Source organism: Nicotiana sylvestris, chromosome 2 (assembly GCF_000393655.2).
Source record: "Nicotiana sylvestris chromosome 2, ASM39365v2, whole genome shotgun sequence".
Taxonomy (NCBI): domain Eukaryota; kingdom Viridiplantae; phylum Streptophyta; class Magnoliopsida; order Solanales; family Solanaceae; genus Nicotiana; species Nicotiana sylvestris.
The window spans coordinates 112,861,104-112,933,192 of record NC_091058.1 but is presented as its reverse complement, the minus strand read 5'-3'; the positions used below and the strand labels follow the sequence as shown (position 1 = coordinate 112,933,192).

General features: G+C 39.3%; 3 protein-coding genes across 6 annotated transcripts; 1 reads left to right on the top strand and 2 right to left on the bottom strand.

The window, feature by feature from the left end:
- Nucleotides 1–17,836: 17,836 nt before the first annotated feature.
- On the top strand, nt 17,837–18,502 carry LOC138885428 (uncharacterized). The gene has a single exon (XM_070166376.1). It carries the CDS (start codon nt 17,837–17,839, stop codon nt 18,500–18,502), a length of 666 nt encoding a protein of 221 aa, XP_070022477.1.
- A 10,005-nt stretch (nt 18,503–28,507) lies between these two features.
- LOC104224732 (protein DETOXIFICATION 48-like) lies at nt 28,508–33,040 on the bottom strand. Its single transcript, XM_009776422.2, has 2 exons — nt 30,091–33,040; nt 28,508–30,000 (listed from the first exon to the last, which is right to left on the bottom strand). The coding sequence occupies exons 1-2, from the start codon at nt 30,199–30,201 to the stop codon at nt 28,615–28,617; spliced, it is 1,497 nt and encodes a 498-aa protein (XP_009774724.1). The 5' UTR covers nt 30,202–33,040; the 3' UTR covers nt 28,508–28,614.
- A 92-nt stretch (nt 33,041–33,132) lies between these two features.
- On the bottom strand, nt 33,133–41,345 carry LOC104224733 (ATP-dependent RNA helicase FAL1). 4 transcript variants are annotated; one of them, XM_009776426.2, is made up of 7 exons: nt 41,056–41,345; nt 40,845–40,982; nt 40,405–40,638; nt 36,869–36,908; nt 36,476–36,573; nt 36,200–36,262; nt 33,133–33,625 (listed from the first exon to the last, which is right to left on the bottom strand). In XM_009776426.2, exons 1-6 carry the CDS (start codon nt 41,155–41,157, stop codon nt 36,245–36,247), a joined length of 630 nt encoding a protein of 209 aa, XP_009774728.1. In that variant the 5' UTR covers nt 41,158–41,345; the 3' UTR covers nt 33,133–33,625; nt 36,200–36,244. The 4 variants fall into 4 exon arrangements, with proteins under 4 accessions (XP_009774728.1, XP_070024239.1, XP_009774727.1 ...); XM_070168138.1 differs by lacking the exon at nt 33,133–33,625 and adding an exon at nt 34,377–34,458 and having other exon boundaries at nt 41,056–41,338; XM_009776425.2 differs by lacking the exon at nt 33,133–33,625 and adding an exon at nt 35,484–35,956 and having other exon boundaries at nt 41,056–41,338.
- Nucleotides 41,346–72,089: the final 30,744 nt, after the last annotated feature.

The window sequence follows — 72,089 nt, the reverse complement described above, 5'->3', positions numbered from 1 at the left end:
CCAAAAGTATCTAGATTCCTTGGAAGAGAGACTGGCTGCACAATACCTTGCAGAGATGTACCCAAACCCTTGCCTGGTACGAAACCGTTTTTCAACATTTCGACAGCTGCCATGACTGATGTCGCAACCATCTTTGGAGTTGGCACGCACTTTCCTTCCGGAATTTCTCTACCGATACTGTGTCGGAAACCTGATAAACCCATGGTCCCTTGCCATCGTCAACCTTTATGAACGGAACAATGCCACCATTGGGCACACACAAATTATCTTCGCCATGTATAACGATTTCCTGTCGATCCCATTCAAACTTGACCATTTGATGTAGAGTAGACGGGACTGCTTTAGCAACATGGATCTAAGGTCGTCCCCATAACAAATTGTACGAAATATCCACATCGAGCACCTGGAATTCCATAGTAAATTCAACTAACCCTATTGTGAGCTCAAGCACTATGTCCCCGACTGAATCCTTCCCTCCACTGTTGAATCCCCGGATGCAAATATTGTTCTTGTGAATCCTTTCATCCTCCACTTGCAATTTGTTCAATGTGGAGAGATGACAGATGTTTGCACTAGACTCGTTATCAACCAGCACCCGAGTAACCACAGAATCTTTGCATTTCACCGTCAGATAGAGGGCCCTATTGTGCTCGGTACCCTCCATGGGTAACTCATCATCAGAAAAAGTGACTCGGTTTGCCTCAAATATCTTGTTAGCTATCTTTTCTAAGTGGTTTACTGAGATTTTGTCAGGAACGTGGGCTTCGTTCAAGATCTTCATCAAAGCACGACGGTGTTCGTCTGAATGGATCAGTAATGACAAGAGCGATATCTGAGATGGTGTTTTCCTTAACTGCTCCACAATGGAATAGTCTTGCGCTTTCATCTTTCTCAGAAATTCTTCTGCTTCTTCCTCAGTCACTGCTTTCTTCACCAACACTAGATTATCCTTTGAGGTCTTAGCTTTTCTCAACTCTTCGAGAGCAAAGCATCTCCCCGATCGAGTCAATCCATGGGTCTCACACACTTCTTCTCTGACCTCTTCCCCCTTGTAAGTTACTGTCACTCATTCATAGTTCCATGGGACCGCCTTGTTGTTGATCATTGGAAGCTGAGTTACTGGTTTTATGATAACAGGCTCTACGCGAGCACCCTTCACGACCACAACAGGTTTACTTGTAACCCCTGGTACCACTACTTTAGCTTTCTCTGGTTTCACTGCAACAGTACTTGACGACCCTTTCTCGGCTACCACAGCTGGCTTGTTGACTACCTCTTTCAACTAAACCACTGATTTCCCGTTGGTTACCTTTTCCTTTGAACTGGTTTCACTGGAGGGGATCATCATCACCGTTTTCGAAGGTTTCTTAGCCTCCCCTCCCTTGTGTATCAACTCAATCATATGGGTCTCATGGTGAGCTGGTAGCGGATTCTAGTTGATATTTGGTGTTTCTGGGGCATGAACCTCGATCCGATGAGTATTAATGAGTTCTTGTACAGCTGTTTTTAGTTTTCAGCATTTCTCTGTGTCATGGCCCAGGGCCTCTGAACAATACTCACAACTCACCGAGCGATCAAGATTTCTGGGAAGGGGATTTGGCATTTTGGCCTCAATCGGATTCAACATACCCAACTGTCTCAGTCTGTGGAATAGGCTGGTATATGATTCTCCCAATGGAGTCAAAGTCTTTTGCTTCTGCAACCTCTCATTCTTAAAGGCTTGATTGGGTCGAAAACCTGTTCCAGGAGGGGTTTTGTAGGCTTTTGGGGGTGGATGGGTATTTTGTGTAGCTTGGTAGGGACTCTGTAGGGCTGGCGCACGCCACTGTGCATGAGCGGGAGGTTAGGTATAGGTTTGTGCGTGATAGACAGAAAAATGGGGATATGGAGGTGGGTAGTAGTGTTGTGGTGGGCTATATGGAGTGTGGGGGTATGTTTGGGGATAGGGTCGAGGCTGGTTGTAGAACGATGGAAGGTTCCTGAATCCACCCCAAGCTGCCGACTCGATCGTTGCAACATCCTCTTTCTTCTTATTTTCGAGTACACCCCCAGTACTGTTTTGAATGGCCTAGGTGGTTGCTTTGATTGCTGAGTAACTCATGATCTTATTGGACTTGAGTCCCTCCTCAACCATGCCTCCCATTTTCATAACTTCATTAAAGGACTTGCCCACTGCTGACACCAAGTGACCAAAATAAATGGGCTCCAAAGCCTGCAAGAAATAATCAACTATCTCGCTTTCTTTCATCGGAGGGTCAACCCTCGTCGCTTGCTCTCTCCAACGGAACCCATATTCTCGGAAACTCTCACCGGGCTTCTTCTCAATCTTCGTCAATGACAGACGGTCTGGGATGATTTCAAGATTATACTAAAAATGACAGGCGAAGGCTTGGGCCAAATCATCCCATGTGTACCACCTGCTATGATCTTGTCTGGTGTACCATTCTAGTGCCGACCCACTCAAACTTTGGCTGAAATATGCCATCAGCAATTCGTCTCTTCCACCTGCTCCTCTCATCTTGCTACAGAATCCTCTTAAGTATGCTACCGGGTTGCCATGCCCATTGTATAGATCAAACTTGGGCATTTTGAACCCTGCTGGCAACTGAACATCTGGGAACAAACATAAATCCTTATAGGCTACACTCACTTGGCCTCCTAGCCCCCTCATATCTCGGAATGATTGCTCTAAGCTTTTGGCCTTTTTGATCATCTCTACATGCTCGGGATTTTTGGGCGGTTTCTCGGTCTCTGCCGGGATATCAAGATGAGGAGTGTAAGGATACGATTCTGGAACTTTAAAGGTGGGTTCAGGGGGATAGTACTGTTTATCGTGAGTTTGGAACAGGGGTTCACTGGAAGATCGGTGTAATGTAGCAGGTGGAGGTGTCACAAAAACAGGTGTAATTGGTGGAGGAGGGTATGATACTTGTTTGGGTGGTGGAGCTTGAGAAGTATGAGAAGTGGAGCCATGACATTGTTGGTAGAGGGGAAAGGCTGGAGATGAGTTCATAGTGGGAGGCTCCGGAGGTTGGGCTGATAGTGGGATATAAGCAGGATTGGCGGGATAAACCGGTGGTGGATGCCCCTTCGCCCAAGCTTGGTAAATTTCAGCCATCTGCTGTTTCAGCTTATACATTTCTTCCCTCATTTCATTAACGTCCATTTCTTCCACCTCTTTCGATGGGTCGACAATACTTGTTTCCGGTTACTGGTCGACCATATTTAGCCTGTCTTTCGATCGGGTGTTGTAGGAGTGAGTTGCCAGAATGCCAGTCAACTAACCACCTGCCTGGACTGAATACATCAAACAGACAACCTTATTAGCGATTAGGTTTTAACAGATTGGTAACCGCACATTAGGCATGAATGCACCTAAACAGTTAACCATCTCTATTAAGTATTTGATCGGTTGCATGCGTCATCCCAGCCTTTTCTTTCTTTTAGTTGCAAACATCCCCTTTTCTTTTCTTTTCTTTCCTTTCCTTTCATTCTGGCCTCTGTTCTCTCTTTGTTTTTACTCTCTCTTTTTCTTTCTTGTTTTTCCGCTCTTTCCTTTTCTTTACTCTCTTGTTTTTCCTCTTATTTTATTTCCCTCCTTTCCTCTCTTTTTTTATTATTTGGTTGCGGTCGAATCCTATGGAGATTGCCTACGTATCATGACCCCGCATGAATCAGACCAAGCGTAGTTCTTGTAGATAAGTGTGAAAGTAAAATAAAGCATTTTACTAACAAAGGCTTCGATTACAAAGGCTCAATACTAACAAATTTCAAAAGACGAACAGACTCTGATGCAAAGACAAAATACCGACTCCGAAATTAAGCTATCATACTCCAAAGAAATACAAACTCAAAAACAGAAAGAAAATACAAACCTAACATGACTTATAGACTCGAACAGAAAAGGAAATACATAATCAATGTAAAATCACGAGTACATCAATGCTCCTGGTGCCCGCGGGACATCATTCGGTCTCGCCACGGGCCTATGTGCAAGATCCTTTTGAAGTCAGTCCAAGTCGTTCATTATTTGTTTAACAAAGGTCATCACCGTTGCAAAGAATGTAGTGTGAGTTATATCATCGCAGACGTGGCAATTCATAATGATGTAGTCGGCAATGCTTTTAATTCTCTCTCTTATGGCACCCTTTTCCTATAACAGACGCCCAATCTACTGGGCCCTAGTCTCCAAAGTTTGCTCAGCAGCATAATTTTGTTCCTGAAGCTGTTGCAAATCTATTTTAACTGCGCCAGTGTTGTATAACAATGTTCCCTTTCAACTTTGAAGTCTTTTACCTGCTTGATCATTTTGTTTTCCGTGGCGATGACCTTTTTCTTTAACCCTGCGACCTCATCGTCATACCTTTCTCTCAACTGCTTAATCAGGCGTACCCATTCGTCTGCATTTTTAGCCAATTGTTTTTGAGCCTTGGCTAGTTCACTTTCTGCTTTGTTCAAATCGAAACTATAGTCACTCACTTTCTGACTTAGGTTAGCTATGAGTTTTTATCCTTATCGCTTCGGGCTGGATTTTCTGCCGCTACTTTCATCTTTTGAATTTGAGCTCGAAGGGCTTCATTTTCTTTGGCTAGCCTTTTCTTTTCCCCTTCATCCGCCGCAATCTTCAAGCTACTCTCGAATTGAATCTCCCTGATTTGCTTTTCCAATTTTCCTATTGTGGCCCTGTACTCATTCTCCTTAGCCACCCTAGCCCACTGTTCTTGCGACGCTTCAACAAATTCCTGAACGTGAGGCTTTTTGGCTGGTCTTTTTGGTTCAGCCCTTGTAGTGTTCTTTTTTCTATATCAAGCAAGATAGGCGGGTGAGACTTCGCCTGTAGATAAATCACGCACTCGAGTGTTTACTGTCAAGTACTGGCATTCATTCCAAATAGAACGAACTGTCTCTTCATGAAATTGACCGTCAAAACTAACCTCGACCGCATGCGTACTAAGATCTTCATCTGGATGCATCACCTGACACCTTCCCAACTGTCTCATCGCCCGGTAAGGAGCGTAAGGCTGAATACCCCGCAGACCCATCAGGAAGAAGTAAGGACCAGTGGCAGGCATATACATAATTTCTTCAACAGGAAGCCAACCCAATGTCCACTCTATTTGCCCTGCAGTAATGGAGTGAAGGCAGGATACCCACTCTTCAAACCCCTCTGGCAGCTTAAACCCTGCAATTCTTGTGTCAAACTCTTCAATACAACTTTTCTCTGTGGATCCATAACTCATATACTGAGAGCGATGGAACAGGTGCTCGATCATCCACATCTGTAATAGCAAATTGCACCCCTCAAAGAAATCTGCCCCAGCTTTACAGGCTGTGAGAGCTCGGTATATCTCAGACACTATCATAGGGGCGAGAATGCTCTTGGCATTGCTGATCAGGATCTTGATGACTCCGGCCACCCGCAAATCAATATTCCCATCTTTTTGGGGAAATACCACAAGGCCTAAAAAAGCTACCATGAAGGCGAAACGCCTATGCTCATCCCATTTTGTTCGGTTTCCTTTGCTAAAAACTTCACTTGCCGGATCGTTGAACCCCCCCCCCCACATGTCCGTACCTCTGGTATATAAAACGTAGGGTAGCAAAACCATCATCCAACTCGGAATACGGGACTCCCTTGCTTATCTTTAGCAAATCCATGAACTTGTGAGAGTTAACGGCTCTTGGAGCGATCAAATACTTATGCCTTAGCCCCTTAGTACTTCCCATATAACCTGATATCTCTTCCAAGGTTGGGGTGAGTTTAAAATCCGAAAAGTGAAATACATTATGGGCCGGATCCCAAAACTTAACCAAAGCCTTTATGACATCTCTTCTGGGCCTGATTTTTAACAACCCGGTGAGACCTCCCAAATGTATATTGACCTTATCTTGCTCAGATTTTCCCAGATCTTCCCACCACATGTGCAACTCCAAAGGGATCTTGTTCATGACTGCTATCGGCAAACTTGGACTCGTGCTCATTCTGCACATTTATTAGGGTGATTAAACAAAAATCAAGACTCATTTGACTCAAAGACAAAATTGACACACTTTTTCTTTTCCCTTTTTTTCAAAAAATAAAATCTGGTTTTGCAAATACGGCCTTTCAGCACCTCGAAGACGAAGATTTTAAGGCTGTGTTGGCTAACCGGTGAAAACCTTGAAAAATGACCACAGGCAGCTGTTCTTGCAAAAACAGCCTTCCGGCGCCCTTTTAGGGACATTCGGCTATTTCTGACAAGAATGGCATCACCCTAACTATTTTCAAATAAAAGTAAAACTTTTGTTCTTTTGGATTATTTTTGCAAAAAGGAAGTTGGACCCGATGGGGGTTGCCTACGTATCTCACACCCTGTGAGAATCAAACTGGCGTAGTTCGGGCAAATAAAAAAAACTTCTTTTTTTCTCTCTTCTTTTTTTCACTCCATTGGCAAAACTCTTTTTTTTCATTCCGTTGGCAAATAAAACAAACTATTTTTAAAGACAAAGATTATTCAATTTCTCAAAAAATCGACAGAGTTTCGACACGATTTGGACATTGGTTTTTTTTTCAAAACAGGCGATTAACTCTCTTTAACCCTCATACTACTATTTCTTTTCCAAATTCTCTCCTTTTATTTAAAAGCCGGTAATCATTCAAATCCGAAGCAAATAAATGCACAAGTAGCAAGTAAGATGCATCAGGGTGGTCTTTTATTTCGGGTGCACCTGTCCTAGACAGACCCAACCCCTGTGTTGAGTCTCCAAAGTCAGATATGCACATGATGCAAGAAAAACGCTCCTACTAGGGATCCAGCATGAGGTATTGTTATACTAGGTTTAAAACCCTGGGTTTATTTGTTCTAGACCTGGCTTACCCGAGCGGACAACTCGAGCCGAGGAGGGGGCTGTGCACCAGTAACCAAAGGATCATCCGTCTTTGCAACTTGTCCGAGCCTCGTTCTATTTGGGATTTGACACTAACAGAAAGAAGTCACGACCAGCGTGCACTCCTCAGGAGAGAGAAGAGAGGGGTTTCGTAGCAGTTTATATATACAGTTCAGATAATATCAAAGCGATAAAAAGCAACATTTAGCACATTAGGCCTAATCATGCAATAAAATCAGATAATAAATAAAGCCAAACATAACAATTATTCTATGCTCGAATTCTTGAACCCTGAATCAGAGATTTTGGGTTCGATCCCTAGCAGAGTCGCCAGAGCTGTCACACCTCATTTTTACCCATACCCCGTAAAGGGCGTAGTATAAGGAGTTTTTCCAATTGAAGGACAATCGAAACGGGATTTATACTAAGAAATTCAGAGTCGCCACTTGGGAGATTTGTGGTGTCCCAAGTCACCGGTTGAATCCCGAATCGAGGAGAATATGACTCTGTTTAACAATCCGCGAACCAGAAATCCGAGTAAGGAATTATGTTAACTCGGGAAAAGGTGTTAGGCATTCCCGAGTTCCGTGGTTCTAGCACAGTCGCTCGACTGTTATATCCGTCTTAATTATCTGATTTTAATACAAGTTTTAACCTATGTGCAATTTTAACTTTAAACCGCTTTTATTCATTTTTAAAGAAGATTGCAACGTTATTAAAACACGTCTCGAACCATGTCACATAAATGCACCCGTAATTTTTGACATATTTTAACATCGTTGGGATTTGGATTTGGGTCACATAAATGTGCACCCGAATTTAGGAAAATAACTTTATTAAAATGTCGCACTTAAAGTAACTACGCGTTTTTAACTTTGCGAGGGCCATGGAAATTTACTAAATGGCACGCCTCGAATTCTAAATAATTTTAAAGACATAATTAAAGAGGGCCACGCGATTTGTCATTTTACTTGGCGCGGCGCGCCTCGATTCCATTTTTAAGAGGATATTCAAACTATAGCTTGAAGGGCCATGAGTTATGAGTTATCTAATTATGACTCACCTCCAATCTATTTGATGTGCTTAATTAATTAACACTAAATGTAGTTAAAGGTTCCATTCAAACTAACTAGGAATGCTTATGTGAGGGAAACTTAATTCATTACATAAAGGGCTTGGGCCAACCCAATTTGATACAAGAAAACACTTTCCGAACTGGGCCTCAAAGTGAGCCCAAATTCTGAGCCTTGTAGTTGTTGAGCCAAGAACCAATCATCGAATCCCTACCTCGTTTAAGGCTGTCAACGAATTCAACATGAGCCAAGGAAGGGACTGGTACCTGTACAAGCAAGCTTGGGAGTCGTTTTAACTTATCATTAACCAGTTAGATAACACCCAATAATGATCCGATCATGGAAGCACTCGTGAGTTCCAATTCCCATTACTAACAATAGGCGATGGAATTTAACAACTTTAGTCTTATAACATCACAGTTAATCATATTGCTCATGTACAGAGGTTACCATATCTACTGATTTTAGTCATTCAATCATCTAATTAAGCGGATTGCTGCTTAAAGTTATATGCAGAACTTCATCATTGATTCAACTACATGAACATGATGTTTAAGCTTTCAGGCAGATTCGAAACTAAATGTCATGACAAAGTCTATTTATACATCATTGGTTTTCAAGTAACCGATCATTCTACCAAAATTGAACCTCATGGCTATTCAAATCAGACTCACCCTCAAAGAGCATTGTCACTGACCAACACACAAACATGAATATATACAAACTAAAGCTTCCAAATAAAGACAAAATTAAGCTCCTAAAATAAGAACAAATGGCCAGCATGCTTCAAGTCTTTCAGATTTCCACATCACAAGGTTTTTACATTGAGAAGAGTTAAATCAATACCTGAGATCACAAATAAGAGAAGGTAAGAAGATCAGCAATGCAATAGCAAAATCAAGGGTCAGCAACAAAGCAGATCAACAGAATCGACCATCAGCTCCAAAAATCGAATTTCAAACCCAGAAGTTGAAATAAACAACTAGAAACCAATTCGATCCAAACAATGGACTAGGAAAACTTCAACCCAAGCTGATTTTAATCCATTTCTAAGGTTGACTAGACAGAATTTGTTGTATCATCAGGAAAACTTCAGAAATTAGCCAAAGAACTCATGGAACAGTACCTTTTCTAAATTTTCGTCTAGAATTTTCAGAGATTTTTAGCCCTTCCCAGTTTCTTGGGTCTGTATTTTTAGCTCTTGAATCCTTCTTATTCTGCCTTGAATGACAAGGAAGAGATGCCTTTATAGGCAAGCAAATAGGGCAGACCCAAAGAGATACATTTTTACCATTTGGTCCTTTTTTAGTTTCTATTTTAGCTTAAACACCCCTAGTTTAAATTCAGATTTTGCAAAGTAGTCCACTCCCCAGCTTCCTAGAAGCTTCCCAGATAGTTACAAGTAGATTCCCTCACTAAGACTACCCAAAACTAACCCACATACCCCTGTTATTTACGTTAAATCCCAAATGAGACATGGGTCAAATTAACCCACGGCTGAATTTACCCCAAGAAACCAAACCAATTTGGACGGGCTGCTCTTTGCCAAATGGACCAAAGACAAACCAAAGCCCAGACGAACACTTATCTATTTGAAAAAGAAAAATGTGCAAGCCATGATAACATGAAATGATTTCAAAGCAAATCTACTAACTTAGTGATCAATTAACGATGACTAGGCAAGGATTTAACTCAGTTAAAGTAACTTAATTTAAAAAAATAACTTGGATGGCTAAACAGAAAACAAGATCGGAGAATTATCCATGCTATTAACATAATGGACTAAAGAAATCAGAAAATAAACTTTCACGAAGAAGAGAAGGACAATGACCAGAAGACCAATCTAAACTCGAGAGATTAGTCGAGTTTCAACCAGACTAATATAAGAAGATTAAGCTAAAGAAAAGGGGAGGAAGAAGAGAATAAGACAATCAAAAAGGAAGAGAAGAAAAGAGAAGAAAAGAGCTTACCGATTTAGACTCGGAATCCATCGGAGATGAAAGCCCTAAAAAAGCTAAGGTCGAACATTTGAATTTGAACTTCAGACCTCGAAGAATGGTGCCTTCTGCCCATGCATGTACCAGGATTGACGACAGAGTGGTTTTGAACTTTTGGGGTTGACCTCAGATTCGAGATTCGCGAAGCTCCGGGCCGATTCGAATGAGAGTAGTTTTGGATTTGGCATGAGGGGATCCTGGGGGTTGTGGGGTGTTAATTTGGGGTTGAACGGCGGCAGCGCCGCCACCGGAAAGCACAAGGACGGCGCTAGGGTTTTCTTTCAAAAGCAGATTCGAGACGTTCTGGGTTGATTCGCGGCACACGGAGGGGGAATTTGGAATGAGGGGCTCTTGATGGTCATGGGGTGTTATTTTGGGAGTGGTTGGAGGTGGCGCCGCTGGTGGATGGTGGCAGAAAAGGGGCGGTTCCGTTAGGGTTAGGTTTGGGCTCTCTGAAGACGGGGGTGTTGGAACGATGAAACGAGGGGGTAGGGTGCGTTCGGACATATACACATTGAACCCCCCCCCCAGTTCTGATCCATTGGATCAGGCAATATCAACAGCCCAGATCAAGCTTGCTGAAACGGCGTCGTATGGTACTAGGGGAGTTTGGACCAGGTTGGACGGTCTGGGCCTGGACGGGTACGGGGAAAAATAGCTTTGGGCCTAGGCACTTTTAACTGAAGGCAGCCCAATTCTATCTCTTCAACTCTTTTTCCAATTTTCCATTAATTCTCAATTCCTTTTCTTTTTAAAAATCTTTTTCTTTTTCCAAAATTAAAATTAAAACCTAAATTAAATCCTAAACCAAATTATCTTACCAAATTAAATTAATTAACCCTAATATTTGTTACTACAAATAATTAAAAACCAAATTAAAGGAAAAACTACCAAAATTAAAATTAAAAATTAAAAGTGCAAAATAAACTATTTTTATGATTTTTCCCATTTTATAAAATAACTAATTTGTTAATTAATCCTAATGTAAAATTAAATCCTAAATGCAAATGCCACATATTTTTTGCAATTTTCATTAATTAAATAAAATAAAAATGCACAGACAAATGCAAACAATTACCAGAAAATGTCACAAAAATCCTCAAAATTGCAAACACTGAAAGAAATTATTTTGTTTTGAATTTATGGGAGTAATTCATATATGGCAAAAATCACGTGCTCACAATGTTGTATTAGTAAAGGGTATTCAGGTTGATCTGAAGAAGATTGAGACAGTCAAGAACTGGCCTAGACCAGCATCAGCTACAGAGATTCGGAGTTTCTTGGGATTGGCAGGCTATTATCGTTGGTTCGTGGAGGGTTTTTCATCTATCGTAGCCCCGATGACCAGGTTGACCCAGAAGGGTGCCCAATTTAGATGGTCGGATGAGTGTGAGGTGAGCTTTCAGAAGCTCAAGACAGCTCTGACTATGGCACCGGTGTTGGTTTTGCCCACAAGTTCAGGGCCTTATACAGTTTATTGTGATGCATCTCGTATTGGACTTGGTGCAATGTTGATGCAGGATGGCAAGGTCATTGCCTATTCTTCGTGGCAGTTAAGATTCATGAGAAGAACTATCTAGTTCATGATTTGGAGTTGGCAGCCATCGTTCATGCGTTGAAGATTTGGAGGCATTATCTGTATGGCGTGGCATGTGAGGTGTTCACGAATCACAAGAGTCTGCAGTATTTGTTCAAGCAAAAGGAGTAGAATTTGAGGCAGAGAAGGTGGTTGGAGTTGTTGAAAGACTATGATATCACCATCTTATATCATCCGGGAAGGGCCAATGTGGTGGCCGATGCTTTGAGTAGGAAGTTAGAAAGTATGGGCAGTCTTGCTTATATTCTGGTCGGTGAGAGACCGCTTGCTTTGGATGTTCGGGCTTTGGCCAATCAGTTCGTGAGGTTGGATGTTTCTGAGCCCAGCCGTGTGGTAGCTTGCACAGTCGCTCGTTCTTCATTATTTGAGCAGATCTGAGATCGGCAGTATGATTATGCCCATTTGTGTGTCCTTAGAGACACGGTGCAGTATGGAAGTGCCAAGCAGGCTACCTTAGGTGATGATGGATTTTTGAGGTTGCATGGTCGAGTTTGTGTGCCTAATGTGGATGGGCTTCGAGAGTTAATTTTAGAGGAGGCCCATAGTTCCCGGTACTCTATTCATCCAGGCGCCACAAAGATATATCAGGATTTGCGGAAGCATTATTGGTGGAGAAGAATGAAGAAGGATATCACTGCATATGTGGCTCGGTGTTTGAATTGTCAGCAGGTTAAGTATGAGCATCAGAGGCCTAGTGGTTTGTTCCAGAAGATTGAGATTCCTGAGTGGAAGTGGGAGCGTATCACTATGGACTTCGTTGTTGGACTCCCATGGACTCAGAGGAAGTTCGATGCAGTGTGGGTTATTGTCGATAGGCTGACCAAGTCAGCACATTTTATTCCTGTGGCAGTCTCATATTTTTCCGAGAGGTTAGCTGAGATCTATATCCGGGAGATTGTTTGCCTTCATGGTGTGCCCGAGTCTATCATTTTGGACCGAGGTACGCAGTTTACCTCACATTTCTGGAGAGCAGTTCAACGAGAGTTGGGCACACGGGTTGAGTTGAGCACAGTGTTTCACCCTCAAATGGACAGGAAGTCCGAGCGGACTATTCAAATTTTGGAGGATATGCTCCGAGCTTGTGTCATTGACTTTGGAAGCTCGTGGGATCAGTTTTTGCCTTGAGCAGAGTTTGCCTACAACAACAACTACCAGTCGAGTATTCAGATGGCTCCGTATGAAGCTTTATATGGTAGGCGTTGTCGGTCTCCGGTTGGATGGTTTGAGCCGGGAGAGGCTCGGTTGTTGGGTACAAATCTAGTTCAGGATGCCTTGGAAAAGGTCAGGATTATTCAGGATAGGCTTCGTACAGCTCAGTCCAGGCAAAGGAGCTATGCCGACCGCAAGGTTCGAGATTTGGCTTTCATGGTCGGTGAGCAGGTATTGCTTCGAGTGTCACCTATGAAGGGCGTGATGAGATTTGGGAAGAAGGGCAAGCTTAGCCCTAAGTTCATTGGACCGTTTGAGATTCTTGATCGACTGGGAGAGGTGGCTTATAGACTTGCATTGCCTTCGAGCTTACCAGTCATGCATCCAGTGTTTCATGTGTCCATGCTTCGAAAATATCATAGCGATCCATCCCACGTGTTAGATTACAGCACTGTCCAGTTGGACAAGGACTTGTCTTATGAGGAGGAGCCGGTAGCTATTCTTGACTGGCAAGTTCGTCCGCTGAGATGGAAAAGTTTTCCTTCTGTTCGTGTTCAGTGGAGAGGTCAGCCTGCTGAGGCATTGACCTAGGAGTCCGAGTCCGATATGCGGAGCCATTATCCCCATCGTTTCCCCGACTCAGGTACTTCCTTCTTATGTCCGTTCGAGGACGAACGGTTGTTTTAGAGGTGGAGGATGTGATGACCCAAAAGGTCATCACTTATTTTTAAAATGAATTCTACATTCTGAGGCCTTACAACCTCTTTTAGCATCAACTCGAATTGCGTGCGCAGTTCGGGCGCATAGCCGGAAAGCCTATATGTGAAAATCTATGAAAAATGATATATTTTGACTATAAAATGAATTAATTTGACTTCGGTCAATGTTTTGGGTTAATGAACCCGTACTCGTGCTTTGATGGTCCTAGAGGGTCCGTAGAAAAATATGGGACTTGGAGGTATGCCCCGAATCGAATTCCGAGGTTCCAAGCTCGAGAAATGAATTTTTGAAAGAAATTATTTTCTAAAAAATATAAAGGTTTTTTAAAATGAAATGTTATGTGAAACTTGTGGTATCGGGCCAGTATTATGGTTTCGGAGCCCGGTACATGTTCAATATGATTTATATGTGTTGTCGGTAAAGTTTGGTAAGAAACGGAATCCATTTGACGTGATTCGGACCTTAAATGCAAAATTTGATGTTTAAAGAAGTTTTGAGAAATTTCATTGATCTTGAAGTTTAATTCGATGTTCATGATGTTATTTTGGTGATTTGATTACACGAATAAGTTCGTAGGATATTTTTGAGGTTGGGTGTATATTTGGTTTGGAGCCCCGAGGGCTCGGGTGAGTTTTGGATAGGCCACGGGGTGCATTTTGAACTTAGAAAATTGCAGGATTTTTGTTGGTATGATCAGGCCTGTAAGTTTCGCAAGCCTGGCTCGCAAATGCAATATCACAAATGCAAGGGCTTGGTCGCAAATGCAAACCAGCCCAGGCCTGCCCTTCCTCGCAAATGCGAGATGTTCCTTGCAATTCCGACCTCGCAAATGCTAGGGTGCCTTCGCAAATGCGATGTATGCTGGAAATGCTTGAAGTCGCAAATGCGACATTTCTGATCGCAAATGCAAAACCCCAAACTTCCTGAAGGGTTCGCAAATGCGAGCCCTGTTTCGCAATTTCCAAGCCAGCAGAGGTTGGGGTTCGCAATTGCCAACCCCTGTTCGCAATTCCCACATCTGAGACCTGCAACTTTTATACTTAGACGAATTTTAATCCATTTTTCATAACCTCTCAAAACATAAACACACTAGGGCGATTTTTCAAAGGCTTCTTCTTCTCCAAATCAATTGTAAGTCATTTTTAACTAGTTTTCTTCAATCATTAACATCTTTTAATATGATTTCAACTTAAAATCAATGATTTTAATGGGAGAAATTGGGTGTTTTGGGTAGAATCTAGATTTTTCAAAAATTGGGGATTTGGACCTCGATTTGAGGTCTGATTTCAAAACAAATTATATATTTGGGTTTGTAGGGGAATGGGTAATCGGGTTTTAGTTCGAACCTCGGGTTTTGACCATGTGGGCCCGGGGCGATTTTTGACTTTTTGGGTAAAACTTTGGAAAACTCATTTTCATGCATTGGGGTTGATTTATTTAGCGTTTATTGATGCAACTAAGTAACTTATGGCTAGATTCGAGCGAATTGATGGTGGAATCAAGGGGTAAAGCTATAATTGAAATGTGAATTGTATTCGTGGCATCGAGGTAAGTGTTTGGTCTAACCTTAGCTTGAGGGATTAGGAGTTGTGTCTCGTTTGCTACATGTTAATTGTGGAGTACGACGTATAGGCATGGTGACGAGTATCTATACGTTGGTGTCAAGCATGCCTGTGAGTCTTGTAGTGTAATTGTTATGACTCCGTTGTGGTTTATTATGCCTCAAATGGTATTATCATCATTGTTCCCTTGCCGGGATGTTTGTTTTGATATTATTGTTCCCTTGTCGGGATATTATTGAAATATCATTGTTCCCTTGCCGGGATATTGTTGAAATATTAATGTTCCCTTGCTGGGAAAGTTGTTATATTGCTCTTGTTCCCTTACCGGGATTCTTTGTAATTATTGTCGGTTTGTAACTGGGATCGAGTGGCACGGCGCCACAGAAATATATGAAATGAGAGCGGGTGGCACGCCTGTCACAAGAAATATATGAAATGGGAGCGGGTGGCACGTCTGCCACAAGGTATTTGAAATAGGAATGGGTTGCACACCTGCAACGAGGTAAATGAAATGGGATCGGGTTGCACGCCTGGAACAAGATGTGAAATCTGCCTTTGTTTTCCTTATCCTTGTTAGTAGTTTGATTTTGGTTCCTTTACAATTCTCTTGATATTCTGGTTTTACCTGTTATTCCGTGAAGCATGTTTTCCCCCTCCCACCTTTAATTATTTATTCCTGTTTTACTTTCCGTTGTATATTATATAACTGCACAGGTTTATTTGGTGGTCTGGTCCTAGCTTCGTCCCTACATCGCCGAGGTTAGCCTAGGCACTTACCAGCACATGGGGTCGGTTGTGCTGATACTACACTTTGCACTATGTGCAGATCCTGGAGCATATCTTGGACCATAGTTTGGAGGCTACCTTCAGTCCTTGCGGAGACCCAAGGTAGACCTGCAGGCGTCCACAGGCCCTGCGTCTCCTCTATCTTTTATTTCCTGTTTCATCTTTTTGCTTCAGAAACAGTGTGTCTTTTTTTCAGACCTTGTATTTAGCAGTCTTAGACCGTCTGTGATACTGTGACACCAGGTTTTGGGTGATTAAGGCCTAACTAGTTGTAATAGATATAAATTTGATATTTTATTGTTTTCTTCCGCTTAAGTTAAATTTCCGCTGTTTATACGTTATCGCTTTATGTTTGTTAAAAAGAAATAAATAGGTAATGAAGTAATTAGTTTAAAGGATTGGCTTGCCTAGCTCACATTAGTAGGTGCCATCACGACTCCCGAGGGTGGAAAATCTGGGTCGTGACATAAATGGTAGCACTAGCAACTACTTCTCTCCTAGTAGAGGTATAAGACAAGGTGATTATTTGTCCCCATATATCTTTATCTTATATATGGACATGCTCTCTATCCAAATTTCTTATATGGTAGACATCAATTTGTGGTCTCCCATAAAGCTTGGTAAAAAGAAATACCTAATTTCTCACCTATTCTATGCAGACGATCTAACTCTAATATGTAACATGGATAAGAGTTCACCTACAACCATTCTCTCATGTCTTACTCACTTATGCTTCTTATCGGGTCAAAAAATGAATTACTAAAAATCAAAACTAGTCGTCTCCAAATATTTTCCACTAACAACATCAAGTTACCTATCTAACCTATTTGGCATCAAAATTAGTAAGTCTTTTGGAAAGTATTTAGGATTCTCAATAACCAATACCAAGCCTAAATCATCTAACAACCAATTTATCCTGGATAACATGAATAAGAGACTAGCCCTTTGGAAATCAAATTTTCTCAATATAGCAGGTAGGACAACCCTATCAAAATCTGTGTTAAATAGTATGTCCAACCATGTGATGCAATACAATCTGCTACCCTCTAACATTCTCAAACACATTGACAAGATACAAAGAAATTTCATATGGGGTACCACAAATTGTAAAAAGAAACTTTATCTAATTAACTGGAAAACTGTCTCCTCTCCTAAAGACCAAGGGGGTTTAGGTATTCATGCGGCAAAGGATAAAAATCTCATCAACTTAGCTAACCTAGCTTGGAGATTAATCCAACAAAATCAATCCCCCTGGGTATCTGCCCTCTCTTCCTTGTATAGCCTTAACAGAAATTCAAAGAATTGCTCCTTTGTATGGAAAAGTGTTGTCAAAGGTTGGGAAGTATGTCACAAAGGTATTAACTGGATTCCCAACACTAACTCTAACCTAGGTGTTTGGGACTCAAATTGGATTCCTCATTTCAAAAATCTTAGATCCTCTCTAATAGGTCATCTCACTAAAGAGTCTATTAATCTCTCTATACGGGATATTTGGGTTAAAAATAATTGGGACTTTGGAAAATTACCCTTCACCCTCCCTGACCTTTTAAAAAATAGCATTCTTTCAATTTACCCAAAGCTATACCCCCAAAGACACGGCGACCTGGGCCATGTCTAGTAACGTAAATTCACATTGAGTAGTTGTTACAACCTTCTAAACTCTGCCAATCATTCTATTGCAAGTTTCGATTGGATCTGGACACTCAACTGTCCGAATAAAATAAAAAAATTCCTTTGGAAATGTCTTCACAATAAGCTATCAACTCGTGCCTACCTCAATTATATAGGGATCAACATTGACCCTACATTTTTTACTCTGTGTGCAAATCAGGTATTGAAAGTATTGATCATATTTTCATCAAATGCCCAGCCGTTTATGAATTCTGAGATAATTTAGGTTTTAATAGCAGTACTAATACCACCTCTAACTATTGGCTAACTTTCTTACGAGACCTTCATCCTCCATATCTTCCTAAGCTCATTAACTGGACTGGCCTTTTTCCATTTGTTATTTGGAACATTTGGTTAAATCGTAATAATAATGTGGAAAACACTTCATCAAAATTTTCTACTAAAAGCTCAGTTATGCTGACCACTGAATATAAATTGCTAACACAACAAAATCAATCTCTTACTAAGAAGCATGCAATAAAGGTCTCATGGCATAAGCCACATGTGGGTCAGCTGAAGCTTAACGTAGATGGTGTTTTCAGTAAAAACTATAACCTAGCAGGATTGGGAGGCTATTTCAGGGACAGTCATGGCCATTGGATTCTGGACTATCAACATCATTGCCCGGCTTCATCTCCACTTCAGTGTGAACTGGAAGCTCTAAAAGAAGGGCTAAAAATAGCCTTATCTCATGGTTTCACTTTACTGGTGATAGAAACGGACTCTATGGAGGTAATCCAATCATTTACCAACGACAATGAATCTAACTATATGACTGTCAACTATTGCAGGTGGCTAATGCACCGGCTGAGGGAGACGAAAATAATCCTTAACTTCAGAAATGAGAATCAAGTGGCACATGGACTGGCTAAGAAAGCACTGGAAAAGCTCCTCGATCATCAACTACTAGTTAGGCCCCCTAGTAATATCCTAAATAAGCTAGACGCAGATAGGGTTGGCTATATTTATCTAGTAAAGAAATTACCTATTGTTGTTTTGTACGATCTTGCCAGACTGGGCAATATGAATGTCCTAAGTTCTACTATCACTGAGGATGATGTAATGAACTATGTTACGTAACTCTATATAAATATCTATCTTTGTTTGTCAAAAAAAAATAGTTAATTAATTTATTGTGTATATAGGTACCCTATATTGATAAGAATAATTTTAAATATATATATATATATATAACATTCTATGTATTTTGCTCGCAGGAAAGAAAAAAGATTGTCTTATGTCTATTAGAATGAATTTGAAATAGCTTTTCAATTTTTTTAGAAAAGCTTTTAGATCTTCAAAAGCTATGTATTCTTCCGAAAAGTGAAAAGTTGAACATATAGAACTGGAACTAAGTTTATTTTGAACATATTGAATGATGATTGAGGAATTTTATGGGGTACAATTTTTTCCTTTATTGAGTTAGCTATATATAAGATCAACATTCATCTATTTCAAAATTTTAAACTTTATATTTTATACTCAAATATAACTTTTAGCAAGTATATTTACATATTGAGATTAGGTACACCGTGAATTTTACCAAATAATAAACACTCTTAATCAAAAAGAAAAAGAAATCGTGCGTCAGAATTAGGCAAAAAAAATTAACTACAAAAAGATCACCTAAACCTAGAAGGCATTAGTTGCAAATAAAGTCATTTAATACTCCAACATAAAGATTTGAACAAGAGGCGAAAATTTGGGCTAGCCAAAAACATTTTCACTACAAAAAAAGGTCTCTTAAACCTAAAAGGTACTCTATTAACTACAAAATAAACAAATTTAGTACTCCAAACATATAGGAGCTAAAGGAAGAGGAGAAAATTTCAGCTAGGCCGAATTATGTTAACTACAAAAAAGATCTACAAAACCTTGAAGGTATTTAACTATTCTAACGTAGGGAGTAAAACCAATACGCGAAAATTTAGGGAAAATTTTATTAGTTTTCCTAGACTGTTAAAATAGAAAATAATTAAATAAATATTCCTAAATTGCAGGAGAATTAATTAAATGAGTATTCTTAAATAGTATTGATAAAATACTCAAATTACTATTTTATTCAATGTGAATTCTATATTTTAAAGGGTAAAAAAGGTGAACGAAATTTTGCTAAGGGCCTTCGTGCTTTTAATATAGTACTAGTTTCTATAAACATGCGTTGCACGTTAATAATGGAACGTAAGGGTTAAGTCAATTCTTTATATGAAGAAGCATCAAACTTAATTCATGAGAAAATCATATATATAGGGGAAGTGAAAGAGTTTTCATAAATTATCTTTTCTCGTAATCGATGTTTTTGTTCTACAACTGCTGCAATTAGCAATTTATTTTCAACATTTACTTTTATGTAGCCTTTTTGGCAAAAAGAATATTAATGATCACCTTTGTTTGTAAATATTGTTATTCGTACATTGAATCTACCATTTATGTATCATGTGTACACAAAAATTAATTTGTCAGGTTTTACACACTCAATAAAGCAGTATAATTATTTTATAATATTCTGAAAATTTTTACCTCATAGTCGTTGATGAGCTATTAATTTTGAAATCTGCAATCTTCATTTCTTTGATAGCTTACTTGATTTATTTTTAGCAGTCATATATACTATCATGCATGTATTTTAGTATGGAGCTTAATTAGTGAATTATTAGATGTTTCATAACTATATTGTAAGTAGTAATATTTTGTGAGGTGAAGAAATAATATTGTATAGTACTAAATTTGTAGCACTTTATTTCTTGTCTATTAATATTCTTATTACAGTCTTCGGGAGCTCTACTCCCGGAACCAAGCTATTTGCTGTTTTATTTCGATTTTAATGCTAAATCTTGTATTTTATTTAATTTATTTATCATTTTGAGATCAAATCGATTCGCTTGTCTAGAAACCATGCACGTTATAAATTTAACTGTATCATTTTACGGGTAAACAGAAATATGACGCAAAAAAATTTCCGCTGGATTCAGGATGCTTATAACTTCTGATTAGCTTCAAGATCATGAAGACTGAAAATTTTGGTAATTTTTGTCTTAGAATTTTGGTTTTCTCCTTTTTATTTTTTTGATAGAACAAGGAATTAAAGGTTGAAATTGTAGAAGATCATTAAAATATTCAACTGAATAGAAGAAAAGAAGAAGAAGAAGAAGAAGAAAGAACAGGAAATATCATTAGTGGGGTTTTAAGGCTTCTAGAGAACAAGATATGTATCGCTGCAACACTTTGGTTTGTAAGCCTTTTAAAATTATTTCTCTACACTCATTATTAATTTTTTCACGTTTCATACCCAATATAATATTTTCTACTACTTGAAGAATGAAGGATAGGAGGTGTATCTTGTCAAGAGTGCCGATTAAATTGAAAATATGGTATGGCAAGATTTTCAATAAGCGAGTGAATACCCGGTAGCATTGATTGAATGGGGTCATGGGAGAGAATTCATTTGATGAAGGAGAAAGTCCTTCGAAGGAAGAAGCTTCCGACCTATCCTCGATCTCTTTCTCGATGGGGAAAATAGCTAAATGGTAAGAAGGAAGTGACCTCAGTGGAAGAGGTGGGTTAGATCTTCTTTAGCTTAGCTGGGAAGATTGTAAGCCTTTTAAAATTATTTCTGTACACTCATTATTAATTATTTCACGTTTCATACCCAATATAATATTTTCTACTACTTGAAGAATGAAGGATAGGAGGTGTATCTTGTATGTCCAAAAGGGAATAGAATTACAGCTTCCATATTATTAGCGTGAGTCAAGCCCTTATCCTACTACAAATCTTTATCCTAACATGCGCTATTTCCCGTTGTTTCCTTTCTTTGTGAGGTTTGACGCTAAATATTTTAAGGATATTATGTGTAGTTTATATCGAAAAAGAACTCCCATCTTAGGTGATTTACAATTATATTCTTGAATTATAAAAATATTTAAGGTTATAAAAGTCTATCAATATTTTAGGGATATCTAGCCGTTCAATATTTAGCTTAAAGTATTCGTGCTTTTATAATAACTAGTCTCTATGTAAATGCTTTGCATGTATATCTTTCGCTAACGGTTAAAAGATAAGGTAAAAAGAAATTTCGTCATATAACTTAATATTACCGGTTTCGAATTAATCGGTAAATATCTTATGCTAAATATCTTACACATATTAATATATCTTTTGCTAACGGTTAAAAAATAAGGTAAATATCCAAATCGATTAATCCGAACTTATTTAGATTGAATTTAGATTGACATTTCTTCGATCCAAAAATCTAAACTGGTCGAACGCCCACCCCTACTTACAATCACATATCTTATTTTGCACATTCAATAAACCTATATACTGTTTAAGCATACTCCAGTCTCCATGCCTCTTTCACATGTACACATTAGACAGCCTTTACTTTCAACTATCACGTTATTCAACTTAGTTTTAATATCATGACTAAGATCGTTTTTCCACGATTGACCAAGGTAAAAGTAAGAAAATCAAAGAAACTAATCACAAATACGAATAATAAATAATACCAGGCTATTGCCCTGTCTAACAATATATTCTCTTCGAGATAAAATAATTTTCAATGCATCTTACAGATACAAAATACTCCAACGAACCATCTTTTACTATTCAAATTAACACTCTCTTAGCAACAAAAAAATTCAAACCAGACACAAATACTCAATCATATCACGTTTACGCAAGACCGGAAAATTAAAATTGAGATTAATTCAAAATCATTCAAGTAACCAGAGTTGTCGTGACCAAGTTGAATTGTTATAGCATTAGAACTTCGAATTCATATTAAGCTACGACTTTAAAAATTCTATTGTTACTTGACTTCAAACTCCTGTAAAGTAGGCACTAAACATTACAGATTTACCCATACGCTAGTATTTTATTGAAGAAATAATTTTACGTTATAAAGTGTACAAAAGTCAGTTAATATTCTGGGGATATTTTTGTCGTTCAACATTTAACATGGAACATTCGTGCTTTTATAATAACTAGTTTAGTGTACGTGCATTGCACGTGTGACTCGCGTCAAGTAAATATATGTGCAAGAACGATGTGTTTGACTACAGATACTTCATCCCGATTTTGTATTTTTTTTCTTATCAATTTAGCAATGATATATTTGTGATAATTTTCATATACACTAACCTTAGGTTTTATTACATTTTTAATTGTTGTAATTTCAAGGGGCAAAACTTTAGAAAACAATTTAGAAAATTAGAGTTTTTGAATAAGAAAAATGAATCTAGGAGGAAAAAAAAATTAGGGCTATTCTCATCATTTCAATCCCATTTTATTCCCCTCTTTTGAGTCGTCTGCTTATTCTAATCTCAAAAAAGTTTATCCAATCAAAGTTGGCATGAGAGCAATATGTAAATAAATATCAAATATGTGAATAAAGTTACAGATGAACATAAAAAATACTAAGCAGCATGGAGTTTAAATCAATAATTAAAGCTTAGATCATAAACTAATATGATTATGTCATCCTGCCAATAAAATTTTCACAAGAACTATGAAACACATAGCACATTAAAAACAATCTAAAACAACAACAACAACAACAACAACAAACTCAGTATAATCCCACAAGTGGGGGTTTGCGGAGGGTAGTGTGTACACAGATCTTACTCCTATCTAGAAAGTAAAAAAGGCTATTTTCGATAGACACTCGGATCAAAAAGGGATGAAAAGAAAGTTAAAAAAAATATTCATCAAATAAATAAATGTCAAATATAATAAAAGAAAATTGAACTTTTCTGTAAAACCCTATTCGAACAGAAAAAAATAACTTTTAAAAGCCCATCCAACAATTAATAACTAACCGTGAAATCTTACGAACATACAAAATATTGTAATAGCAATACATGTATAGAAATAATTGAAAGTTTTAAACCGAAAAAGAGGAAAAAGATGTTTCTCAACTTGAAATTAATAGGTAATTTGTCCTAGTAATTTCATATTGTAGTCCTATGGGCAGTCAAATATGTACCTATTGTATTTTTTTTTTTCCAACTTTTCTGTCAAATAAAATTTACTACACTCGAATGTTAGAAATTACAATTACACTAACATATTTCGTAAGAAAGTCAATTCAAATCATTAAATCTTGATAAATAGTGGATTGAATCTAATTTCAGTTTTCCTTCTTTGGACATGAACTAGAGCTTTATGTAGTTGCTATTTATGTATTTCCGATAAGAATATCTTTTAAAAAAATTTACCACTTTTTAAATTGTGAATGAATAGACTTACCACGGAATATTAAATATATTGTGGAAGGATAGCCCTTCAAATGCCTACCACAAAGTGTTATGAAGTTCGTATATAATGTATAAATCAAAACTTATTTTAAATTTAGTAAAAATTTAGTTGTTTTTAAGCTTTTTAAATATTTAGAATTCGTAGATAGTTTAAATAAAGAAATATTTATAGCCAAAAATTTAGTTGACTTAAGTCCTAAATATTAGTGAAATAACTTAAATTGCAGTTTTGTCTAGTGTGAATTCTATTTTTAAAGAGTAAAAAAGACGAACGACATTTCGTTAAAGAAATTCGTGCTTTTAATATAGTATAGATATATAGTGTGATGACCCAAAAGGTCATCACTTATTTTAGAAATGAATTCTGCGTTCTGAGGCCTTAAAAACCTCTTTCAGCATCACCTTGATTTGCATGCGCAGTCCGGCCACGTAGCCGAAAAGCCAACATGTGAAAATTTGTGAAAAATAATGAATTTTGACTTTAAAATGAATTTAAGTTGACTTCGGTCAACATTTTGGGTAAACGGACCTGGACCAGTAGGAAAATATGGGACTTGGGCGTATGCCCGGAATCGAATTCCGAGGTCCCAAGCCCGAGAAATGAATTTCTGAAAGAAATTGTTTCGCTGAATTAATTATAAAGTAAAGAAAAGAATTTATGTTTGAAACCATTGGTATCGGGGCCGTATTTTGGTTCCGGAGCCCGGTATAGGTCTTATATATGATTTGAGTCGAGCCTGTGAAAATTGGTAAGGAACGGACTTGAAATGACGTGAATCGGACCTTATTTGAGAAATTTGAAAATTTTGAAGTTCTTAAGTAATTTCATGATTTTGATGCTAAATTCATAGTTGTTGATGTTATTTTGGTGATTTGATGGCACGAGCAAGTCTGTATGATGTTTTAGGTTGGTATGCATGTTTGGTTTGGAGCCCTGAGGGCTTAGGTGAGTTTTGGATAGGCCACGGAGTAGAATTGGACTTGGGAAAATTGCAGGTCTTCAGCTGGTATGGTCAGGTCTGCAGGCTTCGCAAATGCGACAAATCCTCGCAAATGCGAAGAATGGACCTGGGCAGCCTTAGTCGCAAATGCGACTAATGGTCTCTCGCAAATGCGAAGATGATCGGAAAGCTGATTGGGTCACAAATGTGAAAGTCCCAGTTTCTGAAGGGTTCGCAATTGCGAACCCTGGTCACAATTGCGATATCAGAGACCTGTAAATTCACACTTAGACGCATTTTTAACCATTTTTCACATCTTCTCAAAACATAAACTCTCTTGGGCGATTTTCCAAAGAAAACTTCTTCTCCAAATCAATTTTAAGTCGTTTCTAACTAGTTTTCTTCAATCCTAAACATCTTTTCACATGATTTCAACTCAAAATCAATGATTTTCATGAGGGAAATTGGGTGTTTTGGGTAGAACCTAGGTTTTTCAAAAATTGAGGATTTGGACCTCGACTTGAGGTCCGATTTCAAAACAAATTATATATTTGGGTTCGTGGGGGAATGAGTAATCGGGTTTTGGTTCGAACCTCGGGTTTTGACCATGTGGGTCCGGGGGCAATTTTTGACTTTTTGGGTAAAACTTTGGAAAACTTACTTTCATGCATTAGAATTGATTCATTTAGCATTTATTGACGTAATTAAGTAACTTATGGATAGATACGAGCGAATTGGTGGTGGAATCAAGAGGTAAAGCGATAATTGAGACTTGAATTGTGTTCGTGGCATCGAGGTATGTGTTTGGTCTAACCTTAGCTTGAGGGATTAGGAGTCGTGTCTTATTTGATACGTGTTAATTGTGGAGTACGACGTATATGCATGGTGATGAGTATCTATATGTCGGTGTCAAGCATGCCCGTAAATCTTGTATTATAATTGTTATGACTCCGTTGTGGTTTATTGCGCTTCACATGTTATTATCATTATTGTTTCTTTGTCGGGATGTTTGTTTTGATATTATTGTTCCCTTGCCAGGATGTTGTTGAAATATTATTATTCCCTTGTCGGGATGCTGTTATATTGCTCTTGTTCCCTTGATGGGATTCTTTAGTGATTGTTATTGATTTGTAACTGGGATCAGGTGGCACGCCGCCACGGAAATATATGAAATGGGAGCGGGTTGCACGCCTGCAACGTGATATATGAAATGGGAGCGGGTTGCACGCCTGCAATGAGATATATGAAATGGGAGTGGGTTGCAGGCCTGCAACGAGATATATGAAATGGGATCGGGTTGCACGCCTGCAACGAGATATATGAAATGGGATCGGGTTGCACGCTTGCAACGAGATATATGAAATGGGATCGGGTTGCACGCCTGCAACGAGATGTGAAATGAAAGTGAATTCTGCATTTGTTTTCCTTATCCTTGTTAGTAATTGGATTTTGGTTCCTTTATATTCCTCTTGATATTCTGTTGTTATTTGTTATTCCTCGAAGCATGTTTTCCCCCTCCCAGCTTTAACTGTAATTATCTGCTTTTATTTTTCCGTTGTACATGATTTAACTGCACATGTTTATTTGGTAGTCTGGTCCTAGCCTCGTTACTACTTCGTCGAGGTTAGGCTAGGCAAGGCACTTACCAGCATATGGGGTCGGTTGTACTGATACTACATTCTGCACTGTGCAGATACTGGTACTGGAGCGTTTGGACAGCAGTGAGATTGCTGCCTTCAGTCTAACAGGCGACCCGAGGTAGTCCTACAGGCGTCCGCAGGCCTTAGCATCACCTCCTATCTTTCCTTTATCTTGTTTCCTTTACTTATTTCAGAAACGGTGTATCTTTTATCTTTCAGACTTTGTATGTAGGATTCTTAGACCGTCTGTAAACTTGTGACACCAAATTTTGGGTGGAGTTATATTTAGACTTCCACAGTTTGTATTAAGATAAATTATCAGATTTTGTTTTCCGCTTAATTATTTCCGCTCTTTGTATGATATCTACTCATCGGTGATAATGGTTTAAAACCGAAAAAGGTTTAGTAATTAGAATAATTTGATTGTCTAGCTCACATTAGTAGCCGCCATCACGACTCTTGAGGGCGAGAAATCCAGGTCGCGACAGATAGATTATATGTCCAAGTCACAACGTAAAAGTAAAATATTATGGCTGCAAATTAAAGTATTTAAGTTTCTAAGGTCACGCATGAAAAGTTAGATTCTTGCAAAGCTACATCAACGGTGAAAACCACTACGTCCTGATTTTTGTCTCTCGTACATGAACTCAAATTGAATGTTAAAACTCTCTCCCTCCTTCCTATTTATTTTCTTTTTCTAAATATCTTTGTTATTACAGTAATTATGAGGATGAAGTTTGTGAATTTTATTTTAATGAAAACAAAAATTAAAAAGAAGAAGAACAACAACATCAACATCAGTTTGTCTACTACAATTGTTGGTAAATTACCTTTAAGCAAACATTGATGAGTATTATTTGGTTATTTCCAATAGATCCGTTACACACTTGAAGGTGTATAACTTTTAAGACTCAAAATGAAGAAGATTATAAACTTTTATAAAATTATCTTTCAAAAGAACAATGGATAACATTATCGACGTTGGCTTAATTATTCTCCACTGAGATAGGCAAAATTATTTCTGAAAGAAAATTTGTGTCATCAATTAAACAAATTAAAATATTTATAAAAAGACTGTTTATATTCTCGTGTGATAGTGATTGAGAAAAATCTATTATTAAACAATGCAATAATATCAGGATATGAAGAAGGATAAATAATACAACAAAAGCAAGAAGGCATGCTAAATCTCATAGTTTGTTCTTGATTAAAACAGAAACATGGAGTTAATTTTCGAGAGCGAATTCATGTAATAAAGAAAATAAAATTACCAGTAGAACGTGATCCTTCATATTGAGAGCATTATGGTCAACATGTTCTTGTCTAACTTGGATTGGTATGCCTTTGTATGACTATGAAACTTATGAAGATTAAACACCAAAATAAAAGAAGAAAGTAATGCTTAAAAAATATTAACCATGATTAAAGAAAAATTAGTATCTAAAATTCTAAATTAATCAACCTTTGGAAAAAATCTGCTATCAATTATTCTTTGATGAGATACTTACTAATAACCTGTTGTGCCAAAACGTGAATATGCAACTTATGAACAATTGCGGCGTTAATTCGGAACTCATGGATATGTTTTATAGTTCGTGCAATTATTAGAGTTGAGTAGGTTTCATTTATTATAGGGAAAAAAAGACTCTTATAAACCTAAAAGTATAGGGAGGAAGTCCTAGAAGTTAGGGAAATAATTAATTGTCTATTCCTAAATATTAGAAAACTAACTTAAATTACTATTTTGTATAGTGTGAAAATTAATTTTGAATGGTTAAAAAGGCGAACGATATTTCGCTAAGAGCCTTCGTGCTTTTAATATAGTTATAGAAGATAAATAGATATAAATATAGATAGATATAGAATATAAATAGATATAGATATAAATAGATGGATAACACGTAGTTCTTTCTTCATTTATACTATTAGCCACCCGATTTCCAAGTTATTCCCTTAAATGTGAAATCTAACCCAAAAGAGGAACGGTGCGGTGGGTATGGAAAATTCTTAATTATGGGTATTACTTTTTTCATTATCCTCACTCCTCAGTAATATTAAAGATCGAACTCATTACGTTGATGATCAAACTATTAGTTATGACCATAGATGGTTAAGTTCCAAAGGAATTCATGAGCAACATATACCTCCGCCTTAATTAATTAATTATAAATAGGAAAAGAGGATCTTTTCGTTTTCTTCCGAATAACACATGACTACAAAAACCGAAAGCAAGTAAAACAAAACAAAGAAACAAAAAAAGCTCAATAAATATAAAAAAAGGTAGATACATACCCCTGTCGATTCTTACGATTATTATCAGTATACAAGGAAAAAAGGATAAATACAATTACTTTCTAGCATACCGTTTTAATTAATATAGTTTCATCCTCAGTTTTATCCATACCAATCAACTCTCTTGCTCTCTCAGCTTGCATCAACCAGTCCGTTCTACTCAATACAAAAATCATGAGAAATGCACAAACAGCTTGAGCAGCCAACAAGCCCATGCAAAGGCCCAACAAGCCCATTTTCATAACAAAGCCCAATACAATTGCCAGAGGCAACCCAACCCCATAGAAAGAGCCCAAGTTTATATGAACAGCCAGAGCTGGCCTTGCACTGCCCCTCAAAGCACCACAACCGGTGGTCTGCGGGCAGTTGCCCAATTCACACAACCCCACCACCGGCATTGCCACCGCCGTTAGCGACAAAATCGCCTCATCGTCCGTAAAAACCTTGCCCCAAGCATTTCGTAACGTAGTCATAAATAGCATTGCTATGAAGCTAGTAAATATGGCACATAAAACTGCTACATGACATGAAGTCTTTGCTTTATTAGGTCGATTGGCTCCTAACTCATTTCCTACCCTTGTGGAAACAGCTAAACTTAATGCTGAGGGAAATATATAAGCAAGTGAAGTTGCCTGCAAGAGAATTCCCATTGTGGACACAGCTTCAGCAGCATTAAAAAGCACCCCTGATAATAATATCATCAGTTCATACCACCACCACTCTAAGCATACAGAAATGCAACTTGGGATTGCAAGACTCAAAATTGGCCTCCACCCATCAAAGCATTCAGCGGACCAACCTTGCCAAGATTTTCTATGAACATCAGAAAGAATAACATAAAGAAAAAGAACAATAAGTAGATTGAAATCGGCTATGGCTACAGCCATTGCAACACCTTTAATGCCAAGTCCAAGGTGATAGATGAGGAAATAGTTGATAGGTGCATGCAGGGCAAGGGAAAAAGCAGCGCTAAACGTAAGAGGGAAAGTAACATTTTGAGTTCGCAAATAGATTTTGAGAGGATTGATAAGGGACTGAAAGAAAAGATCAGGGAGACAGAATGATAGATAAGTAGAAGCAATGGATGAAATGGTTGGATCTTGGCCACAGAAAAGAAGTAAAGGTTCCATCTTAAGCCACAAGAGAGAGATGGGAATGGATGAAAATAACAGAATCAAGATTGTACGTTGGAGAGCTTGACCCATAAGAGGCCATTGCTTAGCACCACAAGCTTGAGAAGATATGGCTTCCATACCCATAGCAAGACCAGAAAGAACAGAGTAGCCTGTGATATTAGCTATGCCAATAGACAAAGACCCGCCAGCCAGTGCTTCTTTACCTAATCTACCCATGAACAGCATTGATATCATTGATTTTCCATATATCAGCAATCCAGCAGCGATGATGGGTAAGGCTATGGAATACAGCAGTTTGATCTCCTCCACAACCTAGAGTCAGATATTCCAGTGTCAACATTCAATGGCCATCTAGATTTCTAAACATTCTTTCTAAAAAGAAAAGGGATTTAAAAAGCTAACCTCTGAAATGGTTGGTCGATGCTTCTGTCCTTGTTCATCACCTGCATGAGTTGCTTTCAATCTCGGAATACTCGGATCCATCAGCAGAGGCGTTGAAGTTGCTAGAGCCATCAGGATGAGAATCCGAGTGAGGATTGGTGAAAAAGGGGTGCGACAGAATTGGCGACTCCACTGGTGAAGTTCTCCTACGAGTTTATAAATGCAAATATTGTATCTTCTTGCTTTATGAATTATGCCGCCTACTTGTTTTTCGTATTAATTGCTTTGTGACTCAATGAGACGGAAAGAAACAGTAACTACAGAGGACACATTGAATGTACAAGCGGAACAGAGCAAATGGAAGTTGTCGTGTGTGATAAAACTACAGAGTACACAGAAGAGAATCCAAGTTCATTCGCCTTTGCAATGAACACTCCTTTCACCTTCTATTTTAACGAGCAAATGTACGCATAGCGTTGATATGTACCCGTGGGTGAGTGGTGAGTTCGGTGGTTTAAAATGGAGTGAGTGAGACACAGGAAAGATAAGGTGGAAGGTGTACATGGGGAGGACCTTTGTCATTTCTGGACTTGAAGCCAAATCTTTTGTTGGATTCCATGCAAATGCCAAATTTCAGTAAGCTGTCATCACATCTCTTCGTCATTTAGATTCTCTGCCTTCTGTTGCTTCACATTTTTAATTTTCAGTTTAATTTTATTAAAAAAAAATTCATAATATCATTTGCTTAATATCGGTAGGATGCATGAACCATTATTTAAAAAAATTCGGGGGTTACAGATCTCTTATTCTACCATCGATCGACAGAGCAGAACAAGCAGAAAAAAAAAGAAGTTAAGTTATAAAGCCGTATGATAGGTGGTAACTATCTTGTACGGTTCGGGGTAATCGGTGTACTCCGATTAGTGGGGGTAAGAGGCAACAAGTACTTGATAGAATAGTCAAGATATGCAACTAGAACACCATCTTTACACAAAAAATAATAATAATAAAATAACACTATCAGCAGGGGTGGATGCACGCCTGAGGAACCGAGGTCACGCGACACCGCTTCACCGAAAAATTTTCGACAAAATAACACCATTTAACATAAATTGTCTCTTGGTGTGTTAGCTATCTCCTTGATTTTGCTTAAGAGGTAAGAGGTTCAAACGTCAACAAGCTCTTTTTTTTTTTTTTTGCTTTTGCAAATATTTGAGAGAGCCTTTGCAGTTAAAAATTCTGATGAAGCAGAATTCAACTCATGACCTTTTCTAACTTAACACTCAATAAAACTAACATACTAAAGTTATTTTTTGTCTAGAAGTATGATAATTAAAGTTATTATTCTCGTTCTTCTATAAATTTCGGTACTCCTTAAAAAAATTCCTGCGTAATCTCCTGACTGTCAAATTATTTATTTCAAAGTCAACTGCTATATATGGCAACTGTGAATTAGCAACTTAGAAAGGAAAAAAAAAGTAACAATGTCACATGCAACAACTAGTTAAAATACATCATTTACATTGGGAAACTAAGAAGAATAACTACCTCTTACAAGTGATAACTTGTATACACTAAAGTGTGTATAAGTTAAATTGTTTTTTTTCTCTTCGAAAATAAAAGTGAAAAGGTAAGTTATAACACTAAATAAATAAATGTGAATAGTAATAAATGTCATTCCAGCGTTACCATAAAACTCGAACCCAATTCTAATTATTAGGCCCTCCCATTTTAACTCCAGAGAATCTGGGGGATTTGCATCGTCTGTGGGTGAGGATTGAGGAAGAAAGTGTCATCAACGTAGCATGGTAATCACCACGTATATGAAAACTCTCACAAAGCATTGCACGTGTAAGCACACATCACTTCTCCTTTGTCTAGGAGTTGATAAGTAAAGCCATGGAAGATGAAGATCCAAAAGGCAAAAGGAGGTCAAAATATATGTTCCACGTGCAATTTTGGACTGGAGTTTAACAGATTTTCGTACAAATGTAAATTTTGGTTAATGAAATTTTTTTGTCTGCCTGCCAGATTTTCGAAACCCGTATTCCTTGCTACTAGCGGTAAGAACAATCGGAATTAGAGGCAACACCATCAGCTAGCTTTTAAGCATTGGCGAATGACAGTTTGTTTCAAAAACTAATACTGAAATATGCTTTAATTTGACTACTTCGATTAACCCTTTTTGTGTTCCCCGCAGAAACTTGAGTAGATTTATCTGGTTCTAGTACCATAAGTCCATAGCATCAAATTAACATGGCATTCTCTTATTACCAAGTGTAATCAATCTATCTAACTTGCAGCATCCCCTGCTGCTCATGAACCTAAATTGCAAAAATGGATTAAGTAGGATTCTAGGGGACTTGTACAGGTAATAAAGTAGATATATATATTTCTCGTGTTTTTAGTTTAAAATAACCCATTATTGACGGAAGCCAAGATGATGAGAGTACTCTCTAAGTCATCAGCAGCATACTTAGGTAGGCCACCTTAGTCCAGTAAAATTGTTGTATGAAGAGCAGACATCCATGGCAAAGGTGCCGATGATATTTCCCCTTTTTCTCATAAAATTTAGGGACCATATGGTTATACATCCTCATTGTGTTCCCTTTCTTCCCTTCCATAAGACAGGATCTATCTCTATCAATATCTTCCACAGTTGATCAAGAAAGAGACGGACAACAAACACTCAAGACTAATTGCCCCGAACAAGTCATGCACTGGCAATAAGATTTCACGTGACCCTTCTGTTTCCATGGAAAATTTCATCAACCAATTGCTCCGTTTCATTGCTTTGCATGTCCCCTTCAAATGTGGGGACCTAACACTCCTGATTATTGCATGAAACTGAAGATTCTTATCTTACTTTTAAGTTTGTGCTAAGAAAAGAAAGGTTATAAGTGATGGACCAACTGCATGGATTTGCCGAATCAACTCCCCATCTTCGTTATTGATTGACAATATACTATCCACATAACTATTAATACATGCTGGCAGGGGTGAAGCTATGTTGGCCCAAGGATGGCCAACTGAACACCCTTCACCGAAAAATTATACTACGTATAAGGTAAAATATTACTTGTTATTGATTAAAAATAGACTTTGAACAATCTTGCGTAGTCCACTGCCAAAGGGTGTTCAAATTAAAAAATAGAATTTGAACATCACTAGCAAAGGGTGTTTGAATTTCCTGGCTTCGCCACTGCATGCTGGAGCCATAGACCAAACACTTACTAGCAACCCCTTCGTTATGTGATAATATATACTGAAGTCTGAACGATAGGATATGAGTTATCGGTAAATATAAACCTCCACGGGGTCAGAGAGAGGAGGTTCACAAGTTCGTAATGTACCTTCTTTTGTCTCTCTAAAAGAATGGTCACGATAAATTATATATTCCCTAGAGTTTTTTGCACAAGGCATTCACAATAGAAGTTTATGGAAGACTTGTATATTGAGCGTCAGTGGAAGTAATAAGCAAATGTATTAGTTGGTGCACCTCATAACAAATGTTACAGTGGAAATTCCCAAGGCCAAGAATATCATTCAACTTTGCCTGCATATCACATAAAATCATTAGGAGAAAATAGACATAATATAAAACTGGGAGTTTTTTATTACAAACAATTGTTTAGTGACTTTATCTGATACTTAGGTAAGTTAAATGACTTTTTCTTTATAAGAAAATAGTTTAGTGACTTTGGTGCAATAAAGTAAAAAATAGTACAATTATCCCAAGTACTATTGGGAGGTAAACTATCGGCTATACAAGTTACTTTTTGGAAGGATGGTAATGGACATTGTGAAGTACTGGGATTGGAGGGAAATGATTCTTTTATACCACTGATTAATGAACGGACCTTTCCTTCTTTCTTATAAATAGTAGACAGAGTAAATTGTAGAGTAAAAGCACAACTGGAACTCATCATTGGGAAGAAGACTGCATAGTTAGACAAGATCCAAATTCCTTCAGTGAAAGCCATTTAGGATATGTTTAGTTTTCCCTCAAGACTAACCGAGGTATAATTCTTGGAACAATCAAATGAAGACACCTAGCAAGCTTTCGTTATTCTCTATCCCATACTTGGTTTAGGGGATTAAGATTGAGTTAAGGGTAGATAGTTCAACTGTTTTCCAAAAACACCAAGCATGTAGCAATCACTTATTTTGCAATTTTTATCAAGAATATCATAGCTAATTGGGCATAAAACTTTACTCAAGTACAATTGAGGGAATCTAACTGTATGTGAAATTAGACATAGACTAGGGAAAAGAAAACGACCTGGAGAAAATACATCTTACCTTCCCACAAAAATAGTCTTGTTCTCCAGTAGCATTTTTTTGCTTCTTTCTTCTTAGTAATTTTCATCCAACTTTACATATGTAAATCTATTTATACATATCCATAGTCACTACAATCTCATCGTGGAGAGAAAAGATATATAATGCAAATAGAGATAAAGGCCTTTGAGGGGCCGAGCAGAAAGCACAGCTAAATATAGTTAGTAACTTAGTATAGTTTAAAGTGTTGGTTAAAATCCAGAAATTTACAACAAGAAGCTTCAAATGGTACACATCTAACCTCTTGGAGTCAAGATTTTAATGGATGTCATTATCTGTAAAGCAGACACAAATATAACCTATTTAACAGTGTGGGGACTAAAAGCAAGACCTTAAAAATCTGCTCCACATCATGCAACTCATTCATTGATCTGGGCCTGAGCAGGTCTATTCCAAAATCTTCTTAGAAAGATCCCAATTAATTTATTTGGCTTCAGACCAATCTCCCGGTCCCAACCAAATCACTCTTTGAATGGGGATAAAAGATATATGATGAAATAGAGATGAAGACTTTGAGCAAACTGACTAAGATAATAATACATACTAGTAACAGATTAAAGAAGTTGTTCTCTCTTGTCTTTATACTATGATTCTCTTTTCCTTCTATCAACTTCTTTTCTCTCAGAAAAATTGGAATTACAATATTACAACACTTATTACGGTTTCCAGCTCTATGCCTATTAGATGATTAATTCATTAAAGTTCAACAACAGTAACACTAAAAGTCCTCCTAGTCAAAATCTTGTAATTTCAAAGTAAGGCCATATCAGTTGGCAGCAAAGTATATAGGTTGTCCTCCCCTTTCTCATGCCTATTAGATGATTAATTCATTAAAGTTCAACAACAGTAACACTAAAAGTCCTCCAAGTCAAAATCTTGTAATTTCAAAGTAAGGCCATATCAGTTGGCAGCAAAGTATATAGGTTGTCCTCCCCTTTCTCATGCAATATAACTCGTGATGGAAAACTGTGATAATGTGCCAGTTGCTACAGCTAACCAAGTTCAATGGCCGCATTTGTGAAAGATAGTGGACTATTCAAGTAAAAATTGAAAAGTGAAGCTATGGAAATGACTAAAGCCAAGAACAAGAACTCCACAGATCATCTAGAAACATTGATTGGCACCAAAGCATCACCAATCCCTAAGATTCAAGATAACAGGACCCTTCTAGGGCATAACCCCTTGGAGGGTTGAAATCAAGAATGCAATCTCCTCATTACCATTTATATAATCAACATTGGACATCATGCATAAATGAACTGAAGTAAATTGACAAGGTCCAACAAAGATTTTACGTGTGGAAGACCCCAATTGCTCCAATTTAAAGGTAGTGACCATTTGAATCTTCCCTAATTCACATCTCGTGTAGAGTACCATCAGATTGCTAATAAATCTGTATAGCCCCGTCCCTATTGACATAGGCAAGGAGCTATGTTATGCCAGAACTGAAATCATCTTGAAGATGAATATCACATTCACCCAAACCTACCCCCCAAGAACGGCCAGGTCATCAACCCTCATTTGCGCCCATAAACTTGACAAAGCACTGCAATATGATCCAAATTCATCAACAGAACTCTTCCCTCCTTTTAAGCAAGTGAACCTATCTTTCTTTTTTATTACTAAAAAAGAAGAGCTAAAGAAATGAAAGAGGTAAGAGGAAAATTATATTTATAAAATCTAGTCGAACAATGAAATGCTACCTACATGGTAAATATCATGCAGCCAAATAACACTCAAAGATAGTACTGTAAAAGTGGAGAACTTTTTAATCATAATACGTAATTACTTGGAATCTCATGTGTTTAGATGACATTTGCATGGCCTCATCCCTTCACAGCATCTCAAAAATCTGCTCAGAAGCATGGTCAAAAGTTGACATGCAAACGTTACTGAGACAATCTAGAACTTCAAAAGAATGGAAATAAGAGATAATCGTGCACATATGCTCTGGCAAATGGCAATACAACAACACACGGGTCCAAATAACCCATAATCTCATTCCTGGCATTAAACTGATGTTTCCATGCGATAATAAACAAGAGGAACAAAATTAAAAACTTACATTGATGGGCATTTCTGCTATGAGAAGGCCACTATTTTCTTCAATACTTTTGAGAGTAACAACTTCACCTCCAACAACCATGTTGATCACAATTCCATCTGCACATAATCCAGAAACTTATGTGATATGATCAAGAAAAACAAAGCTAACATGGCACAGTTATGAATTATGTAGAAACACTTGATGAGGGGGGGGAATAAAGGAGTTTGAAGGAAGGGATTGTTAGATCACATCCTTCATACTGAATCCAAGGTGGAAGAAGAGTTATAAAGGATATGTTGTGAGTATTAGTTATGTTTCGTCTTGTTTTTCTTTACTTCCACCCTCTTATTTCTTCTCTCAAGTCTCATCTATTCTCTTGTCAAATTCACTTCTATAGTATGGAATGAGAACCTGCTGCCAAACAAGTAGCCATGCGCCTCGTATATGTTTCCTACATAAGAGCACAACAAAGTAAGTACATCTGCACGTTCTAAAGTACAGGACACAAATTCAAACAATTAAATGCAATTGTCAAATGAAGTAAACTATTTCTTTCACTATACATGCTTTTTATAGGGCAACTCCCTCCAACAATTTCAAGGATCAGATGTGCTCCCGAAGAACAGAAATGAGGAATAATAAGACTAAAGAATAAAGGACAAGAAGACTCTCATCAGCCAATGATACATTCTTTTTTAATAAATGTGGTGTTCGGGCCAGCTTGTGCGCACCTCGACTAACTCCACGAGATATTTGCTACCTCCCACCAGCAACATGTACCAAGTAATTCTATCCACCAAGGCTTGGACAGATAGAAGAAATCACCTCGTAGTTTTTTGTCTCGTAGGGAAGTGAACCAAAACCTCATTGTTCTAACCAACTTCATTGACCGCTAGGTCACACCCTTGGGTGCGTCCATGCTACATATTATACTCATGGAGAAAAAAAGATAACTGCAACCCCCAATAACAACAACTAGTACTATGCCTCAATCTTAAACAAGTTGGGAATTGCAAACCCAAATACCTAAAAAAATTAATGCACATTTAAGAGTATATCGAGTTTATTGTTTCACAACTATATTAATTATCAGCTAGGTGAGTGGAGTCACATATACACACTATATATGTGCAGAAATCGAATATCTCTTGACTGGATCATCAATGCAGTAAATGGTAGCAGCATTTGGGCTGCTAGCCCCAGCTTAGCAGTCAAGTTTTTCATTAAGTTGACTAGGCCCAATTTATTATTTATCAACAGCTTACACATATTGTGCAGCTTATTGGTTGTTTGTGCATAGCTTCTGGATATATTCTTTTCAGCTAAAGTCAGTGAAGATACATATTTAATGCATTCCCAGCTTTGAGAACTCTCCATATGTTCATATTCTTCATTCACGAATACAGAATACACTGGAATTTTCTCTCTATCTTGTGTTGCAAATCTTTCAAATTGGTGATGACTTCAGCCGACATGGTTTTAGAGCAGATTCAGGGTCTGACAAGCAAGATCATGATAATTTCTCTTAGATTGATGTTAGGGTTTTCCAATCAAGCAAACCTTACTTGCATGTCTGGATCTCTGGAGCAATTAATGGGTTATCTTTCATGTTTAAGGTTTTAAGCCTTAATCTCTGACTAATTGCTCTCATTCACCTTTGGTTGTTGCCGTTCCTCATTGTGTACTTCTCTGCCTAATCAGCAGGCAAATCCTTAAAAGTCCTCTGATCCTGATCTATATACACACATCAAATTATCCTGGAACATGGTGGTAGGTCGTCTCTTGATGTAAACATGTTTGGTGGTGTGAAGAGTCCCGCGTCGGTGGTGAAGGGGATGGGTGGTCTCCTTACATGGACTTGGGCAATACTAAGCTCATGAGCTAGCTTTTGGGGTTGAGTTAGGTCCAAGGTCCATTTCTTTCACATGGTATCAGAGCAGGATTCATCCTCAACTTGATATTAGGCCCCTGTATTCTATTGTTCACGCTCCAAATATCCAGTCTTGGGCGTTGGGGGGTTTTGGGGGGAGGGGGGTGTGAAGAGTCCCACATCAATGGTGAAGGGGATGGATGGTCTCCTTATATAGACTTAGGCAATCCTCACCTCATGCGCTAGTTTTTTGGGTTGAGTTAAGTCCAATGTCTATTTCTTTCACATAGTATCAGAGCTACGCCCATCCCAATTCATTATTACCCGATGTTGGGCCTCATCTTATATTGTCTACACTCCAGATATCCAATCAGTTATCCAGTCCTGCGTATGGGGGGTGTGAAGAGTTCCACATCGGTGGTAAAGGGGATGGGTGTTCTCCTTATATGCACTTGGGAAATCCTCACCTCATGAGCTATCTTTTGGGGTTAAGTTAGGCCCAAAGTTCATTTGTTTCACAGGTCGAAGGGGGAAGTCATTCTTATTGCACTGCTTGATAAGATTAAGTTGGTTATGCAAACGTCAAGTATTCCAACCACGTGGTGACTCACTTCTCCTCACGTAGTTGGAGAGCTGTTTTGCGAATGTCAATTATCCAAAACCACGCAGCGATTCACTTCTACTTAGATCATCAGAGAGGTGCAATGACATGATATTTTTCATCTATGCAAAATATAATTAAAAAGCAATTCAAATTGCTGCTCATGTAAGGCAGAAAATAGCAACAGGAGCAACCCTCCCTATATTGCAGTCACTATACAACCTCCTCTCCTCCCTCCCTCCCCCCCAAAAAAGGGGGGGGGAGTTCTACAATTTCAGTTTCTTTTCAATGTTTAAATCGTTAGACCATTTTGAATCCATCTTATCTTAGTCCATTTGACTTCTAATCACCAAGTCATATTAACAAGAAAGCAAACATGTGTAGGCAAAAACAATTTGGATAAGTACATAGTTACATTTGCTCGGTGTACCTTCTTAATATGTTTTTTCGGCTTCTAATTGGATCCTGCAATTCATGAATTGTATGTCTATCCGTCTTAAAATAAAATCCAGAACTTGAATGAAAAAATAAGAAGTTATATAGCACCTCACTATTACACACATTTAAGCATCAACCTATGAAATGCGAATCCTATTGAATCATCCTTGGGTGCATTTACACAACCAATCTATCAATTACAGCTAAATCCTAAACTAGTTGGGATCAACTATAAGAATTCTCTACATCCATTCAGATCCATTCGGTTTATTCCAATATTAAATAATGTACTTTAAGGCAAACTAGAGATCATCTGAAACTAAAGATTCTACAAATGTCACCTAGTTTTCTACACTGCACATAAACCTCCAACAAAACTGAAAACAGTCTGCAAAACACGTGACCAAATGTAAGTGTAGAAACAACAATGTCTTAATTCAAACTAATTTTTGAAAAGCAAAAAATAACCGGGTTAAATAGGAGTGTCAGATGATTGGTATTGCCTATGTGGGATCATTTGCTTCTGTTGTTATGCTCTTGGTTAAGTCCGCATGGATTATAGATAATAAGTCTTTTAAGAGAACTTCTCTCCATGTGATTTTATGTCTACCTCGTTAACAGGAATTTAACATATTTTCTTTATGGTCATATTCTGGCATCGTTTTCAGTTTCACTTTCCAACAGAGAAAATTAGGCTGCATGTTATGGGACAACGCCTTATGAAAGAATCCGAACGGAAGGAAATAATGGAACTTCAATAGCTGAGAGAAATAGGCAGGTGGAACTGAGTGGACGTAGGCCAAAGGTCAACTTTAGAAATTTATGGTTCACTCGTTCCTACTTCTTAAAGGTTAGATCTCTTATTCTAAATTCCAAACCGAGAACAGTGCTTTCGTTTCACAACGAGCCCACTCGAGTGCTGTGATCAACAATTAAAAGTCACGCCTCTAATTAACAAATCTTCAAGTCCCACGAGTAAGAGCTATTAAAATGTTGGAAAGAATGATTAAGGTAATATAAAGCCTGCAAGAAGAGTACCTTCTTTGTTGGTAGCTCATAGTTAATCAATACACGAGCATTGACAGGTGATTCGCCAGAGTTAACAAGGGGAAGGCAAGCATCCGTGACAACTATCAAATTAGATTTCTCCTCTTCTTTCTCTGTTTCCCCTGCATCTCCATGTTCAGTTGTAGCCTGCTTGTTCCACCTCATTGTAGCCTGTCTAAACCTAGATAAAACCCTTGCACGTTCCACTTCAGCAAGATCACTGTACTGCAATTTTCACAATTTATATTCAATCAATCAAATAACCCTCAATCCCAAACAAGTTGGGATCCTCTATATCAATTTCCCACTGTTAAGACTAATTTCATTCAAATAACATGTTTAACCATTCAATCTTTCTTTAACAATTTAATTTTAAAAGTAAATTGAAAACTTTGAAACGAAGAGGAAAAAGGTGTGCTGAGAGATATAACCAGAGCGGCAATTGTAATATGTGAGAGAGTGGAAAGGGCGGAACAGACAGCGTCGAGCTCGTCACGAGTGCTGCAACTAACTACAATAGGTAAACACCGAAGCCGGCCAGCCATGCCCAACAGATCCACCAAAGTCTCCTGTTTTATTTCATTTCATCTCAAAAAGATTGAAAAGTTAATTGTTCACGAAATTGGAGAGTAAGATAATTACCATTTTGAACTGAAATCTGTCGACGGCTAGGTAAAAATGACGTTGCTGGCTGAAATTGAAGTTTGACGGAGAAGTTGATAATGGAGCTTCATTGGGATCCATCAATGACCGTTTGCTTATTTTGCTTTGCCTGAATATAATTGAAGAAAAAGCTCACTGTTTCCTCCGCGGATTCACCCTTCAATTTCCCGAATACACCTTACCAGTAACCTCCCACTCCACAGTTGAGCTTGTTCGCATTTTCCATCTTCCAAAAATTTACGAATATTCTCCTTACACCCTCGAAATTCGAATATTATGAAATACTTTATCTACCTTATTTACTTTTTCGTCCGTTCAAAAAAGAATCCTTTATAAATTTGGAAACGATTTAGCTTAAATTTTCAATTCTATCCTTAATGAGAAATTTTTACAACCACACAAATATTGTGGACTACTTTTTGACTTGTTTAGGACCACAAATTCCAAAAGTCTTTATTTTTTCTTAAATTTCGTGCCCAGTCAAACAGGTTCACATAAATTGGAATGAAGGGAGTACAATTATTTTAAAATAACTTGTACTACATATTTTAAGAAAGAAAACACGAAAACTCTTCGAGTTTCCGCACAAAGAGGGGCAGCTGTGAGCACGTGATTTTTGCCTTACGAAAAACTACTCCAAAATAAATCAAAAAATAAAATAAATTTCTTTTACTGTGTAATTTTTGAATTTGCGTGGTGTTAAATACTTGTGTTATGTCCGTAAGTGTTTACATTGTCATAATAAAATGAAAAAATAAAATAAAATACATATTGCATGCATATAGGATTTAATGATACATTTAAAAGATAATTTAAATAAAATCACAAAAATATGCAATAGTTCTATTTAAAATATTCCACTGTGTGATTGATGTTTTGTCTATGTGTTAAATAATTGTTATAAAATAATAAATATATTTTGTGAATTTAAAATTGTTTTACAATTAAAATTAGAAATTTAAATTAGAAAAAAAGAAAAAAAAATGTATATATATGCAAAATCGGACCTGGATTAAAATCCAGGCCCAAATGAATTAATTCCCTCACCACAGCCCAATCCAGATGACCCTGTCCGGTCCAATTCAAAGCCAAAACCAAACGACGACGTTTGGTCACCTCCCATCAAGGGTCGTTGGATCAAATCCAACCAACGGTCAAGATCTCACCCCCTTTACCCGTAACCCGTTCCAGTGACCCGACTCAGCCGACCCTGGCATTAAACCAAACGACATCGTTTGGTTTAATGAATTGATCCTGGCCCTTCATTCTATCTAATCCAACGGACAATATCAATCCACCCCACCCCTATATAAGTCCCAGGCCCCTACCCCGGCCCCAAACTAAACACCCTCCCCTCCTACACTGTTCATCATCGTCCCCCAAACCCCCACTTCTAACCCTAGCCGCCCCTAGGATCCCACCGCCTGAAACCCGGCGGCATCAACGCCGCCGGTCACCACCTTAACAACCTAGAACCCCCTGAACATCCTCTATCCAGTTATGCTAGCCACTTGGCTCGAATCTGCTTGAAGGTTCTCGAATCTTCATTTGAAGATTCGAGCCGAGTTTAAATCTAAACCTAACAGCCCCAAATCGACACCATAGCTTCCCCTAGCCACCCTGAGTATGGATCTATTGTTTGTTTGGCTCAAATCAGTTCCGAGCTTCTCGAATCTTCTTTTGAAGATTCGGACCAAACAAGAACAAACTCAGATCCATTTTAAGCTGACACCAAATGACCCCTAGGCTACCCTCACCCTTGTATCATATTTGGTTCTCCTCGAATCTGACCAGAAATGGTTAAATCCCAAATCGAACTTTCAAGAACCCTAAAAATACCAAACTTTTGGATTCTGTTCAGATTGAGTAAAGATTGAGGTTTAATCGACCTTAGTCGAAGTATTTTCAGTGGAAAATACTTCGACTAAGGTCTGTTTGATTTCAAACAAAATCCGAAGCCGAGTTGAGTTCGAGTCTGATTAAAATTCAGAGGTACTTTTCTATTTCTATTTTTTATATTCTGTATGTATTTTTGTTTGTTTTAATAACTCGTTGATTTTTCATAATTTGTTTTTATTAATTCTGTCATCTTTGTCTCATGCCCGTATGATTAGTCAAATAAATGAATTGTTTCTGTTTATTTTGTTTGTTGTACAATGTGTGTAATCGACTCGACTAAGTTCGTCGATTAGTTATATCATAAATCCTGCTTCTGAAAATGTTGACTGAAATAACCTGTTTTGGATGGATTATTTTGCTATAATCAGTTAATTAGTTATTGTTAATCAGTTGGTTCTTGTTTAATAAATCCATCAAATGGACGTTATATGTGTGTTGTTTTCTGAACATTAAGTTCAGGACATTGTCAATATATTGACAATGCTCCTGTTTGTTTGATCTTAGTTCAAAAGCTGAGTTCAGTTGAATTATTAGGCTGAATTCAGTATAATGTTGTTATGATGTTAGTTCTGAATTCAAGTTCACAAAGGTTGGGTAAATACAATTGTATTAGGAGGTTAATCATTAGGAATTGGTTGATAGCTGCTAGACAAGTTTTAATTCAGATAACTTGTTAAAATCTAAGACAGTAATACCAGTAGAAAACAGTAGGTCAGGGACATTTCTGGGATAGAACAATGAGGATAACATAATAGCATAATGGGCTGAAAGTGAAAAGTTAGTGGCTATTATTTAAAGTGATAATGGGAAACAAAGGGTAATGGGGCTGCTTAAAATCAGGTTAGGATCATATAAAGTATTAAAAAGTAGTTTGTAATGGAACTTTCTGTTTTTTAAAAGAAGAAAGGGGTCCGGGCAGCACTTAAAAGGGAGGAACAGACCTGTATAAGAGGGTGGGAATTGGGACTGATTGAAAAAAAAAGTTTGGAGATAGAATTTAGACAGACTTTAAGAGATTTAGAGAGGAAGAGAAAAAAATCTGAAAAAGATACAGTTTTCAGACAGAGAGATAGAGCTTAAGGGGACTGGAAGGGTTACAGTCATAATAAATTTGAAGGAGGGTTACAGTCACACACACACACAGATACAACAGCAGCAATAGAAAATCAGAAAAATGGGAATTTGAAACCGAAAAGAAATTGAAATCTGAAATATTGTTCTTTTGTTGAATCTGTTCAACTTTACTTGGTTCCACTGATTCAGTTAACATCTGAAGTGTCTTTTAAAAAATAATTGTACTGTGCATCTGTTTTCTTCGGGTCTTATTATTGCTCAAATCTGTGGGAATACTGGTATTTTGCTGTTTTTGTTACTGCTGCAACTGCTGAAACTTACTTCTTCTACCTCCATTTCCAGGTACATATCCTTTTAAATTCTATGTTGGAAAGAGATTCAGTATGACAGATAAATGAAGCTTGAATTGTAATAATATCTTTATTCATTTAAGCTCTTTAATTAAAAATTCAGTTTTGTTTCTGGATCAAATAAGTAGTATATGTTGATAGGATGACTGTAAGTTAAATATCCTTTATTGAAGACTGTATAAGTGTTGTAACAAGGTTAATTTTCTAAATTTTCATTAAAGTATAATTGTGATTAAGATTGTCAAGGTAGGAAACATGGCATAAAGTGGGCCATTATTTAAATTTTATGGTGTTGTTAGCTAAGTAAAGAGTAATGTAGAAATATCAAGAAAACTACATTACTAACTCTTGTTGTTAAATAAGGTTAAGATGGTATTGATGGTATATTTTTATAAAGATAATAGATGTGTGTATAAACGTTGGTGAAAGGTGATATGATATAGCTTGTTACGATGTTAAAACGTTATGAATGTTTACGACATACAGTTAGGTTGCATGTAAGGTAATTTTATTGAATTAACTTGTATAATAACTCCTTTCCTATAAACTCGATGCCTATCTACCTTCATAAAACAAATTGACCAAATAATTAGGCCTATTAGATTAAAAGCGAGTATATGAGAATGAAACGAGATGTATAAGCACCAATTGCAACACTTTATATCAATGGTAATTAGAAATAGAATTTGTTAGTTTCATATACAATTCATTCTTTGGCATACATATATATGTTGTATTTGCTAAAAATCAAATTTTTATCCTTTCACTGTGAATTTGAATAGTCTTGGGATGAACATAATTAATACTCGGAAATTATAGTCAACGGGCAATATTTAAAAAATTGTGAATTTCTTTAAAAAGAATTTAAAGACATCCCTTGAATATGAATTTCTCAGTATTTTCATATAAAATGTGTAGATACAACAAACAATTTGTGGAAAAATCCCTAATATCATTACAAATATTTTGCGCAATTAGGGATACGTTCGCGTACCCTGATTATATTTTTAAAAGCAAAATTCGGATTATGCGTACGCGCAATTTCGAGCGAATATTTAATAAAAGGATTTTTTTTCAAAGGCGTTAAATTAATTTCATAAAAACCCGCGATGTGCGGTTCAATATTTAAGAAAAACAAATATTCTTGATTCAACACAATTTCGAAAAAATGATTGCTTAATAAATATATTATCAAAAGTTATTGTGTACACGTACGCGTGACACAATTCCGCATTTTTAAATTTATAACACGAATATACGTACGCGTAATTCGATTCAAAGAAGGGTCCTTAATCACAATAAGTAAAAGCGGTAGAAAAATCACGTAACAAAAAGTATTTAATAAAAATCAAGATAATTAAGCCAATAATAAAAACAGTTAAGCGACCGTGCTAGAACCACGGAATTCGGAAATGCCTAACACCTTCTTCCGGATTAACAGAATTCCTTACTCAGGATTTCTGGTTCGCAGAATAATAAACAGAGTCATATTCTCCTCGATTCAGGGATTAAAATTGGTGACTTGGGACGCCTTAAAATTCTCAGGTAGCGACTCTGAAACAAATAAACAAATCCCGTTTCGACTGTCCTTCAATTGGAGAAAACTCCCCACGCGCCCCGCGGGCGCGGTAAAAAGGAGGTGCGACAGGTTCCACCTGATATAACTTGATACCTCGAGCTCCAACTCAATTACGGGTCGTTTGGTATGAGGTATAAGAAGGTATAAGAGTGGTATAAAAATTTAATACCACCTTAATACTCTGTTTGGTTAGCTAACCAGGTATAAATTATCATGATGTTAATTTTAATACTGGAATAACTTCTACTTTATAGAAGGTGGGAAATTAGCACCGGTATAACTTATACTTTCTTCTTATAAATTATGCAATTTTCATTCTTAATACAACATACCAAACAATGAATAAATAAAAATCCCAACATAACTTATCCCAATATAATTTATACCGGCATAACTTATACCGGTATAAATCGTATTCCAACCAAACGACCCCTTAAAGTGCTTCATCTCTCTACCACAGCCTTTGATGGAAAAAAGAAGTTTGTGTTTTTTTTTAGCAATAAGGGTAATATATTAATAACTAGTCATCAAGTCTAGACATATTACAAACCAAACTGCCGTTGTTGGCACCTACATATGAACTATTGCCTTCTATGGCATCATAATTACGTAGAGCAGCCAACTGAATGCATACATAAGGGGAAACATATTTTACACAAGAAAAACCCTTCAGGTCCCTTCGATATTTGTCCAATGTCGGTTGTGGAGGTGCTGCAAACAGACATAGCTTATTTATGTTGGATTGCATTAGTGTTTCTCTAGCCAAAATGAGTGCCACTTTATTTTCCTGCCCGAAGCTATGCTTGAGAATTACTTGTCCCTTCTGTCTTGCCTGGTGCAACAACCACCTGCAATCAATAACTATCACGACCCTAAACCCAGACCCGGTCGTGATGGTGCCTCTTGTGAAGACAAGGCCAGCCGACACTTCTCATTTCAGTATTTAGCAGTTAAACAGTAAGAAACAATCTAAAGCATGATAAAATAATCCAAGGTTTAAGAAGATGATAGTATAATATGCGGAATACAACCAACACAGCCCGATATCGGGGTGTCACTAGTCATGAGCAACTAAACAATCCGAAATACTCAGAGAAAACTACAGAGTTTAATACAGAAACTAAGAACATGAAGAAATAAAGATAGGGAAGAGCTCCGGGCTGCAAACACCGACAGCTACCTAAAGACTCCTCGGATCCGCCTGAGCTGGAAATGATCAGCACTCGGGAGAGGGACCAGATGCGCCTGAATTTGCACACGGGGTACAGGGAGTAAAGTGAGTACTCCAACTCAGTGAATAATAACCATAAATAAAGACTGAAAGCAGGAAACCACGTAAAACACATTTGCAGACTATAATGAAGCAATAAAATCAGTAAAAGATATGTGAAAGTCATTTAGCGCAATTAAACTTCATGAAAACCTTTTTGAACATTTAAACAAGTAAAGGACAGACAATTAAGAAAATAAACACATAAACGTTAGCCCCTCGGGCACAATATCAACAAATCCGCCCCTCGGGCAATATCTCAGAACAATACCAGCCCTTCGGGCTATATCTCACATCATAATGGGTACCCGCGCTCACTGGGGGTGTGCAAACTCCTGGAAGAGCCCCTTACAGCCCAAGCGCAATATCAATCCATCTCGTGGCATCATCACTAGGCTCTCGGCCTCATATCAATCAAGCCACCTCGTGGCGTACATACCTCAGGCCCTCGGTCTCATAATCAATATGAAATGTTTCCTCACAACATAGGCCCTCGGCCTTACTCAGCCAAAATCCTCACAAGCCACTCGGGCAATAGTAAAACATGATTCTCAGCCCAAAATATCATTTAAAAGATCATTTAAGTGTTAAAACAGAGTAAACATGGTTGAGTACGAAAACAGTGAAATATAACATGACTGAGTTCAAGTATAAAGTCAAAGCAGTGAGGAAATATCAATAAAAGTCCCATAAGGGCTCAAATAGTTGGCACGAAGCACAAATATGGCATTCAGCCCAAATAATGATGATAACAAATAGATTTCAGTCAAATACGCGGTAAAATAGTCATTTTAGACAAACTAAATCATAATTCCCAACAGTGCACGACCCCACACTCGTCATCTAGCGTGTGTGTCACTTCAATATAGCACAACGATGTGCAATTCGGGGTTTCATACCCTCAGAACATCATTTACAATCATTACTCACCTCAATCCGGTCAAATCTCTAACTCGCGATGCCTTTACCCCTCGAATCGGCCTCCACTTACGTCAAATTTATCCAAAATTAGAACGAGGACGTCAAAATATGCTAAGGGAACGAAGCCCAAGCGAAAATAATCAATTTACAACATAAATTCCGAAATTACCAAAATTCGACCCCTGGGCCACATCTCGAAATTCGATAATTTTTACATCAATAGATTCTTTCTATCCTCACGAGTCCATACATACTAAGAACACTGAAATCGGAGTCCAAATGACTCCTCAAATTCTCATTGTAAAGTCTCTTAATCTCAAGCCTTAATTCCTCAATTTTTTGGCTTAGATTCCATGATTTATTAGGTAGATTTCACAATAGAATCGAGTTTTAAATTCAAAATTCTTACCTCCAAGTGATTCCCCTTGAATCCCCTTCAAAAAGCTCCAAAAACGACCAACAATGGAAGAAATAAACCCCAAATTCGCGGACAAGATGACTATTTAAACCTTCTGCCCAAACTTGAAATCCTTCTCCGCGAACGCGGTCAAAGCCTCGCGTTCGCGAAGCACAAAAATTCCATTGACCAAAACTCTTCTTCGCGAACGCGATCTTACCATCGCGAACGCGATGCCTGAGCTTTACCAACCTTCGCGAACGCAGCCAGGCCTCTCGCGAACGCGATGCTTACCATTCCGACAATTTGCGAATGCGGGACTCCCCTTCGTGAACCCGAAGGCCAAACCTGACGCCTCCCTTCCTGACCCTTCGCGAACGCGAAGAACAAAATACCTGCAATAGCTGAAGCCAAAATTTGCATCTTTTCTTTAACTTAAAATGATCCGTTCAACCCTCCGAAACTCACCCGAGGCCCCCGGGACCTCAACCAAAGGCACCAACATATCCCAAAACCTTATTCAAACTTGTACCAATCTTCCAAACAACATCAAATCAATCAAAACACATCGGATTCAAGCCTAAGTTTTCAAAATCTTCCGAATTTTGCTTTTGATCAAAAACCCAACCAAACCACAGCCGAATGACTTGGAATTTTGCGCACACATCCCAAATGACACAAAGAAACTACTCTAACTCTCATAATTCCATTCCGACCCCTATATCAAAATCTCACCTATCAACCAGAAATCGCCAAAAATCCACTTTCACCAATTCAAGCCTAAATCTACTCCGGACCTCCAAGACTCATTCTGATCACGCTCCTAAGTCCCAAATCACCTCCCGAAGCTAACCGAACCATTGGAACTCACATCCGAGTCCGAGAACACATAAGTCAACATCCGGTTGACTTTTCCAACTTAACCTTCCTCAAAAGAGACCAAGTATCTCAAACTTACCAATTCCTTTCTGAACCCTAACCAATCAACCGGATCACATATAGAACCATTATACAAAGCAATAAGAAGCAGAAATAGGAGAAACGGAGCGGTAACTCATGAGACGACTGGCCAGGTCGTCACATCCTCCCCAACTTAAACAAACGTTCGTCCTCGAACGAGTCAAGAAACATATCTGAAGCCTCAAACAGGTGAGGATATCTGCTCTGCATCTCCTGCTCGATCTCCCAGGTAGCCTCCTCCACGGGCCGACCTCTCCACTGCTCTTTCACTGAAGCTATATCCTTTGACCTCAACTTTCGAACCTGACGACCCAAAATAGCTACTAGCTCCACATTATAAGTCAAATCATCATCCAACTGAACCGTGCTGAAATTCAAAACATGAGACGGATCCCCAATATACTTCCGGAGCATAGAAACATGAAATACTGGATGCACACACGACAAGCTGGGTGGCAAAACAAGCTCATAAGCCACCTCCCCAATCCTCTAAATCACCTCAAAAGGCCCAATGAACCGAGGACTCAATTTACCTTTCTTTCTAAATCTCATAACACCCTTCATGGGCGAAACCTTCAACAGAACCTTCTCGCCAATCATGTAGGACACTTCTCGAACCTTCCTGTCAGCATAACTCTTTTGCCTCGACTCGCTGTACGAAACCTCTCCTGAATCACCTTCACCTTTTCTAAGGCATCCTGCACCAAGTCTGTCCCCAATAGCCTAGCCTCACCCGGCTCAAACCAACCAACTGGAGATCTACACTGCCTCACGTACAATGCCTCATATGGAGCCATCTGAATACTCGACTGGTAGCTGTTTTTATAAGCAAAATCTGCAAGCGGTAGAAACTGATCCCATGACCCTCCGAAATCACCGACACAAGCACGCAACATGTCCTCCAATATCTGAATAGCGCACTCGGACTGCCCGTCTGTCTGAGGGTGAAAAGTTGTGCTCAACTCAACCTGAGTACTCAACTCTCGCAGCATAGACCTCCAAAACAGCAAAGTAAACTGAGTGCCCCTATCTGAAATGATGGAAACTGGGACACTATACAAACGAACAAAATCTCGGATATAGATCTCTGCCAACCGCTCTGCAGAATAGGTAGTGCACATAGGAATGAAATGTGCGGACTTGGTCAGCTGATCCACAATCACCCAAATAGCATCGAACTTCTTCAAAGTCCGTGAAAGTCTAACTACAAAGTCCATAGTGATCCTCTCCCACTTCCACTCTAGAATATCCATCCACTGAAGCAAGCCACCCAGTCTCTGATGCTCATATTTCACATGCTGACAATTGAGACACCGAGCTACAAATCCCACAATGTCTTTCTTCATTCTCCTCCACCAATAGTGCTGCCTCAAATCTTGATACATATTCGTGGCACCCGGATGAATGGAATACCGCGAGCTATGGGCCTCCTCCAGAATCAACTCCCGAAGCACATCCACATTGGGCACACAAATCCGGCCATACATCCTCAACACCCCATCATCACCAATGGTCACATCTCTGGCATCATCGTGCTGAACTCTATCCTTAAGGACAAGCAAATGCAGATTGTCATACTGGCGCTCTCTGATGTGATCATATAAGGAACACCGAGAAATCACACAAGCCAATACCCGACTAGGCTCCGAAATATCTAACCTCGCAAACCGATTGGCCAAGGCCTGAACATCAACTGCAAGAGGTCTCTCCCCAACTGGAATATATGCCAAACTCCCCATACTCACCACCTTTCGGCTCAAGGCATCGGCCACCATATTGGCCTTTCCCGGATGGTACAATATAGTAATATCATAATCCTTAAGCAACTCCAACCACCTCCGCTGCCTCAAATTAAGATCTTTCTGTCTGAACAAGTGCTAGAGGCTACGATAATCAGTAAACACCTCACAAGACACAACATACAAGTAATGCCTCCAAATCTTTAACGCGTGAACTATGGCAGCCAACTCCAAATCATGAATGGGGTAGTTCTTCTCATGGGGCTTCAACTGATGGGAAGCATAAGCAATAACTCTACCCTCATGCATCAAAACACAACCAATACCAACTCTCGAAGCATCACAATACACGGTATATGAACCTGAAGCTGATAGCAAAACCAACACTGGAGTTGTGGTCAAGGCTGTCTTGAGCTTCTGAAAGCTCTCCTCACACTCGTCCGACCATACAAATGAAGCACCCTTCTAAGTCAACTTGGTCAAGGGCGATGCGATAGATGAGAATCCCTAAACAAACCGGTGATAATAGCCTGCCAAACCAAGAAAGCTGCGAATCTCTGTGGCTGAGGATGGTATGGGCCAACTCTGAACCGCCTCTATCTTCTTCGGATCAACCTGAATACCCTCGCTGGGCACCACGTGCTCCAAGAAAGCCACTGAACTGAGCCAAAACTCACACCTGGAGAATTTTGCATAAAGCTTCTCCTCCCTCAATCTCTACAACACAACTCTCAAATTCTCTACGTGCTCCTCCTGACTACACGAATACACCAGAATATCATCAATGAAGACTATGACAAACGAGTCGAGATAAGGCCAAAACACACTGTTCATCAAATGCATGAACGTTGCTGGGGCATTGGTCAGCCCAAAAGACATCACCAATAATTCATAATGACCATATCCGGTCTTGAACGTTGTCTTAAGAATATTCGAGTCCCTGATCTTCAACTGGTGATAACTTGAACGGAGATCAATCTTGGAGAACACTCTCGCTCCCTGAAGCTAGTGAATAAATCATTAATGCGAGGCAAAGGATACTTGTTCTTAATTGTTACCTTGTTCAATTGCCTATAATCAATGCACATCCTCATAGTGTCATCCTTCTTTTTCACAAATAGAACCGGCGTACCCCAAGGTGACACACTAGGCCGAATGAACCCCTTATGAAGGAGTTCCTGAAGCTGCTCCTTTAATTCCTTCAACTCCTCTAGTTCCATACAATACAGCGGAATAGAAATGGGCTGAGTGCCCAGCACCAGGTTAATACCAAAATCAATATCCCTGTTCGGTGGCATGCCCGGCAAGTCTACAGGAAACACATCGGGAAAATCCCTCACAACTGGAACAGAATCAATACTGGGAGTCTCAGCACCGACATCCCTCACAAAGGCTAGATACGAAAGACAACCTTTCCCAACTATACGCTGGCTTTCAAGAATGAGATCACTCTACTAGGAACATAATCAGTCACACCTCGCCACTCAATTCGTGGCACACCCGGTATAGCTAGTATGACTGTCTTAGCATGACAGTCCAGAATAGCACGACACGGAGATAGCCAATCTATGCCCAAAATGATATCGAAATCCACCATACACAATAATAAAAGATCCACATGGGTATCCAGACCCCCAACAGTCACCACACACGACCGGTACACACGGTCTACAACAACAGTATCGCCTACCGGGGTAGATACATGAATAGGTAAAGCAAGAAACTCACGGGGCGTACCCAAATAACGAGCAAAGTATGATGACACATAAGAAAAGGTGGAATCGGGATCAAATAATACAGAGGCATCTCTGTGGCAGACTGAAACAATACCCGTAATAATAGCATCTGAAGCAATAGCATCGGGTCTGCCTGGAAGTACATAGAAACGGGCCTGCCCGCCACCTGATCGACCTCCCTCTCTAGGAGGCCCCTACCTGACTGACCTCCAACCCTAGCTGGCTGGGCGGGTGGTGGTGAAGTAACTGGCGCTGAAGCCAATGACTGACCCCTCTGCTGAGATGAACTCGCAAGACGACGAGGGCACTGCCTCCACATATGACCCATCTCACCACACTCATAATAACTCACAGGTGCTAGAGAAGGGGATTGAAGGGAACCCCTCGTACTGGAGTGACTAGCAGATGCACCTGACATAGAAGAGCCCTGGGGTGATGGAGCACAGGACGATCTCTAAGCTGGAAGGGCACTAAATGATGACTGGTCCTAATGAGAACTGTAAGAACCATGACCCGATGATGCCCCACGATAACCTGGGCGAGCTGGATGAGCATGCCTGAATGGACGACCTTTGCCATGCTGAAACTGACCTCTCGAAGGAGTACCACTATAACTACCAAATCCTCGAGGCCTCTTGGCCTCCCTCTCCTCGCGCTCCTGGTGATGAACGGACGCAATCTCCCGAGCAATGTCTACAACCTCCTCAAAAGTAGCACCAATCACCCTCTCCCTGATCATGAGAATACGAAGTAGATAAGTGAGGCCATCAACAAACCTCCTAATTCTCTGTCTATCTGTTGAAACCAACCAAATAGCATGACGAGCTAACTCGGAGAACATTATCTCATACTGCATCACAGTCATCTCTCCTTGACGAAACCACTCAAACTCCTTACACAGCTCCTCTATGTGGAACTACGACACATACTTCTCCAAAAGGAGAATGGAGAACTGCTGTCAGGTAAGGGGTGTTGCACCAATAGGCCGACGCCTCTCAAAAGCCTCCCACCAAGTGAAGGCAGCTCCAAAAAACTGATAATTAGTGAAAGCGACCCCGCTGGTCTCCGGAATACCCACTGTACGAAGCATCCTCTAACACTTATCCAAGAAGCCCTGGGCATTCTCGCCCTCTGCACCAATGAAGGTCGGAGGCTGAAGTCTACCAAACCACTCCAACCTACGCTGCTCATCCTCTAGCATGGCAAGAACTACATAGTCCTGAGAAGCTGTAACTGGCTGGGCTAGATGTGCCCCCGGCGTCTGAAGTCCCTGCACGACCTGCTCAGGTGTGCAAGCGGCGTAAGTCTGATTGCCTCCCCTGGCCTGAGAAGTAGCTGCGGCTGTAGTAGCTGAGACCGCCTGAGCTAGGCTAGTGCAAACTGATAGGATCTGAGCCAAGGCCTCCTAAAGACCCCGAATCACAATGGGCACCGCTGGTGCTTGAGCTGGTGCTGTTGGAGCGCCCATAACTGGGACCTGATCCTGAACTGGGGCTGCTAGTGGATCTGCAGGTGTTGCCCTAGCTGTTGTACGGGTCACACCTCTACCCCTACTGCGACCACGATCGCGTCCTCGGCCTCTGGTGGCCATAGTTGGTGGTACTGGTGGTCGTCCATCCTGATCGGTAGCGCGTGTCCTCACCATCCGTGAGAGAATAGAATAACAAAAGTTTAGTACTCGGATCAACAAATTCGCACGACAAGAATTTCAAGAATATGATGTTTTTCCTAAAGGTTCTACAGCCTCTCAAGGATAAATACAGATGTCTCCGTAACGATCCGTGAGACTCTACTAAACCTGTTCATGACTCGTGAGACCTATGTAACCTAGGCTCTGATACCAACTTGTCACGACCCTAAACCCGGACCTGGTCGTGATGGCGCATCTCATGAAGACATGGCTAGCCGACACTTCCCATTTCAGTATTTAACAGTTAAAGAGTAAGAAATAGTCTAAAGCATGATAAAATAATCCAAGGTTTAAGAAGATGATAGTATAATATGTGAAATACAACCCAACACAATCTGATACCGAGGTATCACTAGTCATGAGCATCTAAACAATCCGGAATACTGAGAGAAAACTACAGAGTTTAATATAGAAACTAAGAACATGAAGAAATAAAGATAGGGAAGAGCTCCGGGTTGCAAACACCGACAACTACCTAAAGACTCCTCGAATCCGCTTGAGCTGGAAATGATCAGCACTCGGGAGCGGGACCAGATGCACCTGAATCTGCACACGGGGTGCAGAGAGTAAAGTGAGTACTCCAACTCAGTGAGTAATAACCATAAATAAAGACTGAAAGCGGGAAATCACGTAAAACACATTTGCAAACTATAATGAAGCAGTAAAATCAATAAAAGATTTGTGAAAGTCATTTAGCGCAATTAAACTTCATGAAAACCTTTTTGAACATTTAAACAGGTAAAGGACATGCAATTAAGAAAATAAGCACACAAAGGTTCGCCCCACGGGCACAGTATCAACAAATCCGCCCCTCGGGCAATATCTTAGAACAATACAAGCCCATCAGGCTATATCTCACATCACAATGGGTATCCGCGCTCACTGGGGGTGTGCAAACTCCTGGAAGAGCCCCTTACGGCCCAAGCGCAATATCAAGTCATCTCGTGGCATCATCACTAGGCTCTCGGTCTCATATCAATCAAGACACCTCGTGGCGTACATACCTCAGGCCCTCGGTCTCATAATCAATATCAAATGTTTCCTCACAACATAGGCCCTCGGCCTTACTCAGTCAAAATCCTCACAAGCCACTCGGGCAATAGTAAAACATGATTCTCAGCCCAAAATATCATTTAAAAGATCATTTAAGTGTTAAAACAGAGTAAACATGGTTGAGTACGAAAACAGTGAAATATAACATGACTGAGTTCAAGTATAAAGTCAAAGCAGTGAGGAAATATCAATAAAAGTCCCCTAAAGGTTCAAATAGTTGGCATTCAGCCCAAATATGGCATTCAGCCCAAATAATAATGATAGCAAATAGATTTCAATCAAATACGCGGTAAAATAGTCATTCGGGACGGACTAAGTCACAATCCCCAATAGTGCACGACCCCACGCTCGTCATCTAGCGTGTGCGTCACTTCAATATAGCACAACGATGTGCAATCTGGGGTTTCATACCCTCAGAATATCATTTACAATTAATACTCACCTCAATCCGGTCAAATCTCTAGCTCGCGACGCCTTTTCCCCTCAAATCAGCCTCCACTCACGTCGAATCTATCCAAAATCAGAACGAGGACGTCAAAATATACTAAGGGAACGAAGCCCAAGCGAAAATATTCAATTTACAACATAAATCCTGAAATTATCAAAACCCGACCCCCGGGCCCACATCTCAGAATTCGATAATTTTACATCAATAGATTCCTTATCTCAATACGAGTCCATACATACCAAGAATACTGAAATCAGAATCCAAATGGCCCCTCAAAGTCTCATTTTAAAGTCTCTTAATCTCAAGCCCTAATTCCTCAATTTTTTGGCTTAGATTCCATGATTTATTAGGTAGATTTTACAATAGAATCGAGTTTTAAGTCCAAAATTCTTACCTCCAAGTGATTCCCCTTGAATCCCTCTTCAATCCCCTTCAAAAAGCTCCGAAAACGACCAACAATGGAAGAAATAAACCCTAAATTCGCGAATAAGGCGACTATTTAAACCTTCTGCCCAGGCCTGAAATCCTTCTTCGCGAAGCACAAAAATTCCATTGACCAAAACTCTTCTTCGCGAACGCAATATCACCATCGCGAATGCGATGCCTCAGTTTCACCAACCTTCGCGAACGCGGCCAGGCCTCTCGCGAACGCGATGCTTTCCATTCCGGCCCTTCGCGAGCGCGGGACTCCCCTTCGCGAACACGAAGGACAAACCTGATGCCTCCCTTCCTGACCCTTCGCGAACACGAGGGTCCACTCGCGAACGTGAAGAACAAAATACCTGCAACAATTGAATCCAAAATCTACAACTTTTCTTTAACTTAAAATGATCCGATCAACCCTTCGAAACTCACCCGAGGCTCCCAGGACCTCAACCAAAGGAACCAATATATCCCAATACCTTATTAAAACTTGTACCAATATTCCAAACACCTCAAACAACATCAAATCAATCAAAACACATCGGATTCAAGCCTAAGTTTTCAAAAATCTTCTGAATTCCGCTTTTGATCAAAAACCCAAACAAACCACGTCTGAATGACCTCAAATTTTGCACACAAATCCCAAATGAGACAACAGAATTACAGCAACTCTCGGAATTCCATTCCGACCCTTGTATCAAAATCTCACCTATCAACCGGAAATCGCCAAAAATCCACTTTCGCCAATTCAATCCTAAATCTAGTCCGGACCTCCAAGACTTATTCTGATCACGCTCCTAAGTCTTAAATCACCTCCCGAAGCTAACCGAACCATCGGAACACATATTCGAGTCCTCTAACATATAAGTCAACATCCGGTTGACTTTTCTAACTTAACCTTCCTCAAAAGAGACTAAGTGTCTCAAACCTTACCAATTCCTTTCTGAACCCTAACCAATCAACCCGGTCACATATAGAACCATTATACAAAGTAATAAGAAGCAGAAATGGGGGAAACAGAGCGGTAACTCATGAGACGACTGGCCGGGTCATCACATCCTCCCCAACATATACAAACGTTCGTCCTCGAACGAGTCAAGAAACATACCTGAAGCCTCAAATAGGTAAGGATATCTGCTCTGTATCTCCTGCTCGGTTTTCCAGGAAGCCTCTTCTACGGGCTGACCTCTCCACTGCACTTTCACTGAAGCTATATCCTTTGACCTCAACTTTCGAACATGACAACACAAAATAGTTGTTGGCTCCACATCATAAGTCAAATCATCATACAACTGAACCGTGCTGAAATCCAAAACATGAGACGGATCCCCAATATACTTCTGGAGCATAGAAACATGATACCGAATGCACACTCGACAAGCTGGGTGGCAAAGCAAGCTCATAAGTCACCTCCCCAATCCTCCGAAGCACCTCAAAAGGCCCAATGAACCGAGGACTCAATTTACCTTTCTTCCCAAATCTCATAACATCGTTCATGGGAGAAACCTTCAACAGAACCTTCTCGCCAACCATGTAGGATCCATCTCGAGCCTTCTTGTCAGCATAACGCTTTTGCCTTAACTGCGCTGTATGAAGACTCTCCTGAATCACCTTCACCTTTTCTAAGGCATCCTGCACCAAGTCTGTCCCCAATAGCCTAGCCTCACCCGGTTCGAACCAACCAACTGGAGATCTACACTGCCTCCTGTACAAGGCCTCATATGGAGCCATCTGAATACTCGACTGGTAGCTGTTGTTATAAGCAAACTCTGCAAGCGGTAGAAACTGATCCCATGACCCTCCGAAATCAATGACACAAGCACGCAACATGTCCTACAATATCTGAATAGTGCACTCGGACTGCCCGTCTATATGAGGGTGAAAAGCTATGCTCAACTCAACCTGAGTACCTAACTCTCGCTGCATAGACCCCCAAAATCGCGAAGTAAACTGAGTGCCCCTATCTGAAATGATGGAAACTAGGACACCATGCAAATGAACAATCTCCCGGATATAGATCTCTGCCAACCGCTCTGTAGAATAGGTAGTACACACAGGAATGAAGTGCGCAGACTTGGTCAGCCGAGCCACAATCACCCAAATAGCATCGAACTTCTTCAAAGTCCGTGGAAGTCCAACTACAAAGTCCATAGTGATCCTCTCCCACTTCCACTCTAGAATATCCATCTGCTGAAGCAAGCCACCTGGTCTCTGATGCTCATATTTCACCTATTGACAATTGAGACACCGAGCTACAAATCCCACAATATCTTTCTTCATTCTCCTCCACCAATAGTGTTACCTCAAATCTTGATACATCTTCGTGGCACCCGGATGAATGGAATAGTGTGAGATTTGGACCTCCTCTAGAATCAACTCCGGAAGCACATCCACATTGGGCACACAAATCCGACCATGCATCCTCAACACCCCATCATCACCAATGGTCATATCTTTGGCATCATCTTGCTGAACTCTGTCCTTAAGGACAAGCAAATACGGATCATCATACGAGCGCTCTCTGATGCGATCATATAAGGAAGACCGAGAAACCACACAAGTCAATACCCGACTAGGCTCCGAAACATCTAACCTCACGAATCGATTGGCCAAGGACTAAACATCAACTGCAAGAGGTCTCTCCCCAACTAGAATATATGTCAAACTCCCCATACTCACCGCTTTTCGGCTCAAGGCACCGGCCACCACATTGGCCTTTCCCGGATGGTACAATATAGTGATATCATAATCCTTAAGCAACTCCAACCACCTCCGCTGTCAAATTGAGATCCTTCTGTTTGAACAAGTGTTGGAGGCTACAATGATCAGCAAACACCTCACAAGACACACCATACAAGTAATGCCTCCAAATCTTCAACGCGTGAACTATGACAACCAACTCCAAATCATGAACGGGGTAGTTCTTCTCATGGGGCTTCAACTGACTAGAAGCATAAGCAAAAACTTTACCCTCCTGCATCAAAACACAACCAATACCAACTCTTGAAGGATCACAATACACGGTATATAAACCTGAAGCTGATGGCAGAATCAACACTAGAGCTGTGGTCAAAGCTGTCTTGAGCTTCTGAAACCTCTCCTCACACTCGTCCGACCATACAAATAAAGCACCCTTCTGAGTCAACTTGGTCAAGGGCGATGCGATAGATGAGAATCCATGAACAAACCGATGATAATAGCCTGCCAAACCAAGAAAGCTGCGAATCTCTGTGGCTGAGGACAGTCTGGGACAACTTTGAACCGCCTTTATCTTCTTCGGATCAACCTGAATACCCTCGTTGGACACTATGTGCCCCAAGAAAGCCACTGAACTGATCCAAAACTCACACTTGGAGAATTATGCATAAAGATTCTCCTCCCTCAATCTCTACAATACAACTCTCAAATTCTCTACGTTCTCCTCCTGACTACACGAATACACTAGAATATCATCAATGAAGACTATGACAAACGAGTCGAGATAAGGCCGAAACACACTGTTCATCAAATGCATGAACGCTACTAGGGCATTGGTCAGCCCAAAAGACATCATCAAGAACTCATAATGACCATATTGGGTCCTAAAAGCTATCTTAAGAATATCCGAGTCCATGATCTTCAACTGGTGATAACTTGAACGAAGATCAATCTTGGAGAACACTCTCGCTCTATGAAGCTAGTCGAATAAATCATCAATGTAAGGCAAAGGATACTTGTTATTAATTGTTACCTTGTTCAATTGCCTATAATCAATGCACATCCTCATAGTGCCATCCTTCTTCTTCACAAATAGAACCGGCGCACCCCAAGGTGACACACTAGGCCGAATGAACCCCTTATCAAGGAGTTCCTGAAACTGCTCCTTTAATTCCTTCAACTCCTCTGGTGCCATACGATACAGCGGAATAGAAATGGGCTGAGTGATCAGCACCAGGTTAATACCAAAATCGATATCCCTGTCCGGTGGCATGCCCGACAGGTCTGCAGGAAACACATCGGGAAAATCCCTCACAACTGGAACAGAATCAATTCTTGTAGTCTCAGCACCGACATCCCTCACAAAGGCTAGATACGAAAGACAACCTTTCCCAACCATACGCTGGGCTTTCAAGAATGAGATTACTCCACTGGGAACATAATCAGTCACACCTCGCTAGTACGACTGGGAACTCAATCCGTGGCACACCCGGTATAGCTAGTACGACTGTCTTAGCATGACAGTCCAGAATAGCACGACATGGAGATAGCCAATCCATGCCCAAAATAACATCGAAATTCACCATACATAATAATAAAAGATCCACTTGGGTCTCCAGACCCCCAATAGTCACCACACACGATCGGTACACACGGTCTACAACAACAATATCGCCCAACGGGGTAGATACATGATTAAGTAAAGCAAGAAACTCACGGGGCGTACCCAAATAGTGAGCAAAGTATGATGACTCATAAGAAAAGGTGGAATCGAGATCAAATAATACAGAGGCATCTCTGTGGCAGACTAAAACAATACCTGTAATAACAACATCTGAAGCAATAGTATCAGGTTTGCCTGGAAGTGCATAGAAACGGGCCTGCCCGCCACCTGATCGACCTCCCTCTCTAGGTGGCCCCTAGCTAACTAACCTCTACCCCTAGCTGGCTGGGCTGGTGGTGGTGAAGTAACTGGCGCTGAAACTAATGACTGACCCCTCTGCTGAGATGAACTCGCAAGACGACGAGGGCACTGCCTCCATATATAACCCATCTCACCACACTCATAACAACTCACAGGTGCTAGAGAAGGGGATTGAAGGGAACCCCTCATACCGGAGTGACTAGCAGATACACCTGGCATAGAAGAGCCCTGGGGTGATGGACCACAGGACGATCTCTAAGCTAGAAGGGCACTAAATGATGACTGACCCTAATGAGAACTGTGAGAACCATGACCCGATGACGCCCCACGATAACCTAAGCGAGCTGGCTGAGCATGCCTGAATGGACGACCTCTGCCATGCTAAAACTGACCTCTTGAAGGAGTACCACTATAACTACCAGATCCTCGAGGCCTCTTGGCCTCCCTCTCCTTGCGCTTCTGGCGATGAACAGACTCAATCTCCCGAGAAATGTCTACAACCTCCTCAAAGTTAGCACCAATCACCCTCTACCTGGTCATGAGAATATGAAGCAGATAAGTGAGGCCATCAACAAACCTCCTAGTCCTCTCTCTATCTGTCGAAACCAACCAAATAGCATGACGATCTAACTCGGAGAACCTTATCTCATATTGCATCACAGTCATCTCTCCATGACGCAACCACTCAAACTCCTTACGCAGCTCCTCTCTGCGGAACTGTGGCACATACTTCTCCAAAAAGAGAACGGAGAACTGCTGTCAGGTAAAGGGTGTTGCACCAACAGGCCTATGCCTCTCAAAAGCCTCCCACCAAGTGAAGGCAGCTGCAAAAAACTGATAAGTAGTGAAAGCGACCCCGCTAGTCTCCAGAATACCCACTGTACGAAGCATCCTCTAACACTTATCTAAGAAGCCCTGGGCATCCTCGCCCTCTCCACCAGTGAAGGTCGTAGGCTGAAGTTTACCAAACCTCTCCAACCTACGTTGTTCGTCCTCTGGCATGGCAGGAACTACATAGTCCTGAGCAGCTGCAACCGGCTGGGCTGGACGTGCCCCCAGCATCTGAAGTCCCTGCACGACCTGCTCAGGTGTGCGAGCGGCGTGAGTCTAATTGCCTACCTCGTCTTGAGAAGTAGCTGTGGCTGTAATAGCTGAGACCGCCTAAGCTAGGCGAGTGCAGACTGATAGGAACTGAGCCAAGGCCTCCTGAAGACCCAGAATCACAATGGCACTGCTGGTGCCTGAGCTAGTGCTGCTAGAGCGCCCACAATTGGGACCTTATCCTGAACTGGGGTTGCTGGTGGATCTGCAGGTGCTACCCTAGCTATTGTACGTGCCACACCTCTGCCCCTACCGCGACTACGATTGTGTCCTCGGCCTCTAGTGGCCATAGCTGGTGGTACTGGTGGTCGTCCATCCTGACCGGTAGCGCGTGTCCTCACCATCTTTGAGAGAATAGAATAACAGAAGTTTAGTACTCGAATCAACAAATTCGCACGACAAGAATTTCAAGAATATGAAGTTTTTGCTAAAGGTTCTACAGCCTCTCGAGGATAAATACAGACGTCTCCGTACCGATCCATGAGACTCTACTAAACCTGCTCATGACTCGTGAGACCTATGTAACCTAGGCTCTAATACCAACTTGTCACGACCCTAAACCCGGCCCTGGTCGTGATGGTGCATCTCATGAAGACAAGGCCAACCGACACTTCCCATTTCAGTATTTAATAGTTAAACAGTAAGAAATAGTCTAAAGCATGATAAAATAATCCAAGATTTAAGAAGATAATAGTATAATATGCGGAATACAACCCAACACAGCCCGATACCGAGATATCACTAGTCATAAGCATCTAAACAATCCGGAATACTCAGAGAAAACTACAGAGTTTAATACGGAAACTAAGAACATGAAGAAATAAAGATAGGGAAGAGCTTCGGCCTACAAACGCCGGCATCTACCTAAAGACTCCTCAGATCCGCCTGAGCTGGAAATGATCAGCACTCGGAAGCGGGACTAGATGCGCTTGAATCTGCACACGGGGTGTAGGGAGTAAAATAAGGACTCCAACTCAGTAATTAATAACCATAAATAAAGACTAAAAGCAAAAAATCACATAAAACACATTTGCAACTATATGTGAACGTCATTTAGCGCAATTAAACTTCATGAAAACCTTTTTGAACATTTAAATAGGTAAAGGACAGGCAATTAAGAAAATAAACACATAAAGGTTAGCCCCTCGGGCACAGTATCAACAAATCCGCCCCTCGGGAAATATCTTAGAATAATATCAGGCCTTCGGGCTATATCTTATATCACAATGGGTACCCGCGCTCACTGGGGGTGTGCAGACTCCTGGAGGGGCCCCTTACGGCCCAAGTGCAATATCAAACAATCTCGTGGCATCATCACTAGGTTTTCGGACTCATATCAATCAATCCACCTCGTGGCATACATACCTCAGGCCCTCGGCCTCATAATCAATATCAAATGTTTCCTTACAACATAGGCCCTCGGTCTTACTCAGTCAAAATCCTCACAAGCCACTCGGGCAATAGTAAAACATGATTCTCAACCCAAAATATTATTTAAAAGATCATTTGAATGTTAAAACAGAGTAAACATGGCTGAGTATTAAAACAGTAAAATATAACATGACTGAGTTCAAGTATAAATTCAAAACAGTGAGGAAATATCAATAAAAGTCCCATAAGGGTTCAAATAGTTGGCACGAAGCCCAAATATGGCATTCAACCCAAATAATGATGATAGCAAAAATATTTCAAACAAATACGCGGTAAAATAGTCATTCAGGACGGACTAAGTCACAATCCCCAATAGTGCACGACCCCACGCTCGTCATCTAGCATGTGCGCCACTCCAATATAGCACAACGATGTGCAATCCGGGGTTTCATACCCTCAGAATATTATTTACAATCATTACTCACCTCAATCCGGTCAAATCTCTAGCTCGCGATGCCTTTGCCCCTCGAATCGGCCTCCACTCACATCGAATCTATCCAAAATCAGAACGAGGACGTCAAAATATGCTAAGGGAACGACGCATAAGCGAAAATAATCAATTTACAACATAAATCCTGAAATTACCAAAACCCGACCCCCGGAATCACGTCTCGGAATTCGATAATATTTACATCAATAGATTCCTTATCTCCCCATGAGTCCATACATACTAAGAACACTGAAATTGGAGTCCAAATAACCCCTCAAATACTCATTTTAAAGTCTCTTAATCTCAAGCCCTAATTCCTCAATTTTTTGGCTTAGATTCCATGATTTATTATGTAGATTTCACAATAGAATCGAGTTTTAAGTCCAAAATTCTTACCTCTAAGTTATTCCGCTTGAATCCTTCTTCAATCCCCTTCATAAAGCTCCAAAAATGGCCAACAATAGAAGAAATAAACCCGAAATTCGCAGACAAGACGACTATTTAAACCTTCTGCCCAGGCATGAAATCCTTCTTCGCGAACGTGGTCAAAGCCTCGCATTCGCGAAGCACAAAAATTCCATTGACCAAAAATCTTCTTTGCGAACGCGATCTCACCATTGCGAACGCGATGCCTCAACTTCACCAACCTTCGTGAATGCGGCTAGGACTTTCGCGAACGCGATGCTTACCATTCCTGCCCTTTGTGAACGCGAGACTCCCCTGGGCGAACGCGAAGGCCAAACCTGATGCCTCCCTTCCTGATCCTTCGCGAATGCGAGGGTCCACTCGCGAATGCGAGGGTCCACTCGCGAACGCGAAGAACAAAATACCTGCAACAGCTGAAGCCAAAATCTGCAATTTTTCTTTAACTTAAAATGATCCGTTCAACCCTCCGAAACTCACTCGAAGCCCCCGGGACCTCAACCAAAGGCACCAACATATCCCAAAACCTTATTCAAACTTGTATTAATCTTCTAAACACCTCAAACAATATCAAATCAATCAAAACACATCGAATTCAAGCCTAAGTTTCCAAAATCTTCTAAATTCCCCTTTTGATAAAAACCCCAATCAAACCACGTCCGAATGACCTAAAATTTTGTACACACATCCCAAATGACTCAACGGAACTACTACAACTCTTGGGATTCTATTCCGACCTCTATATCAAAATCTCACCTACCAACCAGAAATCACCTAAAATCCACTTTCGCTAATTCAAACCTAAATCTACTCCGGACCTCCAAGACTCATTACGATCTGGCTTCTAAGTCCCAAATTACCTCCCGAAGCTAACCGAACCATTGTAACTCATATCCGAGCCCTTTAACACATAAGTCAATATCCGGTTGACTTTTCCAACTTGACCTTCCTCAAAAGAGAATAAGTGTCTCAAACCTTATCAAATCCTTTTCGAACTCTAACAAATCAACCCGATCACATATAGAACCATTATACAAAGCAATAAGAAGTAGAAATGGGAGAAACGGAGCAGTAACTCATGAGACAACTGACCGGGTCGTTACATTAACTAAGTTAGTCTGAGTAGGGTGATTATTTCCTAGTATATTCATCACCTCCGATGCATCTGTCTCTGTTATCACTAGGAACCTTGATGGAGTGCTTGGAGATCCACTTGAGTAGCCAATAGAGTGGTCACCTTTTTGTTGAATGCCATTATCCAAGAGCCTGCACTGTTTTTTATTACGCCACCAACCCCTCCTTGGCATTTGTTTTTGTTGAATTCTCCATTTGTATTAAGCTTGAACCAACACTTTGGAAGATTATGCCAAGTTATTTTAATTTCTTTATGGGTGGTGTGTATCATAGGTTTTTCAGTCATAAGCTTGTATTCTAGTGCTTGGTTAATAATAGTGGACCATTCTAAGTGGCAAGTGGTATTGTTATGATTGTTGTGGTTCCTATTTTTCCGTATTTGCCATAATTCAAAAGGAAAGACATCTCCACACTGAAGGTATTTATATGAAAAAGTAGAGTTAATCTTTCTAACATAATCAATCCAGTGGTTATTAGTGTTTGGAGGGCTATAAGTAATCCCATAATTGCACCATAAATGGTTAATCATGTTACAATCCCAAAAAATATGATGCATTGTTTTTCTCCTTGTTTGCATGTTGGAAAAAGTGAGTCAATATTAATACTTATTCTAGATAGGTATGATCTACTGGGAAGTCTGTCGTGGTAATATTTCCAAACAATTTTATTTTATTTTATTAGGACAGTGTAATTTTCAAATCTATGTAAAATCTTTTTTATTCTTCTCCTCGTTATCAATGATTTGATAGCAAGAAGTGATTGAGAATAGGCCATTGGAAGTGAGGCTCCATATATTATTATTGCTTGTATTATGAATGTTAGGAATTGTAATTGCATTAATATTATCAACGATTTGTGTTGGAAGTTCAAAGGAAATTTTTGTTAATATCCATTGGTGCCCATTTCTAATATTATCCGCTGTAAGCTTGTCTTCTTGTTTTCTTAGAGGGCCTTTAATAGCCTTTCTAAGATTCATCACATTTGGTATCCATTAGATTCCCAAACATTTAGAGTAGAATTGTTGTTTATATCCCATTTGTTACCTATGTTGCAATAGTACCAGCCTTTTAGGATGCTTTTCTAGATAAAAGAGTTTATGGTTTTTCCCCTAGCACTCGCATATTTACTGGATAGAACCCTATACCATAGGGAGTTTATGTTGTTAAGCATTCTCCAGGATAGGCTTGTTAGTAGTGCTATGTTTTTTCTTCTAGCTTTTCTAATTCCTACCCCCCCCCCTCCAATGCAATTATCTTTTATAATAGTATTTCAATTAAGAAGATGTAATTTTTTTTCTGGAGATGAATTCCATAAGAAGTCTCGTTGGACTTTATCAATGTCTTTAAGAGTTTTTGTTGGCAGGAGAAAATATTGCATGATGTGATTCATAATACTATTAAGGGTAGAGGAGACTAGTGTACTTCTCCCAGCAATATTGAGCTATTTAGCTTTCCAGCTTCCTAATTTTGCCCTCATTTTATCAATCACAAATTGATATTCTTTTGGTCTATGGTTGGAGTTTATGATGGGAAAGCCTAAGTATGTGTCAAAATTTTCACTAAGCTTTATATTGAAAAGGGATGAAAGATCATTTTTTATTGATTTTGCGCAATTTTGAGATACTAGCAATTTGGATTTTGCTCTACTAATGATCTATCTTGATAATTGGCAGAAATCATTAAGGCAATTAAGGATAGCGAGAGCTGTATTGGTATTAGTTTTACCCATTAGAGTTAGATCGTCTGCAAAGAATAATTGAGATAAAAGAGGACTTGTTGGGATAATATTTATAGTATCACATTTTTTAATGTCAACTTTGTGATTTATCATTATTGAGAGCATTTCTATACAAAGTATAAAAATATAGGAGGACATGGAGTCTCCTTGTCTAATTCCTCTTATTGGTGTGAAGGATTCCAATTTTGAACCATTTACCAGAATAGTACAGCTGGAGGAACTAATGCAAGACATTATTAATTTGATCATTTTGGGGGGAAAATTTGAAGTAATTTAGTGTCCTATGGATGAAGGACCCTTCTAGTTTGTCAAAAGCTTTTTCAAGATCTATTTTTAGGATCATATGCCCTTTGTTGGTTTTAGAATTTCTGATGTAATAGCATTATCACAAGCTTTTCTTCCTTTGATGAAACTAGTTTGGTGCGATCCAATTAGCTTGGTAAGATAGGGCTTCATCCTGTTGGCGATAATTTTTGTAATAACTTTGTAAATGGTGTTACAAAGCCTAATAGGTCTAAAGTTCCTTAAATTGTTAGCATTTTCAAATTTAGGAATTAGGCAAATGTAGTTTCTATTAATTTCTCTAGGTATATGACTTTCCCTAAACACTTTATGACAAAAGTCATTAACCTTTCCTCTAATATTCTCTCAATATTTTTGAAAGAAAAAAAAAAGGTGTAAACCGTCTGGGCCTGAGGCTTTATAAGAATTAAATGAGAAGACGACTTTTGAAATTTTAGAATCCATTAATGAGTAATCTAGGCATGAAAGGTTAATTTTTTGGTTTTGTGGAGTCACACTCATTTTGGTATGCCAAGTAGAGAGTGCGTGTGAAGTTTTAAATTGATCCTGGAAGAATCTAGTTGTATGGAGCATGAAAGATTTGTGGTCATCTATCCAATTGCTCATATCGTCTTTGAAGAAATTAATTTTGTTAGTTCTTCTTTTATTTGTGGACATGATGTGGAAAACTTTGTGTTTGCGTCACCATCATTCATCCACATAACCCTAGACCTTAGTTTCCTATAATATTCTTCCAACTTGAGAATGTCATAAAACTTTTGTTGTAACGTTACCTCTAATTGTTGTAGGAATAAACTAGTATTGTATTTAGGGCTATTTTGTATTCCTCCTAGTCTAGCGAGGAGTTATTTTTTTTTATTTGTGGATGTTACCAAATACCTCTCTACTCTATACCCTAACTTCATCTTCAAATGAGTTTGTGGATGTTAGGAGGTCGTTATTATCCCAATTCTTTTTTACTACGTTAATGAAGTCAGGTGTGTGCACCAAATTGACTCTAATCAGAAAGGTTTATCTATGTAAGAAGTATTTTTATTATGTAGAGAAATAAGTATAGGATTATGTTCAAAGTGTGTTTTAGGTAAATGAACTATTGAGGCTTCCGAGTAATGATCTAGCCATTCAATATTAGCATAAACTCTATCTCTAAGCATTCTATAATCAAACCTTTAACTTTTCTTCTATGGTTTGACTAAGTAAATTTGCAACCCTAAAATCCTAGACCAATGAGTTTACAATAGTTTAGACTGGCTAGAAGTTTTTTTGCTCTATTTTGATTTACTACCCTTCCCCAAATTTTTTTCTTGAGCCATAATAACATCGTTAAAATCTCCTCCTATTAGCCAACTACCATTGTAGTTATTATCTATGTTGTCAATATTATGCCATAGAATATATCTATTATTCTTATTAGTATTAGCATATATGGAACTAAAAAGCTTTTTTTGTGATTTGGTTTTACCTCGATCATGGTGTGAATTTCCTGGTTCCTTCTAGTGAAGTTGTTCACTACAACTCTTGCATGGTTCCATAGGATCACCAGACCTCCAGATTGACCACCGGAACCTCTATCATTTCTGTAAAGTTGAACTCCTCCAAGATTGAGATATGGCTTACCATTCTTGTTTCAACTAGAGTTACCATACTAGGCCTATGTGTGTCCATAATTTCTCTAAAGTTTCTTCTGAAGTTTGCATTGTTTGCACCCCGAATGTTTCATATTATAAAGTTAATTGGTTGATTCATCATTAATGGGTTGGGGTGATTTTGGTTGTTGTCCCTCATTACTGTTGCAGTGTTTCTTTTGTGGGAAAGGACTAGAATTACTACATTCTTTCCTACTGTTAGATCGTGTGGAGGCCTTATGTCTATCGAGCACTTGACAGTGTTAGTGGAAAATTGATGATACACTTCTTATCTAGCCATTCTTTGAAAATTAGTATTTTTACCTTGCTTAGGGTTTAGAATGCCATCTTGGGTTCTCTATGATGTGGAAAGGGTTCTGCCTCCTTCTCCTCTTAGTTTACCTCCTAGTTTTGCATGTCTATCTGTTGTGCATGGGCTTCCATTTGCATTGGAGAGTTCTGTTGAGGAGCTTGTTATGTTGGAGTTTGTTGCACTACCCATCAGGTGAATATGGGATTTATTATGGACATTTCCTCTGGTGCAAAAAGGGTAAGTTGAGAAGAATGTTTTGGGGAATCATAGTGTTGGGTTTGCTCGGTATGTTCCAAATCTCCTACATGGTGTTGGCTAAGTTTTGATTCATTCGAGGGGGCAGTGGTTGTAAGATGTTGTTCATCCATATCTGATTGATGTAGTTGGTCATGGCAAGGTGCATGCCTTCTGAAATCAACTAGGCTAGGTAGTTTGTATTTTGGATGATGAGGACTGAGTCCTGCCCGTTGATTTGTAGGTTGAAGGAGATCGCATGGCCCATTAGGCCCAACTCAATCCAGAATTGTGGTTGTGGTTGGGTGGGCTTGGTGGTTGAGCATAAAGCATTGGTTGAGTAGGGAATTATGGTGGTAGTAGTGCTAGGTTATCCATGGGTATGGTCATTGGAGGCATTGGAGTTGAACAAGTTTGTATCTCCTTCTCAAGGTGAATGGTGCTCGAGCCATGGTGGGAGATATGATGGTTTAATATAGAGATATGTAGGTCAGGAGATATGGAATCTGATGGTGGAGTTGGGAGGTTTGTAATGATGAGGTCTATTTGCATGGAAGAAAATGGCTCTTGCGTATGAATTTTATTAAGATCCCTTGTAGATATCACGTCCAACATTTGTTGGTTTCTTTTTGCCAAGTGTTCTACGTGAGGGTGGTCATTTATCGGCATGCAGTTTGTATTAGGGAGTGTCAGAGGGTTATGATTAATAGGGTGAGTTTCTTGTGGAGTAGATATCTTATGGGGGTTTGTATTGGAAAGTGAAGGGTCATTAGTAGAGCGATTAAGCCCTTGTTTAGTGGGGATAATAATTTGGACGGTAGTAGTAGAAGTTGTGTCATTGGAGGACACGTTAGTTCCACTTGTCTTCATTGGGAGATTATTATCATGTAAGAATTTGGTTATATTCCTTTTACCACTGGTTTGTGAAGAATCCGTGTGCTCTTTAGATAAGTTAATATAATTATTGTTAATATTAGAAAAAGCATGATTATTATTCCTAACTAATTCTACGTTGGTTTTATCAAATTTTTTTGTATTTTCGGGTGTTTGATGGATGAGAGAATTCTAACATATTTTAGTTTCTGAGTATTAAGGAACTTACCTGTTGATGCATCAAATATTTTGACATTTATACTTAGGCTTTTGCTTGTTGTAGCTCGTACTTGCCCTCTTGGATTTGTAATTAGCTTCTTTTTCTTGGGGAAAGAGGTTGTCCGCCACTCTCCATTGATAACTTCAGTGGGTGCTGAGTTTTGTCCTTCACCATTGACCAATTATGGGCTTTGTGTAGTTGGGTGGGGACACTTTAAGGAAGAGAGTCCTAGGCAGCCACATAATTTGCATAAAATTTATCACCTTCATATAATATTATCTGCTTGTGTGATCTAATTAAGATATGAGATTAGACTTTTTGTTCCAATAGTAATTGTACACATAATCATGCATAGCGGCCTCTAATGGTAGAAGATGTGCATGCATCAATTTTTAGTAGTTTGCCAAGTGTTTTCAATCTTTGCAAGTATGATTCCATCATAAAATTCTATTGGAAGTTGTGGCAGTCGAACCCAAATAGTTGTGTAGCTCTGACTTGCTCGTGTAGCTACGAAGTTTGGAGTCTATTTTTGAGTTGAGAGGAAGAAACCATTAATGAACCATGGTCCCTTTTGGAGTGCTTTCCCGGCGTTTTCTTCTTTCTTGAATTTAACTGTGTAATAATCTTCGCCAAGGTCTATCAGGGAAAATTCTCTGTAGGTATCCAAAGGGCTTGTACTTTTGTTTTTAGGTAATGATGGAAAATTCTTTTCCCTATTAATTTGATTATAACGGAAAATTTCTAGGGTTCATAAATGCGTTGGATGTCTTGGTCCGTTAGGATTATTTGTTTTATGATGATTTACTCTCCCCTTTGAAAACACTACGGATTTAGTGTTTGTTGCACTTTCATGTAGGGTTGTTCATGGATCGGATCAGATTTAGCATTTCGAATTTGAATTCGGATTCTACAAAATGCAATCCGAATCTAATTCGAATCAATATCGGATCTGATTTTAAAGTTTGGATCGAATCAATATTTTGGATTTTTAACCGGATTATATGTATTATTAAGGTTATTGCTAATCTA

Excerpts from the sequence above, each read along its gene's own strand:
- LOC138885428 (XM_070166376.1), top strand. The coding sequence starts at position 17,837 with ATGCTGACCACTGAATATAAATTGCTAACACAACAAAATCAATCTCTT.
- LOC104224732 (XM_009776422.2), bottom strand. The coding sequence starts at position 30,201 with ATGGCTCTAGCAACTTCAACGCCTCTGCTGATGGATCCGAGTATTCCG. Across the intron at positions 30,001-30,090 it reads ATCGACCAACCATTTCAGAG|GTTGTGGAGGAGATCAAACT; the intron begins GTTAGCTTTTTA and ends ATCTGACTCTAG.
- LOC104224733 (XM_009776426.2), bottom strand. The coding sequence starts at position 41,157 with ATGGATCCCAATGAAGCTCCATTATCAACTTCTCCGTCAAACTTCAAT. Across the intron at positions 40,983-41,055 it reads ACAGATTTCAGTTCAAAATG|GAGACTTTGGTGGATCTGTT; the intron begins GTAATTATCTTA and ends GAAATAAAACAG. Across the intron at positions 36,574-36,868 it reads GGCTACTTGTTTGGCAGCAG|ATGGAATTGTGATCAACATG; the intron begins GTTCTCATTCCA and ends GATTATGTGCAG.